At 36.6% G+C, this 72,089-nt stretch overlaps 1 long non-coding RNA gene across 1 annotated transcript; it reads left to right on the top strand.

Annotated features, from left to right (window-relative positions):
* The first annotated feature begins 14,502 nt into the window (after window positions 1-14,502).
* Window positions 14,503-53,983, top strand: LOC131425056 (uncharacterized). The gene is made up of 3 exons (XR_009228898.1): window positions 14,503-14,705; window positions 16,010-16,147; window positions 53,872-53,983. It is a non-coding gene; the product is annotated as an uncharacterized LOC131425056 (long non-coding RNA).
* Window positions 53,984-72,089: the final 18,106 nt, after the last annotated feature.

Below are 72,089 nucleotides of genomic sequence, written 5' to 3'. Positions count from 1 at the left end.
TAGGAAAGATAGATTTGAATATTCTTGAAAAATACTTGGATAAAACTTGTGTCTCCTTTTGACCAGCTTTCAAAAGTTTAATGTATTGTGAAAAGAATTGGATTTATCTGGGTTTTAATCCTGGTTCCTGTATGTTTTAACCTATAATACATACTGTAACTCTTAATAACACATTTAACCCTCCTTGCCCATTCCTATATATCTAAAGAAGAAGAATTAATAGTACTGCCTTCTGCTGAGCATGGTGGTTTACGCCTGTAATCCCAGCGGCTTGGGAGGCTGAGGCAGGATGATTGCAAATTCAAAGCCAGCATAGGCAACACAATGGGGAGGTGCTAAGCAACTCAGTGAGATCCTATCTCTAAGTAAAATAAAAGTAAGGCTGGGTATGTGGCTCAGTGGTTGAGTGCCCCTGAGTTCAATCCCAGTGCCCCCTCTCTCCAAAATAATACTGCCTTACCAAATTGTAGTGTTATGGAAACGTTAATCTAAGTAAACCTTGGGCTGAATGTGCAGATACGCCTTGGTGTAATTACAGGTACAATTTAAAGGATGTCACAGTAAAGGCATAAGCAGATTATTGGTACCCAAATGTTATTCCTGAAACATTGCAGGACTAAGAGCATTCTTCCGGCTCAAGAAACTAAAAGGAGGAAGACGTCTCTGTGTTGTGATGAATATGTGTACTCCCACACCCTCTTCTCCTGGGAAGTGCATCTGGAGGGTGGGAGATCCTGGCTGGATTCATAGTCCTTTTCATTGGTGATTGTTTGCTCCAGTTGTATCTGCCCGCCTAACTCTCCTTTTCAACTTTTACCGAGGGAATAAGAAGTTCCACTTAACACTTGAATGGCCATGATACATTTCTGGAGTTTCCCTCTGAATTTTAGTTGTCTGGTAATCTATTCCCATATTCTTACAATGTCCTCATCGATTGTAAATAAAAAGGATGCAATACTAACAGTTCCCAAGAGAGTAGCTCTAAGTGTTGTTTTCAAACAATTCCATTCCCCTCCTACCCCACTTCTTCCCTTACTGTTTGTAGGAAAGTCTCAGTATGAATAATGTACAGCTAACATATTTAATGGGGACAAGTCACATGCTTTCTCCCAAAGATCAGGACCAGGGATATTTGCTCCCATCACTTCCGTCCAGCATTGTCCTAGATGTTCTGGACAGTCCAGTAAAGCAAGCATGTGAAATAAGAGGCACCCGTATTGGAAAGAAACAAGTAAAATTGTCTTTATTTGCAGATGGTATTATTATTATACATGTAGAAAACCAAATCCAGGGCCGGGGTTATGGATCAGTGGTACAGTGCTTGCCTAGCATGTGTGAGGTACTGGGTTCACTCCCTGGCACAACATAAAAACAGAAATAAGTAAAATAAAGGAATTGTGTCCATCTACAACTAAAAAATAAAATTAAAAAACAAACAAATCCAATATACAAAATGTTTCTAGGAATAATGAAAGGTCAGCAAAATTGTGGGGTATGAAACCAATATACAAAATAATCAAGTGTATTTCTATATACTAGCAGTGAGATATACTATATGTTATTCACAAAGGTAAAATTATAAGTTTCAAACTTAAAATTAAGATTTCCATTTGTGAAAATATCAAGACCCACAGAGAATTTGTTTACCATATATGTGTCTGATAAGAGACTATCCAGGACATATAAAGAACTTGTATAAATTGATCAGAAAAAGAAAAAAAAAAAACAACTAAAAGACTAGATTAAAAACAAAGAAATAAAATTTCAAGATAAATGTCTAGTGTCAGGAAACATATGAAAATATTCTCATCTGCATTTGTCATCACAGAAAATACAAGTTCAAATTACTATCTTGTATTTGTACATATCCACCAGAATTACTATGATGAAGGGGTGGTGACCCCTAAGAGTTCGCAAGGATGGCAAAAGTTGGTATTCTCCTGTTTGCTGCTGGAAGTATAAATTAGTATCTTCTCTTTGCAACTCTGTTTGAAAAACAATGTGATGCTCACTCTTGACCAATCAATTATATTCCAAAGCATAGAGCCTACGGAGATGACCATTTTTGCCCACCAAAAGACATGCACATGATTGTTCATACCTGTGCTATTTTCAAAAACATGAGTCAAAACCTGAAAACTACCCAAATATAGTCATGCAAAGGAATACTAAACAGCAATGGGAAAGAAACACATTACATGCAGCAGTATGGGTAAATTTCACAAATGTAATGCCAAGTAAAAGAGATCAACTCAAAGAAATATTTACTTTGATTTTTTTTTGGTGTGTGTATGTGTGCATATGTACCAGGGATTGAACCCAGGGGAACTTAACCACTAAGTCACATCCCTTTTTGTTTTTTATTTTGAGACAAGGTCTAACTAAGTTGTTTAGGGCTTCATTAAGTTGCTAAGGCTGGCTTTGAACTTGAAACCCTCCTGCCTCGGCCTCCTGAGGCTCTGGGATTATAGACATGTGCCACCATGCCTGGCTTAGAATATTTTATGCAAAATTTAAACAAGAAAAACTAAGCTGGTAGAAAACAGAATATAATTACTCATGATAAAATTGCAGTGATGTGATTAGTTCGAGTGGTTATTTCAGTTAAAAAATTTCATCCTGCTATAAAAGTGTGATATATTCATTCTATACATACTCTAATTCAACAGAAAAATTTAGAAAGAGATGGAATAAATATGTTTCCAAGTAGAACAAAGCCCAAGACAATTTATTACTAGCAGATCTGATGTAAAAGAAATCCTTAAGTGAATTATTCATTCAAAAGAACATGATCCATGGTGGAAACAAGGAAATGTGGGATGAAATGTAGCTTAGTGGTATAAGAATATAAGGAATGGGAAAAAATTATAATTGTTATTATTCATAAGTGGTGTAATTAAAAATCCACTGGCACACTTAAGTATAACTAAATTTAGCAAGATCATTCAGTATAAGTCAATAGACAATTTTATTAGGCTCAATAAAATCCATTCTCTACAACAAACATTTAGAAAATGAAATTTATAATAAAATTTAAGATAGTATAAGAAACATCAAATACCCAGGAAGAAATCTTCAAAATATTTGTAAAGTCTCTATACAGATAAATGTATGTTGAGAAATTAAACAGATGAAAGGATATATATATATAGATTGTTCATAATTTGGTACGTTCCATATTGTAATGATGTAACTCTTCTAACTGGCCTATTCAAACACTACCAAAATCCCATTAAATTATTTATTTTTGGCAACTGACAAGTTGATTCTCAAATTTATGTGAGGATAGAAAAGGCCAAGAACAGCAAGACAATCTTTTTATTTTAATATTTATTTTTTAGTGGTAGTTGGACATAATACCTTTATTTTATTATTTTTTTTTATGTGGTGCTAAGGATCAAACCCAGGACCTCATATATGAAAGGCGGGTGTTTTACCACTGAGCCCCACCCCAGCCCCAGCAGCAAGACAATCTTGAAGAGATTGAACAAAGTTGGAAAACTTATCAAGACTTATTTTAGTACTCTAATAATCAAGACATTATAGTACTTACACATGGATAAAACAAGTGTTTAGAAACAGACCTAGAATTATAAGGTAAGTTGGTTTACAACAAAGGTGCAGTGCCTTATGGGCAAAAGATATGAATAGTCACTTCACAAAGGAGTATATGCAAGCAGCCAACAAAACATAATAACAGGTCCTCAACCCATTAGTTGTCAGGCATATTCAAGTTTAAAAAATCACATTATATCTACAGAAAGGCTGAAATTAAAAGGGCTGAATTCTAAGGATCATAAAGGATATAAAACAAGTGGAACTATCATACCTCAGATACAATAATAAATTGGCACAACTACTTAGGAAAACTATTGTATAGTATTATGAAAACTAAGCATTTATGTGCTATGACCCCCACATTCAATTCCTGTCTTCATACTCAGCAACAAAGCATGCATCTGATTAGAGATATATGTGCAATAATTTTCATTTAACTATTATTCATAACTTCCTCAAATTGGAAAACAAAATGGTCTATTACTTATGATAGGAAAAATAAAATATTTCAATGAAAATAGCAACAAACATTTACTACTTGCAACAATATTGAATAAATAAATGATGTTGAGAGAAACCCAACTATATTGCTTGTTTTGGTTTAAATATGAATCATCCTCCCAAAGCTCATGTTTGAAACAATCAAAAAATCTTAGGAGGAAATAATTGGGTTATGAGAGTCTTAACCTAGTCACTGCATTAATCCCCTTATAGAGATTAACTGGGTGGTAACTGTAGGCAGGTAGGGTGTGACTGGAGGAGGTGTGTCATTGTGGGTGTGCCTTTGGGGTAAATATTTTGTTCTTGATGAGCAGAGCTTTCTCTCTGCTTCTTGGTGGCTATGTCCTGACCTGCTTTTCTTCACCACACTCTCCTGCCATGATGTTTTGTCTCACCTGGAAGAATGGAGCTGGCCATTTGTGGACTGAGACCTCTGAAACCATGAGCACCAAATAAACTTTTCCTCCTCTAAAATTGTTCTTATCAGGTCTTTTGGTCACAGCAGTAAAAAAAAAAAAAAAAAAAAAAAAAAAAAGCTATCTAGAGCATTGTTACTAACAAGAAACTCACTTCACCCCAAAAGGCAAGCATAGATTTTAAGTGAATGAATAGAAGAAGATATACATGCAAATGGAATCCAGAAGAAATTAGGAATACTTATCAGATAAAATAAACTTTAAATCAATAGCCATGAAAACAAAAAAGGATCAATTAAATGAAGAGCTGATTTTTTGAAAATATAAATAAAATTGCAAACCCTTAGCTAGACTAGAATAATATCCACAGTTTTATTGGGACAGTGAGAGAAGTTTCCAGGAGACTGAGGAAGACACCTGGAAATGGGGAAGTGAGAAATGAGTTTTATTGGGAAGGTTCAGGGGCAATAACTGGACAGGAGCACCTCTGTGCCACACACTGCTTTGCCAAGCTGTGCCTTCTCTCCCTTGTGGTGTTATCCTAGAAAAGAACTCCCCCTCACCCTCATGTCATTTTGTCTAATGGTGGCCAACTAGGTGGGGACACACATCCTTTCCATAGTGCCCTCAGTTCTGTACCAGCCACCACAAGAAGAGGACATTATAAGTTAGAAGCAATAAATCATCAGCAGTTAATTGCTTTGTTCCTTGTATCACCAGCATCCCAAGGAGCAGCCATCCTGTTGGACTTTCAAAGACATAGCTACAGATGGCACCAACTTGCCCTAGGTCCCAGCATATTTTAGAGAAAGTCACGTCCTTCTAGTTTATGTTAGCATTCCTTTCTCAGGCCTGCTCTCATTGTTTCTTTGACTTGGCCAATTTCCTGGGACTTTAAAGGGCATTCCAGGAATGTGGTGTTTTACTGTTTTCCTTTTCTTTAAGGGTAATACAATAGGCTAAGAAAAAGAGAAGACTCAAATAAAGAGAGATGAAATGGAATACATTACAACTAATACCAGGAAACAAAGAATCATCCAATATTATTATGAACAATAACTTTTGTACCTAAAAGGAATGGGAAACAATCCTGGATACATACACCTTAGCAATATTGAATTATTAAAAAAAGGAAACCTGAGAATACCAAGAATGAATAATGAGGTTGAATCATTAATAAAAGATCTTCCATCATAGGAAAGTCCAGAGCAAGATAACATCACTGCTGAGTCCTGTCAAACATTTAAAGAAAAATTAACAAAAATTCTCCTTAGATTATCCCAAAAAGAGTGAAGAAGAGGGAATTATTTCAAGTGCATTTCATGAGGCCAGCATTATCCTCATACCAAAATCAGACAGATACAACATTTAAAAAAGCTATAGGCCAATATCCTTGTTGAATATAATCTAAAAATTCTCAACAAAATTCTAGCAAATCTAATTCAATAGCACATAAAAAGATTATTCATCATGATCATATTCATTCATCCCAGGGATGCAATGATGATTTAACATGTGTAAATCAATAAACATGATACACAGAATGAAGGACAAAAACCATATGGTCATCTTAACAGAAGCAGAAAAGCATTTGCTAAAATTCAACATCATTTAGTGATAAAAAACTGAACAAATTATGTATAGAAGGAATGTACCTCAACATAATAAAGCCCATATATACAGTAAGTCAACAACTAACATCACAATGACCAGGGAAAAGCTGAAATGTTCTTTATAAGGCTTACAACAAGATGTGGATGCCCACTTTCACCAATTTTACTGAATATAGCATTGTAAGTTCTAGTCAGAGCAATCAGACAAAAGAAATAAAGAGCCTCGAAATTGGAAAAGAAGTCAAATTGTCATTGTTTGCAGATGACATGATATTATGTCTAGAAAACCCCAGAGACTATCATGAAACACCCAAAGCTATAATGAACAAATTCTGCAAAGTTGCAGGATACAAAATCAATATACAAAAATCAGTAGTGATGCTATGTGCCAATAGAAAATTGTGTGAAATACAGACCAAGAAATCATTGTCACTTATAATAGCTACAAAAGTAAACTAGGAGTAAATTTAAAGATGTTATAATCTCTACAATGAAAACTATAAAACACTGATGAGAGAAATTGAAGAGGACACCAAAAATGGAGACATTCATATTCGTGGATGGGAAGAATCAATTACTGTTAAAATATCTGTACTATCCAAAGTGATCTATTTCAGTGCAATTCCTATAAAGATACCAATGACATTCATCACAGAACTAGGAAATGAATCCTAAAATTTATACTAAACCACGAAAACACCAAATAGCCAAAGTAATTTTGAGGAAAGAGAACAAAGCATGAGGCATTATACTATATGACTTGAAAGTACACTACAAAGCTGTAGTAATCGAAGTAGCCCAATATTGGCATAATAGTAAACACATAAATCAGTAGAACAGAATTGAAATCCTATCCTCGAACCCACACATTACAGCCATCTGACTATTGAGAGAGGTGCTAAGAGCTCACATTGGAGAAAGGACAGATTTTTTCAATAAACAATGCTGGTAAAATTGAATTTTCACATTCAGAAGAGTGAAACTGAACCTCTAACTCTCATTAGTTAAAAAAAAAATCAACTCAAAGTGGGTTAAGACTTCAGTTGAAGCCCTGAAACTATGAAACTACTAGAAGGAAACACAGAAGAAATACTTCAGGACATTGATGTGGGCAAGCATTTTTGGATGGGGCAGGACTCCCAAAACCTAGGAAGCAAAAGCACAAATAGACAAATGGAATTACATCAAACTAAAAGCTTCTATACAGCAAAGGAAAAAAACCTAGTGAAGAGATGACTTACAGAATGGGAGAAAATGTTAGCAAATTATACTTCTGACAAGGTGTTAATATGCAAAATATATAAAAGGAACTTTAAAAACACAATAGCAAAACACTCAAATAATCTGATTAAAAAATTGGGCAATAGGTCTGTATAGATATTTCTCAAAAGAAGACATACATAGCCAACAGGTAAATAAAAGTACTCAACATCATAATCATCAGGGACATGTATATCAAAACCACAATGAGAGATCATCTCACCCCAGTAAGAATGATTATTATCAAAAAGACTAAAGGTAAAAAGTGTTTACAAAGACATAGAGAATAGGGTCCCCTGCCACACTGCTGTGGGAATGTAAATTGGTACAGCCATTATGGAAATAAGAAGTATGAAGGTTCCTGAGAAATTTTTAAATAGAACTGCCATATGACCCAGCAATCTCACTACTGGTTGTTACGGTTTGGATGTGAGGTACCCCCCAAACCAAAAGCTCATGTCTGAGACAAGAAGGTTTGGAGGAGAAATTATTGGGTTATAGCCTTAACATAATAAGTGAATTAATCTCTGATGGGATTAATTGAGTGGTAATAGGAGGCAGGTGGGTGTGACTGGAGGAAGTGGTTCATTGAGGGCGTGGCTATGGGGTATATATTTTGTATCTGGAGAGTGCAGTCTCTCCCTCTCCCTCTCCCCCTCCCTCTCCCTCTCCCCCTCCCTCTTCCTCTTCCTCTTCCTCTATTTCCTCATCACCATGTAAGCTGCTTCCCTCCACCACACTCTTCCTCCTTGATGTCCTTCTTCACCTTGAGTCCCTAGGAATGGAGCTAGCTACTTATGGACTGAGACCTCTGAAACTGTGAGCCCCCAAATAAACTTTCCTCGTCTATGATTGTTCTGCTTGGGTCTTTTAGTCACAGTGGGGAAATAGCTGACTAAAACATGGGTATATATCAAAAGGAAATGAAATCATTGTGGTGAAGAGATATCTGTATCCCTGTGTTCCCTGCAGCTCTATTCACAAGAGCCAAGAAATGGAAACAACCTAACAGTCTATCAACTGATGAATGGATAAAGAAAATGAAAGAAAATCTGGTACATATACATAATGTCAAAATACTACTCAGTCAAATTAAAGAATGAAATCCTGTCATTTGCAAAATATGGACCAAACTGAAGATTATTATGTTAAGTGGAATAAGCCAGGCACAGAAAGACAAGTACTACATAATCCTTATATTTGGGATCTAATAAGTTAACCCGATAGAAACTGAGAGTAGAATGGTGGTTACCAGAGGCTAGGGAAGGTAGAGGGAGGGGGAGAAGGTGGGAGAGGGAGAAAGGTTGATTAATAGGTACTTAATTGGGAGTAAGAAGTAGGGTAAATATACATAATGATAATGTACTATATAGTTTAAAAGTTATACAAAAAAAAGTTATATAAAAGAAGGGATTTTGAGTGTTTTCACTGTAAAGAAAAGATAAATGTTTGAGGAGATATGTATGTTTGTTCTGATTTTAAACATTATGAATGTATTTATGCACAGAAACATTACATGGTACCCCATAAGCTCACACAATTTTTATGTTTTTATGTAACAGTCAAAACTAATTTTTTTTGGTACTGGGGATTGAATTCAGGTGAACTCTACCACATCCCTAGCCCTTTTTATTTTTTATTTTGAAACAAGGTCTTTCTAAGTTGCTTAGACTTTGCTAAGTTGCTGAAGCTAGGCTTGAACTTGCCACCTCCTGCCTCAGCCTCCAGAGCTGCTGGTATTGTGGCATATGCTTCCACACCAGGCAAAATACATTTAATTAAAAAGAGAAGTTTCAGGCACTATTTTACTGGGTAGAAAATGAGGTAACTATGGGCTGGGGCTGTAGCTCAGTGGCAGAGTGCTTGCCTAGTATGTGCGAGGCACTGGGTTCCATCCGTAGCACCATACACAAATAAAATAAAGACATTCTGTCCATCTACAACTACAAAATTTTTTTAAAAAAATAAAGTAAATCTTTAGAAAGAAAATGAGGCAACTAAATGTACAATTTGTAACATTGAAACTTCTGCTTTTTGAAGAGGCTTTGAAAGCCTTTTACCCCAAACAATATATTCATAATCCATTTAGCTACATTTGTACACTACAATAAACATTAGTATTAGCAGTAGCATCTTTACTGTACTGAGGGTCATGCCATACTGTGTCAATTAGTTCTTCTCTGCTCACCCATGCCCAAGGAGTTTGTTTCATTTAACATATATTTGAGATGTATCATCTGCCAGACCCAATGCTTATAATTGGGGATGCAAGACAATTTGTAAGAATTGATCATACCCTTCACTGAGCTTAATAGAAAATTGAAAGATAAAACTTTACATAAGTCAGAAATTATGATAGAGGATGAATATGGAGAGATCTATGACAAAGACGACCTCACAGCTGTGGAGAGTGATGCTCAAGTTGAGACCAGAATGATAACTAGAATTTAGCCAGATGAAAGGATAGGAAGAAACCACTGGAGGCAGAGAGAATAGCACACAGGAAACTGGAGGCAAGAGAGTTCAGCAAGAACCATTATGGCTAGAACATAGACAGTCAGGAGAGGAGGGAGTGAAGACTCAGGACTGGCAGAGGTCCTTGAAGGTCACTTGAATTAGTTCTGACTTTATCTTAAGGCACAAGAAGCCAAGAAAGAATTCATACTTCTCTTGGAGGCTTTTCTCATTAGATTACAATAGTCTCACTTGGCCCACAGGAGATCATCCCAAGCCCCGCAGTGGATACCTAAACCTACACATAATATCGAGCTATGTGTGTGTGTGTGTGTGTGTGTGTATTTATATGCTATACACATATATGTATATAGCATATATGTATATAGCATATACACATATATAGCATGTATATGTATATAGCATATATATAATATATCGTGCTTTCTTCTATACATACATGACTGTGATAAAGCTTAATTTTTAAATTAGTCATAGTAATACATGAACAACAATAGCTAATAAGAAAATAGAACAGCTGGGCATGATGGCACAATCCTTTATCGCAGTGGTTTGGGAGACTAAGGGAGAAAGATCATAAATTCTCAATTCAAAGCTAGTTTCAGCAGTTTAGCAAGGCTGAAAACAATTTAAGATGACACTGTCTCAAAATAAAAAATAAAAAAGGGCTGGGGTTGTGACTCAGTGGTTAAGCACCTCTGTGTTCAATCCCTGGTACTCAAGAAAAAAACAGGTATAACAATATAATATAATAAAAGTTATATAATGTGGTCTCTCAATACATCTTACTGTACTGTATAGAGTGCCATATCATCTGCAATTGACTATGGGTAACTGAAACTGCAGAGAGTGAAATCATGGGGAGTGGGGATTACTGTGTAATCATCGTCTCTCTGATAGACTGTAAATTCCTTGAGAGAAAGCCTTTATATTTTTCATCTTTGTTCACTGAGTGTGTAGTGAATCATTGAAGGCTGAGTGAATGATACTGTTAGTATAAATGATGATCACCACTCTCCCCAGTTCCAGCTTTGAAAGAAGGCAGCCTTACTTTGCACATGTGGCTATGCTGGGGTTAAATTATTTCTGAGAGTAGGCAGGGTAAGTTTCCCAAATATTCTAGAGCTGTGTTCATAAGATATAGTCTTCACCATATCCTTGAGAGAAAAGTACAAGAAGTCAAAGTTGACCCATGGGTTATGGGGGAACTATCTGCCTGCCATGAATGCACAATGTCTTTGTTGCTTGCTCCTCGCAACAGTTTAATTTTTGGTCTAGCTAACAAATGATTGGAAGTGCTTCTTGTTTAAAGCATCTGTTCATAAAAACCATGCAGCCCTTAGGTCATTCTTTATAGGGAAATGCTGACATTTAAAGACCACAGTGAAAGGTGATGCCTTCTGTTAAGGTGGCACCCTGGCACAGTGTTTTGGTGGTAGGCTCTAAGTCATCTCTTTGTTATTATTTATGTAGATCTATTGGGGTTAGCATAAAATCATCATATTATTTGATAACTTTATTATACCCCCTTTTATTCTATTTTTAATCAATCTATAATTTCATAAAAAGAATGAAGAGTCTACAATTTCATAAAAATCATTTTTAACAGTGGTAAGCACAGTTGTGATTGGTTTTGAAAATGATATTTTATTATTAAATGAAGTGTTTTACTGATTTTTGACCCTTTTCCTTCAGATAGGTAATAGCAGATATCCATTCAGTATTTATTGCCATGGAAACCAAATCTAGGCTAACTTGGCTTTAGAAGTGTTCACTGGTCTGTGGGTTTCCTGGTGAGGCTCTTTGCTAGGTAATGCAGTCCCTTATGCTCTCGTTCCATTAACACTTGTATGTGTTTGTGTGTTTTTGTGACTCTTTCACTTGTATTGTAGTTACTTTGATCTAAATCTATTTTTAACCATACTATATGGATTAGTTCTAACCAGGGAAGGTCTTATGGTCACATTCACTGCTTGTGTTTGTGTGCATGGCTGTTGAAGAAATGATTTGGATGGAAACTGCCATTATTTCCATTCAAGGTGGTTTAGGCGTCTTTGCCTAGAATGGCTTCTGTCTTTCTTCTGCCATTTTTCCTGATCGTGCATATGTGCACATGCATTCAGAAGAATGTTTATATAAAGTTGTCCATCTCCAATAATAATTCATGTGCTTCAAGTTATATGAAGGAGTAAGTTCCCTGGTGCAGTTAACATTGCAGTAATTTTAATTTCTTCTTGATCTAATGGGACAAACACATTATAAATTGAGCTCTGCTACTGTCTTTCACTTATCCCATGAAATACTAAGATGTAAATCTACAGTGTCACAAAATTACCAAGTTAGATGTTCCTTTGAACTAGTAAGAGCTTATACTTCAGAATGGAACTAGGTCTTAGTGGAAAACACCAAAACAAAAGAAAGTGATAATCCATACTGCCTACGAGCTTTTAAAAGTGATATAATGTGACATAGAGAATTTCCAGCATGCTCCATATCAAATTAAATCTAAAATGTTCATCTTGCTCTATGAACTGACTGGGTTATTGTACATGTGGCCCACTACCAGTGACCCTCTGTTGTCTGATTATAGGATGATGGCTATTTCCATTGCAAGTTAATGGAGACCAAGGATTATATGAGGTTGTTATAATGACAGGAGCCTCATAAATAGTGTAGGGAAAAAAGAATAGTGAAGACAAGAACCTAAGATTGAACTTTCTTTCTTCTTTGTTAGCAGTTTACCTCTCTGATAGCAGTTTACCTTTCTAAAAGATGAGGAAGATGCACCTCTTTACAAGTTTCCCCTTTTGAAGTTAACTTGACTGGGACACACAGTTCCCAGATATTTGGTTAAACACCATTTATGGGTATATTTGTTATTATTTATGTAGATCTATTGGGGTTAGCATAAAATCATCATATTATTTGACAACTTTATTATACCCCTTTTCTTCTATTTTTAATCAATCTATAATTTCATAAAAAGAATGAAGAATCTACAATTTCATAAAAATTATTTTTAACAGTGGTAAGCACAGTTGTGATTGGTTTTGAAAATGATATTTTATTATTAAATGAAGTGTTTCTAGAAAATATTCTCATTTAATTTTGTAGGCTAGTAAAGCAGCATTTCCTCAATGCAGGTGGGCATCACCAAGTCTGCTGAGGACCTAGGTAGAAACAACCCCCAACACACACACACACACACACACACACAGATTGAGAGAGAGAGAGAGAAAGAGAGAGAGAGAGAGAGAGAAAGAGAGAGAGAGAGAATTTATCCTTTCTGCATGAGATGGGACATGGGACATTGGTCTTCTCTTGCTCTTGGACTGGACTAACCCCACTGGATCTCCTGATTCCCAGAACTTTGAACTCAGACTGGAACTTGGATCATTGGTTCTCTTGTTCTCAGGCCTTGGATTTGGACTAGAACTACATTAGTAGTTCTCCTGTGTCTCAAGCTTATTGACTGCAGATCATGGACTTCTAGTCTCTATAATCACATGAACCAATTGCTTATAGTTACTTTCTGTCTCTCTGTCACTCTATTTCATATCATTCATACCTCTATCTTATCTATCCTCACTTGCTCAGCTCAGAGATTCTTAGAAATACTAATTTATTCCTTTTTAAAAATTTGTTCTAATTAGTTATACATGACAATAGAATGCATTTTGACATATAATATACATCTAGATAGGGCAGAGAGGTGGGGGGGGAAGGAGGGGGCAGGGGGTTAGAAATGATGGTGGAATGTGATGAGCATCATTATCCAAAGTACATGTATGAAGACACAAATTGGTGTGAATATACTTTATATACAACCAGAGGTATGAAAAAATGTGCTCTATATGTGTAATATGAATTGTAATGCATTCTGCTGTCATATATAAAAATCAATAAAAATTATTTTAAATAGTTATACATAACAGTAGAATGCATTTTGACATATCATACATAAATGGAGTATAACTTCTCATTCTTCTGGTTGTATATGATATAGGATTATACTGGTTGTGTAATCATATACTAATTTATTCCTTTTATAAAAGAAACTTCAGGTTCATTTTAGAAAATTCAGTAAATCAAATGTATAAAGGAGAAAACAAAGGCATATGTAATTCCATTCCTGGATTGGATAACTTCCATTAGTACTTTGGCCCTTCTATAATATCTGAAATCAGTATTATTTTGCTCAGCCTGCAAAAAAATGCAGTTTTTTTTTTCTGAATATTACTTTGTCAAGGCTTTTTTAAAATGTATTTTTTTCTAACTACTTGTTTCATTGTAGAAAGGTAAAAACTAATGGTAGAACATAAAAATGATTGCTGGTAGTCTCATAATTTGATCATATGCCTATTAAAATTTTGAGGTAAAAACTTTCAGAGAAGGGCAGATTTATAAGGAATTAATTGAGTTACATAGTTCCAGGCTCCGATAGGGACCTGGGAAATTTTGTGTACATCATTTTATATATACATTTTTTCCTGAAATGGTTCCTCCACATTTTGTATAAACTTCAAATTGTATAAAACCCGGGTCTACTCCTATTTCTAGATTATTTATTCACAAGGAATTTTCATTTTGAAACAAGGAAAGGATCAGAGATCTCTTGAAATATCTTTTTATGCTATTAAGTAGTCTATAATATTATTTCTGTGGGGTATTTCTTTCATCATATTTTACCATAATGTAGATAATTTATGTAAATGACATTGTGACCAAATATGATTTTTTAAAATATTTGTATCTGATACTCATTAAAGTTATGTTGTCAATCTCTTGCTAGAATGGGCAGATTACCCAGAATGCTCTGGTCAGAAGGTCTGGAATATTCCTCTCTATGTGGCTGCTTCTGGGAGTGGAAGTAAAATACTGGGTAAATCATTTTGTTCCTTAGTATTTTCTCTTACTTATAGTAGTACTGTGAATTTGGGTGGAGCTTGGGACTACCCTTGCTTTAGTCAGGATCAACTAGATTCTCCCTAATATGTGAAATAACTAAATTAAAAATTCTGCCTGGTATGTTTATTTTAAACATTCGAAGTTAATATCATGCTCATCAAAAGTATCAAAGCAGTTTAAAACATGATTCCTGGTCACTTTAGAATGATAATGATAAATGAGTGAATGAGAATTTGTACATAGTATATGCAACACACTTAATAGGTATTCATTTATAACAGCATGAAATCCTAATGATGAAGCTAATAGTCTAACTTAAACAAACTACATGAAGATAATTTTGGAAATCTGGGAAATACCAAAAATGAAATGTGATTTCATACTCAAGAGTGCATAATTATACCCTGCACTTTTAAACTACCAATGAAAATATGAGAGGTAATAAATTTGGTTTTCAGATGGCAATTCAAACATGATAAATGTTATTACATGAAATGCCTTAATATTAATCAATGTTAAGACAAGCATTTGTATGTACATGTTTAAAAACACTATTCCTCACATAAATATTTTGATTATTTCCTGGTTTGGGAATTATGTGTATGGTGTGTGCTACTGTTTTTTTTTTTTTTTAAACCACAGGTTGTGGTGGTTAAACATGCAGGCAGGTGATTTCCTTTCAATATGGTAGTCTAAACTGATGTGGAAAGTGTGTATAGTACATTCCGAATTCCTGGAGTTGTTATAATGTGACAGTTGTAAAGCCTTTTCAGTCCAGTTTAAAAGCAAAAAAGAAATTCTGAAAAGCTAAAAACTAGAGGAAACAAAACCAGAATGTGAGAGTAGATTAAATCTACAAGACCCACAGAACTATTGAAACTAAAAGGTTAGAGTGTAATAAGTGAGGGGAGAGGATAGTTGGAGGTCAAACCAAGGGACCTGCATGCCTTGAAGTTAGCCTCCCTCCTTATGCTAGAAACTGGGAAAGACTACATTGTCTTTTAAACAGAGCCTAGAACAATTCTATCCATTTTGCCCAATGGTACCATGTGTCAAGGGTATAAAAATTTATAAACATTGGGGTCCTCTGAAATTCTGAACCAAGTAATTAATTTAAACAAATACTATTTGTTAAGTATGTTGCTGAGAACAGCCAGGTACTGGTTTAAATTCTTTACACATATTAACTCACTTAATCCTAGTAATGCCTTTCTGAGAAAAAAACTGATTTAGTGAAAAGAGGCAAACATAAAACTAACCCAAGGTTCTCCTCTGCAGCCTCCATTGCATGGGGCTCCCACAGGAAGTGACCCTTACTGAAGGTGAGCCCAGCTGAAAGCTGCAAAGTGCATGTAAAAACAATGATGAAGAAAATCAGCAGAATCAATAAATGGGAGAATGCATAATTCATTACAGGTAATAGACTATCCTGTGAAAATGATCCCATTGTCTTGGTGCTGATAGTTTAAGTGATCCACATCTCGCATCCCTAAATGGAAAGCCGGGATTAAAATGTAAACACCGAAGATCATACTCTTGATCACCAGCCTTTTGGTGGTTTTTTCCTAAATACTAAATTCCTTATGAATACCATATGAATGTGCCAAACTCTGAGTAAATAGATGTCTCTAAATACAAATTAACCACAGAGATATATTTCTGCCCACAATGGCCATCACTGAAAGTATTCATTAAAAGAAACACACACTTCAGCCCGGGGTTATTATTTTTTTTCTTGATGTAAGGCTCATCTCTCAGTCTCTTGGTTAAGTTTTCTTTTCTTTTTCTAAGTTCTAAACTTAGCCTAACTTCCTTTCCCAAAAGGCACATGCTTGCCCTCCTCCCTCCAGATATGGCCTGCTCTTTCTTTTTTTATTTCCTCCAAGACATTAGGAACTAATCTTTTATTGAGGTGTAATTGTGGATTATCTTAATTTCTCCATTGTTTATTCAATAAGTCAAATGCAGACTATGTGCTGTTCTAGGGTGCATGGAGGACCTGCTGTTAGGGTATCTATAGTCTAGCATGAATCTACAGTCTAATGTCTTCAGTGACAGAAAGAAAAATGGAACTGTTAGAGCACGAAACTGGCCAAGTGACCATCAGAAAGCTCCCATATTTTCATTTCTGTATTTTTGCCTCAAAGTGTAGACACTTTGAGAACAAAACATTTCTTTAAACTTGTTTGTCTTGTCAGAGAAGAATTGTTTTTTTTTTTTTCCTTCTATCTTTGGTAATTTGTCCCAAAGCTAGATTCCATCAGTGGTTACCTATGTTTCCCCCCTCACAGTCTATAAAGGATAAAGTTCTGCTGTCAGTCCTTTCTCAGATTAAAACTAAAGCCTCTGAAAGCATTCATGATCTCATGGTCTGAACTCGACTTCCCCACATTTTCTCCAGGCAGGATTCGTTTCCTTGGTTACTCCTGGCAAGTACCAAGTTGCTCATCCCACTTACATCCTCCTTCAATAATTCCTGTCTACACCTAGAAATTCTTTTTCTCTCTAGCTTTTGCTTTGTAAAGGCCCTGAGCAGCCTCCATGCATTGATTAGAACAATTGATAGGATGCAGGGCTTGGTCATCTCTACCACCATTTACCTCACGTTTCACTTAAACAGCATCCTTCTAGATGCTAACTATTTGGTTTAACTTGCTTTTGATCCTTCTCCAGGCAACCTCTGAGCCGGTGGCTGTCATTGTCCTTACTGCAAGGACCCGAGGCTCATATGCTTGCTTTCTGTGTGCACCAACTCCTCTTTCCTCTCTCACCTGTAACCCACTGCAAATGTTTGTTTTCTCTTTCTCTGAGAAAACATTTATCCTCAAGTTCCTACTAAAGGATGTTGGGGAGGAGAAGTGGAAGAAGAGAACATTGGAAAATGGGGCAAAGTGCTGAAAGACTCAAAATAGAGCTACCTTGGATTGTCAAGATAAAATATTTTTCCTCCCTGAAATTTCTGTTATTTCCAACTGGGGGTTTAAGAGCTTGAAATAAGAAGAAAATTAATTTTATTATTTATTTCTATACATCTGAGGAGTTGTATATAATTTTGACCCATCTTTCACTGGTTATTGAAACAGTTCAACAACATGAAATGCTTTGCTCAGTATATGGTACTCAAAGTTCAAAAAGAGTTGGTTTATTCTCATTTGTAAACTGATACGAAGCTAGCCCTGAAACTTTAAAAAGCGTTTGTGAATGAAAACTTTGAACATCATGGTTGACAGAAAAAATACTTTCTTGGAATAACCAGGGGTTCAAGAAGAGGCAAACATAGAAATAAGACTAATAGGCAATTTCTTTTTTCTCCCCTCTTGCAGTCCTGTGAATAAATGAAATACATTAGTGGGTATAGTGGAGTATGAGTGACCATTGAGCCCCTCCAAGTCACTACTGTTTCTTGGGTTTTATGGCTGGTCACATGGCTCTTCCTCACACCACATGTTCTCAGTGTTGGGCTTTGATGATGCTCACTTTTACTGCCAATTTAAAAAGTGTCTTTCCCTCAACAGGTCATCCTGGCTTTATAAAATTTCTGAAATAATCCTTTGAGGTTTGCAAGAATGGTGCTGTCACAGAGATGCCAGTGGAGACACATAGCTTTTTATAGGATTTGCTTTCAGAAACACCCTTCAGGATGAAAGATAGAAGAAGATAATGCCTCCTTGGCACATTTTACTGTTCCTGGGTGTCCTGTGGGATGTAGGATCAGCATTTGAGGTGGTTGGTGACTTATTCTAAATGCAGATAAAGTCACAAAATAAAAGCTGAACAAGATTAATGAGGTTCAGGGTTGGACAGAGTCACTGGGGAGGGAGCGGTGTTGGAGGAACATCCTTGTCACGTGTCAGCATTTCCTCCTAAGCCTTAAGGAACCCAGAGCCTCTTTATGAAACTGATAATGAAGTAGCAGCTCTTCCCAAGAGAATGTATCTAAAATGGGCCTTGCTGGTGAAATTACACAATTTATAGCTGAGGTTTTCTTTTTCTTTTCTTTTCTTTTTTTAAAAACGTTTGAATACATTAAAAACAAACTTAGGTGCACTTCTATTTTATAAAACTTGGATAAAACATGGGGTTATTTTGCATTTGAGTGTATAATTTTAGGCTTTTATCAATCTTTAGTAATCATATAAATCCCTGTCTTAAAAGATGGAATTTGATAGGATATAACTTTGGGGTCAAGTAGTAGCCTGGAGAATGTCATTTAGTTGTCACATCAGAATTTTGTTTGGATTTAAGAAATATTTTTCTGAACTTTTCTCTGGATTTAAAAATAATTTTGGTTCTAACAGATGTAATTGTTGCAATCAGGATTTGTCCAGAATTCTGGACATTGCTGCTATGGTCTCTCATATCTATGAATACTAATTTTCAAATTGGCATGGCTATTTCTTACTTGTGAATTCTAAATCTGGGGATCAAATGCAATAATATTTGTTAAAGTATTTTAAAATAAATAACATGCTGTACAAATCCAAATTGAATTACAGAAAACTGTCAATTGGTACAGTCAAAAGACTAGCTTAGTAGGAAGGTGTGGCAAAGATTATATGCAAAAGGAAGGGAATCAATATTTGTTGGTGCTAGAAGTATGCCAGGTCCTCAACCCTCATGATCTCTCATCTAATCTTAAAACAATCCCGCTGTCAATCTTAACTGTATATAAGTGCAAACTAATGCTCAGTAGGTTTGGAAACTGTGTGCACAAGATTGACTTCAAAGCCAGTGATATTCACACAAATCTACCTAGTACAGTGGAAGCTTATCAGATTGACCAATGAAGGGCCTTCCCATCACTGTTTGTGGTAGAATTTTCTTGGCAATGATTTGACAAGCTTCTAGAAGTACTATTTCTGAGTGGAAAATTCTTAGTTCTGCAAGATGCTTAATTTAGATATTTTAGTTCCATAGTTTTCTTTTTTTCCATTTAAAAATTATGAAATATACATGCATTGAAAGGAAAATACAATGTATATGAAAGATATAAAATGATAATAAAGATTTATACACCCATGTTCTGGTTTAAGATATCAAATATAACTCACACTGATTTCAGACAGTTAAGACAGAAAATTACCAGATTCTTAGGACCCTTGTTTATCCGACTTTTCTATATGGTCTTATGTGTTTTCATAGATGTGTGTGTGCGTGTGTATGTGTATGTGTGTATAAATTCCTACATGATTTTATTTATTTTTGGATGTTTTGAATATGAAGTCAATGGCATCATACATTATAAATTCTCTTACTTGCTTTCAGCTGACAATGTTTTTACATTGATCCATGTTGATACATATAGATGTAATTCATTCTTTTTTACTATTGTATAAATGACGTTGTATTATAAACTATAATTTCCTTATCCATTTTAACATGGATGAACATTTAGGCTTTTTTCTGGTCTTAGGGTATTATGAATAATGCAATGTTGTTTTTACATTGATCCATGTTGATACATATAGATGTAATTCATTCTTTTTTACTGCCGCAGTCTGGCTGGGCACAAATGCCGCAGTCTGGCTGGGCACACAATCATGAGCCACCACACAGCTTGTAGATTCAAACAGCAACTCTTTATTCCCGAACTCACACCAGCCGTCTACAATCACGTTCTGGGGAAATCCACGTTCTCTGCCCAAATCCACCTCCACTGGGCTTCTATCTCCAAAATATACTGTCTGAATCCCGTGAGAACTCAAGGGGAACTCAGGCAGCAGGATACGCCCTATTCCCAGCAGGAATAATCTTAAACCTTAAACCTGGAACCTAAACCGGGAACGCCCTAATCTGCCTTGATCCTTGAACAAGGTCACCTACATTCAATGTCACTGCAACATGGGGTACGCTGGCAAGGAAATTGTCATACCTACTTGGCTAATGGCTCCCAGCATTTTACTATTGTATAAATGATATTGTATTATAAATCATAATTTCCTTATCCATGCTAACATGGATGAACATTTAAGCTTTTTCTGGTTTTAGGATATTATGAATAATGCCATTATAAATATAATTTACATAGTTCAAAGTCATTTTTATATAGAAGAAGAATTAAAGTTTTATGGATTATAAAAATTCTCAAGTTTACTCTGTTAGAAAAATTTAAGTATACAGTACAGTACTGTGAATGATCTGTAGTGTATGTTACATCTCTAGAACTTGACTCATCTTGTATAACTGAAGCTTTGCATGCTCTGACCAACAGCTTCTCTCCCTACTCCCATTATTCCCTCACCTAGCCTTTGGCAACCACCTTTCTACTCTGCTTCTAGGAGTTTGACTATTTTAGATTCATCATGTAAGTGTTTTCATGCAGTATGTGGCCTTATTTCACTTAGCTAATGTCCTTTAGGTTTTACCAGGTTGTCAAAAATAGTGGAATTTCCTTCCTGTTTTTAAAGCTGGACAATACTGCATTGTATGTATTTACCACATCCTTTATTGATCCACTCATCCATCGTCAGTGGACATTTAGGTTGCTTTCATGTATTGGCTATTGTGCATAATGCTACAATAAACATGGATGTACATTTACCTTTTTGAGATTCTGATTTCAGTTCAATTGGATATATATCTAGATGTGAAATTGCTCAATCATATGGTATTTCTATTTTAATCTTTTGAGGAACTGCAAAATTCTTCTCCATATTGGCTGTACCAATTTATATTCCCATCAACTTGTATAAGGTTTCCAATTTCTCCATATCATCAGTACTTATCTATTGATTCTTCATAAAACCATCCTAACTGGTGTGAGGTAATAATTTTATATATATATTTTTAATTTTCGTGGTGATTAGTTAATGATGAACACTTTTTTAATACATCTAGTTATAATCTTGTATTCTTTGGAAAAATGTCAATTTAGCCCCTTCTCCCATTTTTAGATTAAGTTTTTTGTGTGTGTGTGATGGAGTTGTATGAATTCCATATATATGTATGTGTGTGTGTGTGTGTGTGTAGTGTATTAATCCTGTATCAGTACGTGGTACACAACCATTTTTACTCCATTCCATAGACTACATTTTAAACCATTGATTGTTGTGTAGAAGATTTTTGTTTCAATGTGATCCCATTTGTCTACTTTGTTCCCATTTACCCATGTTTTTAGTTGATCCCATTTGTTTTGACTTGATTTTTGTATATAGTGTAAATTAAGGATGCAATTACAATCTTTTGCATGTGGATATCTAGTTTTCTCATTATGCTTTAAAGACTATTATTTCTCCATTGTGTATTCTTTGTATCCTGTTGAAGAAAATTTGTGTATGTATAGGGTGATTCTGCCTTATAAAATGAGTTTGGAAATATTCCTTAAACTTCAGTTATTTTGGAAGAGTTTGAGAAGGGTTTGTTGTTATTACTTCTCATTTAAATATATGTTAGAGTTCAGCATTCAAAACACATGGTATTGGGATTTTCTTTGTTAGAAAGATTTTAATGATTTAACCTTCTAGTTAGTTACTGATTTTTATTAGCTTTTTATTTCTTCTTCACTTTTTCTTGGTAGGTTGTGAGTTTCTAGGAATTTATTTATTTCTACAAAGTCATCCAATTTGTTGGTATATAATTTCTCATAATAGTGACTTATGATCTTTTAAAGATTTTCTTCTTTTCTTTAATTTCTGATCTTATTTATTTGAATCTTCTCTATTTTTTCTTTGTCAAACTATGTTCATTGATTTTTTTATCTTTTCAAACAAACAACTCCATTTTACTGAAGATTTTATGTTGATTTTTATTTTCTGTTTTATTGATTCTGCTCTAATCTTTATTATTTCCTTCTTCTGCTAACTTTGGGAATAGTTTGTTCTTTTTTTAGCTGCTTGAGGTGTAAGTTATGTTGTTTTTGAGATTTTTTTTTTAGTCACTGTAAACTTTATTACTATAAAATTTCTTTTTTATTATTGGTTGTTCAAAACATTACAAAGCTCTTGACATATCATATTTCATACATTTGATTCAGGTGGGTTATGAACTCCCATTTTTACCCCGTATACAGATTGCAGTATCACATCGGTTACACATCCACGTTTTTACATATTGCCATACTAGTGACTGTTGTATTCTGCTGTCTTTCCTATCCTCTACTATCCCCCCTCCCCTCCCCTCCCCTCCCATCTTCTCTCTCTACCCCATCTACTGTAATTCATTTCTCTCCCTTGTTTTTTTCCCTTTCCCCTCCCATCCTCTTATATGTAATTTTGTATAACAATGAGGGTCTCCTTCCATTTCCATGCAATTTTCCTTCTCTCTCCCTTTCCCTCCCACCTCTCGTCCCTGTTTAATGTTAATCTTTTTCTCATGCTCTTCCTCTCTGCTCTGTTCTTAGTTGCTCTCCTTATATCAAAGAAGACATTTGGCATTTGTTTTTTAGGGATTGGCTAGCTTCCCTTAGCATAATCTGCTCTAATGCCATCCATTTCCCTGCAAATTCCATGATTTTGTCATTTTTTAGTGCTGAGTAATACTCCATTGTGTATAAATGCCACTTTTATAATCCATTCATCTATTGAAGGACATCTAGGTTGGTTCCACAGTCTAGCTATTGTGAATTGTGCTGCTATGAACATCGATGTAGCAGTTTCCCTATAGTATGCTCTTTTAAGGTCTTCATGGAATAGTCTGAGAAGGGCAATAGCTGGGTCAAATGGTGGTTCCATTCCCAGCTTTCCAAGGAATCTCCATACTGCTTTCCAAATTGGCCACATCAATTTGCAGTCCCACCAGCAATGTACAAGAGTACCCTTTTCCCCACATCCTCGCCAGCACTTGTTGTTGTTTGACTTCATAATGGCTGCCAATCTTACTGGAGTGAGATGGTATCTTAGGGTGGTTTTGATTTGCATTTCTCTGACTGCTAGAGATGGTGAGCATTTTTTAATGTACTTGTTGATTGATTGTTTTACTATGAAATTTGATTTCAGTGCTGCTTTTATTCTGTCTCATTGGTTCTGGTATGTTGCGTTTTTGTTTTCATTTTTCTTAAAATATTTTCGAATTTCCTCTTTGATTTCTTCTTTTAATAATGATAGTTCAAGAATATTAATATTAATTTAATCATGTAATTGGGAATTTTTCTGTTTCTTTTGTTACTGGATACTGGTTTCTCTCCCTTGTGGTCAGAAAGATTCTTGGAATGATTTTAATCTTTTTAAAATTTATTAAGAGTTTATGTGTGTGTGTATGTGTGTGCGCACGCGCGCGTGCGTGCTTGTGTGTGATTTAGCGTGTGATCTATTTTGGGGAATATCCATGGGCACTTGAGAAGAATCTATTTCTGCTTATTTTGTATGAGGTTTTTTGTATATGTCTGTTAATCTCTTTTTTAAAAAAATAATATTTCTAAGCTATTATTTCTTGTGCAATTTCTGACTGGGTGATCTCTCCATTATTATAAGTATAACATTCAAGTCTTCCACTATCACTGTATTGCTATCTTTTTACTCTTAAGATCTGTTGATGTTTGCTTTATATATTTAGATTCTTTGATATTTAATGTATATATGTTTATAATTGCTATATCTTCCTGTTAAAATGACCCTTTTATCACTATGTAATGACCTTCTTTGTCTCTTTTAACAGCTTTTGACTTAAGTATGTATATATATTTTTTCTGATGTGACTGTAGCCACTTGTGGGCTCTTTTGGTTACCATTTGTAAGTATATTTTTTGGGGTCCTTTCTCTTTCAGTCAGTGTGGATTCTTAAGTTTGAAGTGGTTTTCTTATATAAAGCACAATGTTGGATCTTCTGTTTTAAGTCCATCCAGCTTCTGCATGTTTTATCAATTTATATTTAAAGTAAGTATTGATAGGTAAAGACTTACTATTGCCATTTTGTTAGTTGTTTTGCATCTGTTCTATATTTCTTTTGTGCATCCCTTTCTCTCTAGCTATTTTCTTTTGTGGTCTGTCTTTCTTTTGTAATGTTGCGAACCTAGGGTCTTGTGCATGCTAAGCATGTACTTTATCACTAAGCTACATTCTCATCTTTTTTTGTGATTTGATGTGTTTTTTGTAGGGATATATTTTTATTTTTTAAATTTATTGTTTATATCTGCTATAGATTTTCTTTGTAGTTACTATGAGCCTTGTGTATTTTTTCTTATTATAATAGTGTATTTTGAGCTGATAACAGTTTAATTGCCTAAAAAACTTCTTATACATTTACTCCCCCTATCACCTATATCTTCCATGTCATTGGTGTCAGAATTTACTTCTTTTTCCATTGTGTAAATACTGACCAATTTTGTGCTAATAGTTGTTCTAAATACTGTTATCTTTTAACATACATTCTATAGTTAGTGATTTATGCACTACCATTACAATATTATTCTCTATTTGTTCCTATATTACCTTTAACAGTGAGGTTTATCTTTTTATATGCTTTCATATTACTCTTTAGCATTTATTTTTGTTTCAACTTGAAGGACTCCCTTTTGTGACTTGCAGAGTGGTGACAAATTCTCAGATTTCATTTACTGGAAAAAATATTTATTTGTTATTAATTTTAATAGAACTGGTTAGGTATAGTGCTTTTAGTTGGCAGGTCCCCCCCACCCCCCACCTCCTACATTTTGAATATGTCTTCCAGCTTTTTCCTGGACCACAAAATTCCCACTAAAAAACTCTCTGGTAGTCTTATCATGGTTGTATAATATATGGGATGAGTACTATTTCCTAAGCTGCTTTCAAAATTCTCTTTGTTGAAAATTAAATGTCTTGGTATATACTTCTTTTTATTCTAAAATTTTGGGAGCCTTCAGGTATCATGAATTTAGATGTCTGGTTTCCTCTCCAGATTATGCAAGTTTTCAGACATTGTTTCTTTAAATATATTTTACCACTTTTTCTTTCTCTTCTACCTTGGGAACTCCAATAATACATATATTGTTTCTGCTTAATGGTGTTCCATAAGTGCCATAGGTTTTCTTTCTCCTTCTTTTCCTCCTCCTGCTCCTTCCTCTTCATCAGTGATTTCTAATTACCTGTCTTTATGCCTGCTGATATTTTTTCTTCTGCTTTGTTAAATCTGATGTAGAAGCTATCTATTGAAATTTTCAACGTAGTCATTGTGTACTTCAGCTCTTAATATTGTTTTATTCTTTTTTATGTCTTCTGTCTTTGTTGAGCTTCTCATTTCTGTTTTAACATATGGTTGCCTGCTATTGAGTAACTGACTGCCTGTGTTCTACTGTATCTCACTGAGCATCTTTGAATGATTACTTTGAATTTTTTTGTCAGAAAGCACCTAGATCTCTACTAGTATACAGCTGGTAATCAGAGCTTCCTTGACTTTGTTTCTTTGGTGCTTTCTTGATTCCTTGATTCTTTGTAAATCTTGCAGCCTTCCTTTTGTGTCTGCATATTTGAAGAAGTAGTTACCTTTTCTAGTTTCACTGACTTATTTCTTCAAGGAAAGCTATTTGGCATTCAGCCCAGCCAGGGATTCTGTTTAGAATGGCTGGTAGGGTCTGTGGTAGGCATTCTGTTGGGTCTTAGGAGTGGGTAGTCTGTTTCTAGTCTCTATGGATGGAGATTCACAGAGGTGGGCCTGTTGCTGTAGTCTGTAGAGGCAGGAATCTTGCCGTTATTCATGGATGGGCCTGATGCTGGAGTCTGTGGGTTAGGCTTATTGCCAATGTCTATAGGAAAAGGTCTGTGCCAGGGCCACAGAGAAGTCAAACACTCAGTTTTTTCTTCCTTTAACACATGAGATAACTCCAAGGCTGAAAGTCTTTATCAGTGCTGCATTGGCAGTGTTGGGGGAGGGATGCTTTGAGTACAGTGACACATCTTTAATGTGTCTGTTCTAATTTCTGTGCTTTATTTGAGTGCTGTAATCTCTCACCCGCATTTTGGAGCTGTTATAGAGATGCTTTTGTTACTGGTTGGTTGTTAAATTTGTGTTTCTGGGGTGGGGAGAGATAAGGAATTGAGCTTTCTATTATGCTATCTTGCTGATGTCATCAGTTCACCACTTTTAAGGTGACTTGGGAATATATATATATATATATTTTTATATATAACATGTAATATATATATATTGTGTGTGTGTGCGCACATGCATATATATGTATATATGCATATATAAAATAGTATCTTTAAAGAACAAGTATTAATAGACACAGCTTAGCCTGCTATTATTAGAACAAAATTCATTTACAATATGTTTTTAATGATTTGTTTTACATATATAAGGTTTTCAGGAAAATTGTCCTCTGTATTGCCAAAAGAGAAAGCATATGATATTTTAGATTTTTTTCTTGAATGTAGAAACCTACAAGTATATTCTGTAAATACTATTATTTAGTATTTATAAGTGAACACTGTGGGGGCATTCTGAAGGACTGGGTCTGAGTCTTAGTTCATCTTCTCCATGTTCCTTTTGGCAAGATGTATGGGGACCTTAAAATTTTATTTCATCTTCTGGTCCCTTAGCTCAGCACTAGGTTACACAGATTTAGTTAATATTAATATTATAGAGGTCATTTTTGTACTACATAAAATTTATTTCCAAAGTGTGTAACTTATGAAAGGGATTAGAATGAAAATGAGCACAGTTAGACATAGTTTCAAGTGAATATTAAAAGAGAGGCAGCCAGGGAGTGTTTTCAATGATGGACTGAGCCTGTCTTTCCATGGCCTTTGATCTGCACTTTGATTATGCTCAGCCATGGGGTTAAAGCAGTCTGTTCTTGACTTATCTCTCCGGAACTTAGAATACTTTGATTCTGGCTTAACTCAGGATTTTACATATCTTTTTCTTCCCAGAACACTACCTTGCCATTTTATATTTACATATTCATGTGTTTATTACATAACCATAGATGTTTACTTTGTTTTGAAGGATTATTCTCTTGGAAGTAAAGTTGACCTATGGGTACTCTTGTGGTACAGAAATAAATTCATACCTAGTAGTAATTGTAGTATTACAGACACAAAGAGACTTAGATTTGTTTCTGAAGTCCTTCTTGATAAAAAGTCTCTTGTTTTGATTCTGCCTTTTGACCAAAAGTTCTAACAAAGATTTTAACTACTTGAGCATACATTTTGTTTTTGTTTCTACTTACATTTCCAAGGAGAAGAGAATTCTTTTGTGAGTGGATCTAATCAGATTGAAAATGCTATAGACAGTAAGTTCCTTAAAGCACTCTAGCTCATACCTCTGGGTCTTTGGACATACTTCCCTCTTGCTAGAATTCCCTTCTCTCCATCCTTCCTGACCAATTCCTTCTTATCCTTTAATATTGCTGAGAAAGCTTTCTTTCTGCCATGGGTAGCTCATGAAGCTCTGTGCATCCTTCCTAACCTGTATTTGTTCTACCACTATGTAGTTAATGGAGAAGAAACAGGCTCCACTAGTCACAAGCTGTGGACAAATTAGTTAACCTCTCTATGTCTCAGTGTCCTCTTCTATAAAACAGTATAGTAATTTACTCAAAGAATATCAAAGTTCTGTAAGATGATGATGATATATACAGAAAACTGAATAAAGGTTGGCACATAGTAGGAACTTAGTAAATATATGCTTTTGATTTTGAAGCTCTTAGCACATTGCATTAAGATCACTAGCTAATTTCTATGAACTCCTCACATCTCCTACCCATAGACAGAGATCTCATTGAAATCAGATACTTTGCATGTTCTCAGACTGAGAGCAAGAAATGAATGAATTCTTGGATTCCAAACCTCTCAGGAGAGTCACCAGATGGTTATGAGGGCTGACATTTCAGTGCGCTATATTTATGTGACCTTAAACTCCTGTCACAGTGTCTCCTCCAGAGAGTTCTGCCAGCATGGAATGTTGTACAGACCTTCATTATTATCTTTGATCAGAGCAGTTGTAAACATCAGTGATGGAAGTGTCTGAGTATGTATCTGATATGTGTGTGTGTGTGTGTGTGTGTGTGTGTGAGGCAAAACAGACAGGTGAATAGAACATATTCTCTATGTTAGCCTAAGTTGCCTGGTAGTGTTAACTAAAAATAAATAATAGTCATTAATGGCCGAGAGTTCTTAGACAAATGTTCATCAACCCTCTCTAGTTCAGATTCTACAAATAAATGGGTGGAATTCAAAAGTAGACATCTTGGCCATGTTCCTGTCCCCCTTTACTCCCATCCAAACCATAGGATCATGGATCCTTTTGTGAAGACCTAGACCCAGAGGAGTCAGAATATGAATCCAGAGAAGACTCTTGCAAGATGGGCTCCATGAGGAAAGGCCCTGCCGGGATAGCTGGTGCTCTGTTTCTTCTTCTGAAGGAGAGCGATTCGAGCACTCATAACCTGAAGGTGTGTAAACTCTGAATGAACCCACAGAATGTGTGGGAGTCCACCAACGTTCACTTACCATCTGTCTCTGTCATCATTGATCAGAGTGATTGCCTCCTACCAACCATCAGGAGACCAAGTAGAGCATCAGGGAAGGAGACTGGACTGTGGAAACATTATCATTATTTATACTGACAATTGGAGTAAACACTGGGAGTGTCTTAATGATCACCTGTCCTAGCAACTGCCCTCACCCTTTCTTTTCCTTTCATGGTACTTTTTCTCTTGTAGATACCTGAGTACTTAAAAATCATAACTCAGATAATTCCCTTTCACTGAGGATACTCTGTTGCTGTTGCAAAATTTATGTTGTTAATGTTTGATTTTTCTTTTGTAATCGTCATTGCCCATTCCAACAGCACCCCCCCCCCCCAAGGGTGGTAGCACCTTGTGGTTGCAAAGTCCTGTGCTTAGAGTTAGATCTGCTCCACACTTGTCTCTCCACTGGCTGCCACTCAGGTATGGCCTTGGGCAAACCATCTGAAGCTTTGGTTTCCATCTGCAATGGGAGTGGGACCCTAGTTCTGTCTGTAAGCTTTTCTCACAGGATGTGCACAGGATAAATAAGAGTTTGGCAGTTAAGGAACTTGAATTATTGCTGTTATCCAACTTCTAATCCCTGGGTCCATTAACGTATGAACTTTCTATAATGTATTTTTTTTCTTTCTCTGTAAGAATTATTTCTGAAAGGAGGGCAGGAATTCTTAGGACATAGATCAAATTATGTTTTCTGTTTTTTTAAAAATGAGAAGCTACAAACACATTCCAAAAGCATACTTCATTTGATTCCATTTTTAGTTGCAAAGTCTTTGTTGATTAACCAGGAGGAATTGGAAAAAAAAAAAAAATATATATATATATATATATATATATATATATATATATATACTATCCTTTAGTTCATGTCTCTGCCCTTAAATATTCTGTTCAGAAAAGGAAGGTGCTTTTAGTCTATTTCAGATGTTTTATTCAGATACTATTCTAGGGATCATTAGCAGCAAAATAATTCAGAAATCCCAAAAGGGAGCATTTCTCGGACTAAGAGAATTTCATACATGCCTGAAATACCTGATATAATTAGTTTTTTGCAAATCTGACTTCTCTTAAACTACTGACCTGTCTCGGAAAGTCAGCAGTTTCTATTAATCTTTGAATCATTTCATAATTGGGAATTAATAGTGGTTTAATTAAATTAAAAATGCATTCAAAAAAACATTTCTGGGAAAGCAGATTTTCCCTCTAAACCTTGAAGCTCTCTTTATGTTCTCAAACATTTGGAAAATATTTCTTGAGATTCTATAGTGGGTTATAGTCTAAGGCAAAGAAAAACTCTGCCCCTGCTCTGAAAGCTTAGTAACTAGGGAGAATGTGGAACATTTAAGCAGAGATGAGTCAGGCTGCATGCCTGTGTAAGAGGTGGGGCACCTAATTCTTCCTGGGAGCATGAAAAGGGTCAGGAAGTGGACATTTTAGCCAAGTACTGAAGCAGATAGTATGAATTTGCTAAGAAGATAAGGAGGCCCAACAGGCAGTCTAGAAGAGAATTGCTTACCCAGAAGTTTGGAAACCCAAGACATCACCAGCCATTCTTGCTACCATGGACTTCTACAGTGGTTGCTTTAGGGAGGCCCAGTCTGGCATTGTACATGGTGGCATGGGGAAACAATTCTGGCTGTGGACTTAAAGCAGTGCATATTGACAAAACAGTCTCCTTTTAAAAAATGTATGAGATATTATGAAGACACAATATTTTGGAAAACTAAGGGGAAAAATTAGGGTGTGTATGAAGAGAATAAAATAATCATCAAGACATTTTCAGAGGTGATCACTGATAGTCTTTTATGTTATTCTTATTCTAGGCATAATGTTTTACCCAGCTGTGATGAGACTAACAATGCAATTTTCTTAGCATTTTTCAATGCCATCAAACTTCCTTTAAAAAAATTATTGAAGAATGCATAATATTTCATAACACCAAAAAAGTGTTTATGTGTCTAGATTTTTGAGAACTGAGATCTGTTTTCTGGTACTTGCTATTATAAATGTCACAGTGGCTAATATATGCAATATTAACCTATGTATTTTATTTTTTCTTTAATATAAATTTGCATAAATGTGAAATTTCCTAGGTTAAAAACTGTCAAAACTTTTACCTATTCCTATGCAATGCAACACAAAATTACTTCCCAAAATTGTTGAAAGTGCTTGTGTTCCCTAAACTATATTCAAACTATATTCAAACTATATTAGCCTAACTTGCTAAAGATAATCTCAATTTTAAAATAGCCTATTATTTTTTATCAGTAGGCAAAACAATATCACCTTAAAAGCTTTATATTTATCTTACTAATAAAGTGACTTTCAAGTCTTTATTAACATTTTATCTTTTGATCTATGTGTTAATACATTTTTATTCTTTTTTTTAGGTAGTGGGTTTAGATTGTGCAATATCAATATTTTATTATTAAGTTATATGGATTTTAGATCTATCACTGCTTAGTTGTATTCAGTGTAAATATTTACACATCGTGTCTTAATTGCCTTTCAAATTTGTTTATCTAAAATAGTAAAATATTTAATTTGTCAATATCTAAGATATTGGGGGGTTTCTTTTAAGTCTAGACTGTACTCAAAAAATAGACAACTGGGCTCAGGTTGTGGCTCAGTAGTAGATCACTTGTCTAGCACATTCGAGGCCCTGGGTTGGATCCTCAACACCACATAAAAATAAATAAATAAATAAATAAATAAATAAAATAAAGGTAGTGTGTCCAACTACAACTAAAAACAATATTAAAAAAAAACAAAACAAAACCAGACAACTGTTCAATGATTTTTCCTTCTGTTTTCTGTGGCCTCATTTTAACATCTGACTTCTAATGCATTTGGAATTTATTTGGTTAAATGGTATAAAAATTGAATAGATTATTTCCTAAACAGCTATAAAATGGTCTTAACGCTGTTTACTGAGTGCCTCTGTCTTTCTTCCTTGATTTGTGATTATATGTTAATAGCCTGAATGGTAGTAGCTCCTGTTTCCTGGTTATATACTCTGTTCATTGATTTGCCCATCTATTTTCATACCAGTTTCACATTGATTAGCCTTGTACTCTTTTAATATCTAGAGAGGCCATTACTCTTTGTTTTCAATTTTTTATTAGCTATTCCAGATGAACTTTGGAGTCATTCATCAAAATATTTAAAAACACAGTTGGAATTTTGATTGGGAACAGATTAAATCTGAAAATTAACTTGAAAAAAAAATTGACACTTCTTGGTAGTTTGTCTTCTCTCCAGCAACCTGGCTTGTCTACTTATTTGAGATTCTTTTCTATCTCTCAGTAGTCCTTAAAAATCTAATAAGGTTGTCACTCAGTTTCTGATTCTATAATGGATGGAATTTCAATGCTCTCCCTAGAATACATTTATTTTGTAACATACTTGTTTATATGGTCTCCTCTGACTCATGTCCACACTGACTGAAGGAGCTCAGACTCTGGGTTATTTTGCCATCTTACCATGACTGCCACTGTTCTCTTTACTGTGAGCTGGGAGTGGAATTTGGTCTCATTTCCTGATTTGTACACACATATGTGCGTGCGTACACACACACACACACACACACTTTTACCCTCACACTCAAATTCATGTGCTTAGTCACATATGATCTGCTCTTAAAAGGCATTTCTAGATTTTGAAGACTTGGCTAAAAGATCTAGGGGATATAAAATTAAACTTAAAAGCTCAAGTTGTTAAAACCCTGCCTCACCCATCTCCAGGGGCTTCTTTCTTATGCAGAACAACCAGGAAGTTTCTTTGCCCTCCTGGTTTCTCTTCTTCAAGTGAGACATCAGATATTTTCCAGTTTTGTCCCTAATCTGGAAACAAATATAAAAATAATATCCCTAGCAATGCAGACTTTCGCATTCTTTTTGGACTTTTTTCCATGTATTTTATCTTTTAATTGCTATTAAGAGGGAACACTTCCATGTTCTTTTAACTAATTGCTGGTGTTCATGCATTCTTTAAGTTTACTAAACATTCTTATCAATTCTAAGAATAAGTTTTAAAAAGTTTGGAAATACTAATTATAATTAATATCACGTCATTTTCCAATAATTATATGCCTCTTCTTTTTGTTTCATCTATGATTGTAAAGCGTGGCCTTTGTGTATGTGTGTTTGTATTTGTCACCACCACCCTTCTGCTAAATCTAAGATCCTCTAATATTTGTCTGAGCAGAGATGAGGTCAAGATTATAAGGAGTGGCTATAAAATTAAGTTCTGTGAATATTCTCCCACAGCCTCAGGCTAACACTTAAAGGACAGCTCTGTCCTTTCTCACTGCCATCCCCAGCACTGGATTTCTAACTCAAGCCAATGACTTGTTCCCTGACTATGTGATAATGCCCTGTATCAACAATGGTTAAATTTGGGTGATAGTAATCATAAGTTTTAAACTGTCTTCTTTTTTGCTTTCTATAGTCTAGCATTAGTAATTACATCGTAAAGCTTAAAAGAGTCCCATGCTTGTAAAGTTGGCTCTTTGAACTAAATTTCCCACTGAGGATAAATAGAAAAATAAAAAAAAATTAAAATTAAAAAAATCTCATTAAAGTAATGAGCAAACTATAAAGGCAGTGAAGAATCACTGTGCCAAACACTGGAAAAAGTCAAATCTATTTAAAGCTCTTCCCCGCCACCCCAGAGGCATTTACTGATTCCCGAGGAGTCTGTGAACAGGATGGAAAGCTGATTAGGATTTTTGGAAGCCTGGCAAGGTTCATGGGACAGAGATTGCAGGACCCGAACTTCCAAGGCCTAAAAGCCGGAGAACCCCTCTTGCTCTGGATTAAATGTTGAAAGGCAAAGTCTACAGAGAAATGTGAGCTGAGCAAACTAGGAATAAACTAGTTTTTACAGGACTGCTGCCAAAATTTCAATCATCTCAACTGATTCTTCCAGATACAAATGGAAATCCTCCTTGGAGAAGAAAACATCCTGGTCCTTAATTATTTCTACTTTTAAAAATATATAACATGCAGCGCATGAGCACAGATAACTAGGGGAATGAGATAAGGCAACAGGAGCAGAGCTCAACAGAAACGGGAGAATAGAAACATCCTTGTGGGGAATTCAGATGTTTAACATAGTTAAACATTAGGATAAGCATGCCTACTATATTCAAATAAATAGAAGACAAGATTTAAAAAACCTAAGAAAGAAATGGAAAACAAAAAAAGGAATGGCAGATCTGGGGCAGGGAAGGCCTAATGGAAATTCAAAGGTTGAAGAAATTCAATAACTGAAATTAAGAACTCTGTGGCCGTTTAACACACTGTGGGACACAGCTGGGGGATAAACGGCAATGGATTGTAAGATAGGTCAGTATAAATAACCTGAAGGAAGCCTGAGAAACAACAGGATGGAAAACACAGAAGAGCAGGTAGGCAACCAAACATATAGCACTTAAGCCTGTCATCACAAGGACAGGAGTAGAATGGGTCAGAATTGACACTTCAGAAGACAGTGGCCTAGGATTTTCCAAAACTGATGAAAAGCATCAACTCACCAATTCATGAAGACATATAATAATCAAAATGGGAAAATTTGTAGGAATCTACATTTAGCACAACATGGGAAGGTGAACAAATATGAATGATAAAACATTTAATAACATTCACAGAAAAATGAACCATTTCTTTCAAAGGAACAGCAACTAGATTGAGAAATGGCATTTCAACAGAAGAAAGGAATCCAGAACACAATCAAAGTTCAATTGTTTTGAGAAATCATTCTGGAGATAATAGTTTTTGATCCATTCTCTTTCTCTCTCTCTCTCTCTCTGTGTCTCTCTCTCTCTGTCTCTCTCTCTCTGTCTGTCTCTCTCTCTCTCTCTCTCTCTCTCTCTCTCTCTCTCATATATATATATATATATATATATATATATATATATATATATATATATATAAAATATACTTCCAGAATGAAGGTGAAAACATTTCCAAGCAAAGAACAACTAAAATACTCTATCATTTCTAGTGTCTTATTAAAGGAAATGATAAAACAGAATTTTTTAGGATTTTAGATTGAGGAAATGCAAGCAGAATTGAAAAGAACAAAAAGAGTGAGGGTGAGGTAAATGAAAATGAATAATAATACAATAACATTATCTTATAAGTTTAAAAATGAACACAATAAAAATACTCAGAATCTATAGTGTAAGTTGAAAGAGTGTGTAAACTTTTCTAAGGTGTTTGGCCTGTTCAGAAAGAGGGCAAAAATGCCAATTAACTATGAAAGATTAAGCCTTGATAAAATGGCATAATTTAATTCTTTGAGTGGTCCCCAAAAGTAATAAAAGCAAGTAACTGTTAATAGAGAAAATATTATATAATTAAAATAATCAACCCAGTAACCTAGAAACCTCAATAACTGATAAGTACCATGTCAAGGAGTTAGAAAAAAGAACAGAAAATTAAATCCAAAGGAAATAGAAATAAGTAAATAGTAGTAATTATAAATCCTAATAGATTTTTGGGTGGGAATTTAAAAGCCGATTTTAAAATTTATATGGGATTGCAAAGATCCAAAGATAACCACAACATTGTGGAAGAATCAGGTGAGACAATTTTTTTCATTAGGTATCAAGACTTATTAAATCTTCCCCATAGTTAGTATATCATTATATTGGCATAAAGAAAAGACAAAGTCATCAATGAAATAAGACAGTGTCCAAAAACATCATAATGCAGATACAGCTTATCTGATTTATATGAAGATGGAATTGAAAAATAGTAAACAAAGAGTAATCTTAAATAAGTTTTGCTGGATTAATTGGATGTTAACTACATATCCCACAGGGTTCTTTTCAAGTAAATTTCTGATATGTCCTTTTATCCATAAATACTTAAATAAATATATCTAAAAGAACTTTTAAAAATATAACCACAGTATATTGCAATTGTTGTAGATTACAATTTATGTGTGATAATTGTTATGATTAATAGATTATTAGAATCACCTTCCAACAAGAACCAAACTTTTTATTTGTATTTTTTCTTTTGAGTCTTTTAAAATCTCTATATCTCCCTTCTCCTTGTTCTTGCAAATATTTGTAAAAGTAACTGGGTTCATTGTCCTGTAGAGTTCCCTATGTTCCAGATTTTGTACCCTTGAGGTATCGTTTATCATATTCCTTTGATACCTGTACTTTCTACGTGTTGGTAACTTATTAGAGGTCTGATTACATTCAGGCTCAACATTTTATAAAGAATGTTGTTATGTTCTTAATACAACGCAGAAGGCATACAATGTGCTTACCTTTTAAAAAAATACTTCTTTTAGATATACATGACAGTAGAGTGTATTTTGACATATTATACATACATGGAGTATAACTTATCCTAATTAGGATCCCATTCTTGTGGTTGTACATGATGTGGAGTTACGTATCATGTTCGTGTATTTATATATGAACATAGGAAAGTTAAGTCTGATCCATTCTACTGTTTTTCCTAATCTAGTCCCCCTCCCTTCCCTTCATTCCCCATTCTCTAATCCAATGATCTTCTATTCTCCACCCCGACCCCATTGTATGTTAGGATCTGCATAGCAGAATATTTGGCCATTTGGTTTTGCGGGGACTGACTTATTTTAGAATGATAGTCTTATTTTAGTATTTTAGTATGATAGTCTCCAGTTCCATCTATTTACTGGCAAATTCCATCATTTCAGTCTTCTTTATGGCTGATTAATATTTCATTGTGTATATATACCACATTTTTTAACCATTCATCTGTTTGTTGAAGGGCGCCTAGGTTGGTTCCATAGTTTAGCTATTGTGAATTGAGCTGCTATAAACATTGATGTGGCTGTATCACTATAGTATGTTAATTTTAAGTCCTATGGGTATAAACTAAGGAGTGGGATATCTGGGTCTAATGGTGGTTCCATCCCAAGTTTTCTTCGGAATCTGATCCTGCTTTCCATAATGGTTGTACCAATTTGCAGTCCCACCAGCAATGTATGAGTGTACCTTTCCCCTACACCCTCCCCAACATTTATTGGTACTTGTATTCTGACTAGACTGAGATGAAATCTTAGAGTAGTTTTGATTTGCATTTCTCTAATTGCTAGATTTTTTCATGTATTTGTTGACCAATTATATTTCTTCTGTGAATTATTGTTCAGTTCCTTTGCCCATTTATTGATTGGGCTATTTGTTTGTTTTTGTGTGTGTGTGTGTGTGTGTGTATGTGTGTTAAGTTTTTTGAGCTCTTTGTATATCCTGGAGATTAATGCTCTATCTGAGGTGCATGTGGCAAAAATGTTCTCCCATTCTGTAGGCTCTCTCTTCATGTTCTTGATTGTTTCCTTTGCTATGAAGAAGCTTTTTAGTTTGACACCATCCCATTTATTGATTCTTGATTTTATTTCTTGCACTTTAGGAGTCTTGTTAAGGAATTTTGTTCCTCAGGACATGGTGGAGAGTTGGGTCTACATTTTCTTCTAGTGGGCACAGGGTCTGTTGTCTAATCCCTAGGTCCTAGATCCACTCATGAGTCCTCAAACATATCCCAATAAAAAATAAAATAATGAGAAGAGATGTTCTGTTCTTACTACCTACATTTTTAGAAGACGGAAGGGAGTTTTCTCTAGGAATAAGGAGTGTTATTACTTTGTAGTTAGAGCATCTTGGTTTGTATCTTAACTTCTCCATTTTTTAATATTTGTAATCTTAGAAGTCAACTTACCCTTTTTTTGTGTGTTGCTCAGTTCCCTTGTTTGCATAAGGGGGACAGTAATAGCAGCTCTCTCACAGAGTGTGCGGGGTCAAATGAGTTAATAGACTGTGCTCAGAATAGTGCGAAGCACATAGCAGGAGCTCAGTGTGTGTTAGTCATTATTCTCCCCTTTTTTCTTCCCCTTTTCTTCCCTTTCTTCTGTTTCTTTCACTGTTAATACAGAGGCCCTAAATGATATTTTAAGGTAGAAAAGGATAGGCTCTCTCCTCTCTTAAGACTCCAAACCTATCGTGGGAAATCTTCCTAGAGGGGCCCTGCTTTTCTTTACAGAATCCTGATCTGAGCTTGAGCCTGGGCCCAAAGTGGTTCTGCCAGCGTTCTGTGTGTGTGTGGTGGTGCTAGGCATCTAACAGACCCAGCTGTTCCAATGCAATTCTTAAACTAATTAGCCTGATGGTCAATCAGCCTCTCTGACTCTTGTATTACCTTGCTTGGAGCTTGGGCTTCTGCCGCACACCTCTGTGAGGAATCGTACTATTCTCTGATGCGTTGGACCTAAGTTTTCTCTGCGATGGCTTCTCTGATGCCAGCAATTTCCAGATAAAATTGATTTTTTAACATTTTTAGTCTGTTGGCTGCTTTCCTTATTGTTTTCTAGTGTTATTAGGGTTGTGTCCTTTGAAAAGTTGTCTACTTATTTTTGTCACTACAACAGAACCCTTGTGAAAGGGAGGGGGAACACATATGCTCATGTCAGTACTTCAATCAGAGTATGGCTCTCTGTTCTTGTTCTTTATATTATCTGATTGTCAATTTCCCTCCAGTGCTATATCCTCTGTCTGTGGATTTAGCTCTATTTTGGTTATCTTTCCTTGTGCCTCCTAACTGAGATTCCCTGTTTTTGGGTACCATATTGTTCTACACCTCTTCTGGGTGCTAATATGTAGCAAAGTGCCCGAGTTGGACAGTCAATGAATTTTGAATAACTTGAACTAAATATGGTGTTTTCTATTTCCTTTATGTATTTTCATCAAAAGTGATTTTCTTCAAAATTTATCATATCATTTCTCTCATGGCTTGTCAGTCTTTACAAATGGTCAGTCACTGGGAAAATCCTGGCCTCTCATTCAGACTTGGCCTTCCACTCCTGACTGCTGAGTCTCCTCCAATTTTCCACTGAGGGCGGAGAGAGTAATTTAACGGTTCACAGGTTCCTCCTGCAGTAATTTGATGGAGGTGGTGAAGTGGTCGGGGAGACCTTCCTTTCAAATCACACATCTCAGAGGGCAGGGTCAACTCAGGATCAACTCAAGCATGTGTCTGGGCGTCCAGTATTTCTGGCATTTGATGTGGGGCATGGCAGAAAGAGCCTGTATGTAGGGATAAATGACATCCTCAAGGAGGCAGATAAACTCTCATTCTGGGTGGTCTCTCTGGTTGGGAAGACAGACTGCAGAGGAAAGTCTCCGACAAGACCTAAACCTCAACTCAGAGCTCAGACCAACAAACTGGGCTTTAAGACACAATTTTACTTGTACTGGGGACAGAAGTGCAAATCAGAAAACCACAGCAAACGTCTTCTCCCAAGATGGAGTGAACACAGCAGGTGGGTAGGGTTCTGAATATCTTGCTAGACGTGGTGAGGACTGGCTTAGTCCTACAGAGGATCATCCTGCAGAGTGTGGCTGGAGAGGGCAGAGGTTAACAGGATACCTTCATGCCTTCAAATTGCTCCTCTGGTTTTCCAGTGTTTTTCTATCTGTAGCACTCACTGCTCTTTGCAATGGAACCTCTTTATTTGCCTCTCAGAAGAGTCATTGCTCCTAAAGATGGGATGAGTGAAATGAGCACACACCCAAACTCCTCCTTCCATCTCTGATCCCATGAGAGGAGTCAGCCTGAAGCAGAATCTCGGGTCAAATAGGCCCCAGGGATCATAGCCAGTAGCACCAGCCCTTCCTCTGGTTGAAATAGTTTTTTCATTTTTTTGCAAGTTTGACAGATAGTGATACTACTGGGTGCTCACAGACCTTGCAAGATTTTCTTGCCAACTGCTCCTGCCAAAGCTGGAAGGTGAAAGAGCAGCAACAGATGCCACCACAGCAGCTGCAGCCATCTGCTAGAAGACAAAAATGCAATGCCAAGAATGGTGCTGGGGAGGGGAGAGAAAAAGAGAGCTCCCTCCAAAGGAGCCAGCCACTCCAGCTTAGAATCCACAATGTGACAAAAACGAATAGATGGCTTTTGTTTTCCTTTCCTAAGGTAACTCTCCACACCTCCCCATCTGCCACTCCGCCTTCTCCAACTCTGCTCTTTCCTGGTGGATATTTCGATGGTGAGCAATGCCCACTCTGCAACACCCTCCTTGCCCCCCAGCTTTTTGAGAGTGTTTTGCAGTCTTTGAATCATAAGGTTCTGCCTTCCAAGCTCAGATTAAGTCACTCTTTGACCTTCTGTCTCCCTGAAGTCTAGTCTTGTCAATTCAAATCTTTCTTGGTTCCTTTTCAATATCAGTATAGAAGCTAATGCTGCTGGCTTGTGGGCCTCTTAGAGAAGGAACAATGATATTGCTGTTAATATGCAGATCTAAAAAGTACTAAGCTGTTGGCAATTCAATTTCTTCAGACCTCAGTGTTCCCATTTTTAAAGTAGGAGGTAGAATTGATAAATTCTAACATTTATTAAATACCCAACAGACAGCACTTTGAGCACTGTAATTTATATTTATTTAATCTTTATAACAACTCTGAGAAGTAGATTGCATTATTCCTGTTTTATAGATGAGGATTTGAGGCACAGAGAGGTTAAACAACTCTCCCATGCAGCTGAAAGTGATGGGGCAGAGGTCTAGTACTGGATAGCTGGGCTCTCTATCTTGTACTTCTATCCACTGTGTTGTGCTGTCTCTGGAGAGTCCCTTCCAACTTCAAGATTCTTTCTTCAAGGTCCTCACTTTTTCTTCTTGTCATAGGGCTCACCATTATTGGAATTCAGGACTTTAAAAAATTCATATTTCCCATCCTGGGAGAAATGTAGCAAGTCATATCTGGGTTCCTAGAACTCTTTGCTGGATTCTAACTCTTTCCCTACCCCGAGAAGTCCAGAACTGCCCATTATTTATCCCATGCCATTCATCTCAACCTCCAGAAGCATCTACTGACTTTTCAGATCAAATGTCAAACATGTCTGTTGCCTTCAAAGCTTTCCAGTTGAGTGGCCTTACATTGCAAGTGTGATCTCATTACTTTCTAGCACATCCTTCATTTAGAAAAAACTTGCCTTCTCGTGTTGCTATCTTCCCACTTTACTTTGCCCTCCAACATTTGCTGTTTTCATAATAAAAATATACTGTGTTATATTTGTTTGTTCTACAGTTTACAGTCTGCTTTCACATACCTCATTTTACTGTCTCCTCACAACATTTCCGTGAGGCACCTACCTGAATGATTGCCACTAGACATTGTCCACTCCAGTTCTTCCAGGCTTGTCAACCCCGAATTCTTCAGCAATGAGAAACAGCGCATAGTTCCCCAAGCTCACAGCAAGCCTTCAGACTTTTGAGCTTTTGTTCTGGCTCTTCTGTGGGCATGACTTGCCCTCCCTTTCATATATAGACCTGAATTAAATTGAATCTCCATTTATAGATCAGTCAGCTGAGTCCGAGAAAGGTACCATCAGCTTCTGCAGGTCATAGCTAGGAAATGACAGCTGTGACTAGACCTCATGACTGTTAATATCTCAGAACAACTGCCCAAATTGTTCTAAATGCATGAAATAATCTTCTTCCTGTTTTAAATGCTAAATCTTTCTTTCTTTCTTTTTCTTTTCTTTTTTTTTTTTGAAATAGCATCTCAAGATGTACCCTCTCCATCTCTCTAGTTCTTCAACTCAAATTCTGTTTACTGGATTACCTGCTTTGTGCTATGTTCTTCCCACTTGTCTCTAATCTTTGCTTTTTCTTTTCACTCTGCCTCATTACCTAATAAAGTGCACCGTGGGCTCCAGTTAATGCTGCCTTCTGACTGAAATACATCAAAGCAAACCTCAGTGCATATAAATAGCCCTGGTCTGCAGCTCATGCCAAAAGTTTTTAAGCCCCACTCTGTGTCTACAGCTGGGCCTGCTCCTCCAATGTAAGCATGCTTTGCCAGCTTACCACTGCACCCTACTTCTCTGAGACCTCTTCACTTGGCTGAATAGTTCTGGCATCTGCCAGAATGTTCACAGAGTTGTCTTTCTCTTGTTGTACAGTGGAAAAAGGCAAGGGCCTTGGAACTGAAAGACCTGGGCTTCTGTCCCAGCTCTCTTGGCCTCTAATCTCTCATTTGAGTGTTGGGAATCAAAGTAGCACATGTCCTATTTAAGTTGCAGAGTTATTGTGGGCTCAAGTAAGACAATGAGGTGATGCTTGTAAAAAGTATTTTATAAATTATAAAAAGTATTCTATAAGTTATCTAAATGTCTATGTTTAATCAATCCTCATTATTTGTGCACTCTGTTTGCAAATTCTCCTACCACCTACAATTTATTTGTAACCCTCAAATCAATACTCACAGTATTTCTAAAGTTATTTGAAAATACACAGAGGTCTATGAAAAATTCGAGTCAGCCAACATGCATGTTCTGAGTAGAAGTAGAACAAGGCAATTCTTGCATTTTTGTTTCAGTTTTTACATCATAAACAAGTTGCCTTTTGCCACTTTCTTCATATTTTGTTCTTTTCATTGGTAATTTTGCTGTTGAAAATTACTTTGTGTTTGGTGCTGAAGTGCTGTCTAGAGCTCCTAAGTGCATGAAGGATGCGATGTGCCTTTTAGATAAAACGTGTGTGTTAGAGAAGCTTTGTTCAGGCATGAGTCATAGAGTTGATGTCCATACACTCAATGTTAATGTACCAACAATATGTATTCATTTAGGAGTCTTCAAAGGAAACACATGCCAAACAAGGTTATGTATTCATTGCTTGATGAAAATATTATAAGCAGAGGCTCACAGGAACCTGACCTGATACTACCCCTAGGAGGCACAGCTCAGCATTTGTTAATTCAGTGTCCATGGTGACTTTGTAGGACATACTGACCTGACTATTTAGATTCTTCAGTGTTAGTTTGTAAGAGAATCTTTTCATCCGAGGCCATTGCTGTCCTGTACCTACCTGATCAATCCCAATCATTAGCTTAGTGATTCTCAAATTGGATTTTCTCTTTAAGATCCATTGGGAAGACGGTTAAAATGTAGAGTTTTGGGCCTGACCCAGGCGATAGACTGAACAGCTGCTGATGCAGATTCAGGAGCACAGGGGAAGCCCTGATGGCAAGGCTCATGGAGCAGTATGGTGGCACTTGCAGGGTGTGGACAAGAGTGAACTTATTCCATTAAACTCAGTTCACCCTCTTGGAGACCCTACTAAACCTAATCTATGGGGTCCTTACTCTTGGCCTGGTTCCGACCCCTGTAGATACAGATGCTCTTTTCATATCTCTGATTGGAGGTGCATGAACCAAACATGGGGGAAGACCTGAGAGAGTGGAGAAAGGCAAAGGCTACCTTTGGTACCAGTCATCCAAGCCTTTAATTTTTAGGGAATCACTGGCAAATCTTACTCTTCTAATTTTTACTACATAGTCTCCTGAGATGGGTGAGAAGCCAAGTTGTATCTATCTACTTCAGCCCAGGAACAATGTGGCCACTGCAATCATCTTAATACTTTCCACCCCGTTAAGAAGTAACACTGGTCAATGCTTAAATCCATTGCATTTTGTCAAGGGAATGCCAATTAGTTTTCTACAAGCATCCACTTTTCCAGTTAGTCTCTGCTCCCAAACATGATAAGAGTATTTAGAGATATATATTTTTTAAGGTCAAGGACTTCATACTATAGTCAATGGGGAAACAATACTTTTCAGAACGCTGGGACCCAGAGGGCTCGTTGGCTTCATGCTTAGGGAAGAGCACTCTGGGATCTTCTATACTCATGGAATGGTGAAGAAAGTGATTGAAGTGGGTGAAGGTAGGCTGGACATCAGAAGCAAGTTCTTACTTCGATATTTTCCAGCAGTGTGAGTACAGAAAAAATACTCAACCTCTCACATATTCCTCTTCTAAGAAAATGGAGATGACGTCTGTTATAAAGGTTAGAAAAGACACCACAAAGTTTCCATGCTCTGGAAGATGGTAAGTGGGCTCACTCTCCTTCCCTCTTCCAACCTCCTGTAGACAGTACAAAAGGTGTCTTTTTTTTTAAATCCATCTCTGTGGCCTTGATTTCCACATCTTATATGAATCACCTCCTCTGTCCAGCCTTTCTTTTCCCTCCCTTTGATAACTTCTTCCTCTGATTTAGAGCCTTCTGTGGGAGTGATCTCAAATGATAATTCTGTGCTAATGTGACTATGGATGGTAAGTAATTTTCTGGAGATTATTCTTGATGATTTCTTTTTTTTTATTTTTTTTTATTAGTTAAACATGACAGTACAATGATCTTGACATATCATACATTTGAATCAAATGGGGTATAATTTCTCATTTTTCTGAGTGTACAGGTTGCAGAATCACATTGGTCATGCAGTCACGTATATACATACAGCAATAATAATGTATATTTTATTCTGCTGCCCTTCCTATCCTCCCTTTCCCTCCCCTCCCACATTCTTGATAACTTCTGAGTGTTTCAAGTTGATAATGGGGGCATCTTCTAAGTCAGCAAAGGTCTAGTGTGTTTTGGGGGAGTTTGGCTTTGACCAAGATCCTCATCTACCTTACTTTGATTGTTGGAAAATGAGATAGCTTTCAAGAGAGAAGTCTGAGATTCTGGATTCTGAATGTGCACTCCTAATTATAAATCTTGGCTTTATTATTTACTGTGTCGAAGAACTAGGGAAATGACCTTTCTGAGCCTTGGGTTTCTCATCTGCAAAATAGTAACACTATCTTTTTGAGTTTTTTTAGGGAAGATGTGCCATATTTTATGGAAACATCTAGCTTATTGGACAAGATCAACAAATGGCCACTAGTTATACAAATAAGTGAGAGACTGAGCTGGGTTGGCTTTAGCCAGTAGGTCTGGTGAACATGAGGTAGATCCATAGTTTTTAAACTAGTTTTACTAAAATTTTCATAACTACTTGTGGTAATATGGTGGCATGCTAATTCAAAATATGAATCAAAATCTTTTTCTTCATCAATAAAGATCCAACATTTGGGATCCATTTTTGAACATTGTTTTCATTTTCATGTTTTTTGTTACATTTTCTTGAATGTGAGAGAAAAAAAATGGATTGGTAATCATTTATTGGTAAAATATGCATTTAAGAATAAATCTTGCATATAACCATCTTTCACTGTATATGTTAAAGTGGCAAGTCACCATGTTTAGCCAAATCATAGAACCAGAAGCAGCAGCTTGTCGGAGGAGTACTAGCAACACCCTTTGAGGTTTCCTGCTTCTCTCAGCATATGTTACTCTTCACTTTGGGGCAGTTGCACAAGTTGCATAGTGCCCTTTACACACCCATGCTGTCTCTCCATGTTTCTCTGTACTCCTGTTTCAGTTGGTGTGAAGCTGTTGCCTAGAACTTTTTCTTGATACAGGGGAGTTGCAATGTTGGTTATTTGGTGTTGATTGCACTGGAAAGACCTGGAGCCCTCAGTGACCAAGTGACTGGGAATCCTGGCTTTATTCAGCTGGACTGTCCTATTGTCCTGTGATATTTGAGCTTGAAATTTATTATTAAAAAAATAAAATACATTTTAGTAATACTTGTTTTTCCTTGGAATAAGTGACATTCTTCTCTCTCTTTCCCCAAATATTCATTTAAATCAAGTACTCCTTGAGCTTATGTTGAAAACAGAGAGAAGCCAATTGGCCCTCATGAACACTCCTCCTCCCCCAGGCTGAGGTGGACATAATTTGTTAGAATATAATGTGGTGATCTTGCTTTGTTGTTAATTCCTCTCTTCTGATTTATCTTTATAATTCAGAAACAGGCACATAGTAGGCAGTAAAAAAAATACATCTCCAATTGCTCAAAAACAATAGGACTAAAACCCCATTTGACCCAGTTAGCCCACTCCTTGGTATATATCCAAAGGATTTAAAATCAGCATACTACAGTAATATAGCTACGTTAATGTTTATAACAGAACAGTTCACAATAGCTAAGCTATGGGCCAACCTGAAAACCTATCAACAGATGATTAAAAAATTGTGGTATATATACACAATGGAATATTACTCAGCCATAAAAAAGAATGGCTATGACATTTGCTAGTAAATTGGTGCCAAAAGCCCCCCAAAAGTGGATGTTTTCTCTGATATATGAAAGATAACCCACAATAAGGGGTGAAGGAAGAACATAAGTTTAGAGGATTAGACAAAGGAGAATGAAGAGAAGGGAGGGGGAGGATAGAAATAGGAAAGACAGTGGGAAGAATCTGACATAACTTTCCTATGTACATATATGAATATGCCACAGTGAATCCCACTATCATGTATATCCACAAGACTGGGGCAATAATTTGAATAAGTTATATTCTATGTATGTATAATTTATCAAAATGGATCTACTGTCATGTATAACTAAAAAGAACCAATAACAATTATTCTCCCATACATAAACAAATAGCCAGAGAGTTTTATGTTTATTTAATCTAATTCCAGTGGGATTAAGCGCAGGGAGGCTTCTTTAAGGGCAATTGGAGGCAATTGTTCAGCAGCATTTGGAATTGCACCAAACAAAAGAACAATTGGCCCTGACATTTATGCATAGCTAGGTAATGGGGAAGGAGAGAAAGGATGAGCAGTTATGGGACAAATACTACAGGCCCAGAATTTTCTCGCACTTTTTCTCCATACTTTCCACATGCGAGTACTCAGTCCCAGAGAATGTATGTTCCTTGCTCCAGTGCACACGAGGAATAAATAGAAAATCTATGATTTCTAGTCAAATTTGATTTTCTTCCCCTTTCCCTTCTTTTACCTCCACCTTAATTCTGAGGGATGAATAAATGTGGAATCAGAACACCTTTAGTTCTGAAGAAAATTATTACGCTGGATTTTACCAATCTAACTTAACCAACAACAACAACTATATGTCTTCTATTTGAACAGAAAGTAGATTGGGGAACTACATACCATTAGGCAAAAATTACCAGATTACATCGACACAAAAGGATTTCTGTTCAAGGAAGGGTACCATGAGAGAATTAACAGAGTTGACAGACTGGGAAGCAAGTTTGTGATGTCTAGAATCAAAAAGCAATCTATATCTAAAACACACAAGGAGTTTCTCTATTCTAGAAAAAGACAGGAACTACAGCAGTGAATGGACAACCAAAGAAACCTGAATGTTTTAAAAATAGATACAATGGCTCAAACTTGCTAATAATCAGAGATGTGAGAATTAAAACATCCACTTCATTTTTTTCTAACTCTGGGTGTAAATTGAATAACATTAAATGTTAGAAAAGATGTAGGGAGCAGGACCCTATTTATGACTGACAGGACTGGCACCAGCATTTTGTGAAGCTAGCTGGCAGACCTTCTGAAGTCCAGTCTGCCTCTGCCCCCTGGCCCAGCAATCCCATTCCTAGGATAATATCCCTCATGTGAGTGCACAGAAGAACATAGCTGAGGAGATTCTGCATCTCTGGTAGTGAGTAGTGGGCACAGCTCTGTGGTCCAAGCTTTCTATGGACTATTCTGCAGCAGTAAAGAGCAAGAAGCACCCAGAGGAACAGAGATGAACCTTAATCAAATATTAATTGTTTCCTTTGCTGAGAAGAAGCTTTTTAGTTTGAATCCATTCCGTTTATTGATTCTTGATTTCACTTTTTGCACTTTAGGAGTCTTGTTAAGGAAGTCAGGTCCTAAGCTGACATGGTGAAGAATTTGGGCCTACTTTTTCTTCTATTAGGCACAGGGTCTCTAAGACTACAGAATGGGAGAAAATCTTTACCAAATGCACCTCAGATAGAGCATTGATCTACAGGATACATAAAGAACTAAAAAAACTTAATACCAAAAAACCAAATAACCCAATCAATAAATGGGCAAAGGAACTGAAAAGATACTTCACAGAAGAAGAGATCTGATCAGTCAACAAATATATGAAAAATGTTCAACATTTCTAGGTATTAGAGAAATGCGAATCAAAACTGCTCCTAAGATTCTATCTCATTCCACTCAGAATGGCAATTATCAAGAATAAAAGCAACAATAAATATTGGTGAGGATGTGGGGGAAAAGGTACACTCATACATTGCTTGGTGGGACTCTAAATTGGAGCAACCATTATGGAAAGCAGAATAGAGATTCCTTAGAAAACTTGAACAGAACCATCATTTGACCTAGCTATCCCACTCCTCAGTTGATACCCAAAGGAATTATCACCAGCATATTACAGTGATGCAGTCACATCAATGTTTATAGCAGCTTAACTCACAACAGCTAAACTATGGAACCAACCTAGGTGCCCTTCATCAGATTAATGGATAAAGAAAATGTGGCATATAAACATAATGGAATATTACTCAGCCTTAAAGAAGAATTAAATGATGGCATTTGCCAATAAATGGATGGAACTAGAGACTATCATGCTAAGTGAAATAAGCCAATCCCCCCCAAAACCCAAAGGCTGAATATTTTCTCTGATATGTGGATGCTAATTCACAATAGAGGAGGGGAGCCTAGGGGAGAATAGAGGTACTTTGAATTAGGCCAAAGGGAGTGAAGGAAGGGCAGAGGGCATGGGGATAGGAAGAATAGTAGAATGAATATGAATTATTACCCTATGTGCCTATATAACTGCACGACCAGTGTGATTCTACATCATGTATGACCAGAAGAAGGAGAAATTAAACTCCATTATATATGATGTGTCGAAGTGCACTCTACTGTCACCTATAACTAATTATAACAAAATTTTAAAAAAGAATCAAATACTGAGTGAAAATAGAAAGAGATCTGTTATATAATACTATTTAGGTAAATTAATGATTAAAGTATCTATTTTTACCGAAGAAAATTTAAAGGAGGTCCTCAACTTTTGGCATATCAAGTATTTGAGATGTTAACTCCCAAAAAGTTTGTATAAAAATATCACATGAACTTTCCATAAGGGATGCAAAGCAGACACTGTCTTCTTCATGTGGATTTCATAAAGGTGGATTAGGGAAAGTAAATGGCTGTATGTCTCGGTGGCAGAAATCCACCCTTATCCTATAAGAAATTAATAGGCATGCTTAGTGGAGTGTGCAGGCAGGAGACAGGTAAAAAGTGTGCTGTCTGGCAGAGATGAAACCCAGGCTGGTATGGGGCAGGATCATCTCAGATGAACGCCAGAGAGACAGAACATTTACATGAAGGTCACTACAAATAGCCATACACATGGACTTCAAGGCAATTACAGAAGTGATTGGCACCATTTAAACTAAGGGGACAGAATCATCTACCAAGAAGCTGAAATGATGGCAGTACCATTTGAAACATAAGAAGACATAAATCTCAGGGTCAGTGATTTCTATTAAAGGGTGACATTCGCCTGTCATTAAAGGGTCATCTAGCATCCGTGCATCATTCAAGAGTAAACCTCTTCAGGTATAACACCAAGTACACAATGTTGAGTGCTTTGCATCTTGGCAGCTAAAACTTTCCATTGCACTCAGCTCAGTTCAAGGCAGCACTAGATGCTGGCGACTGGCAGCAACTATGGAATTTAGGGGATTATATATTGTCCATGATGTAGTAGATATTTATTACTAACTGTTGACAGACCAGAATCTTCTTTTGCTTGGAAATGCATTATAGTGTCTTCTTCAATAAAGTTTAAAATGCAAGATGTATAGATATTCAGTTTCCTGTCCCTCTTGCAATTAGACATAGGTTCATTAGGCTCCACCAATCAGATGCAATTGCCTTGAATCTTGATTCAGAAGCGAGGAGCACTAAAAATCTGGGATGGAAGAGTCTGAGAGGCAACAATACCAGTTCTCAGAGGCAGTGGTCGTAGTAATGCAGTAACTTTATTCACTGACTACTGCTTATGGTAGTGGTGTTTTACCTGGGGGTCTCTAGGTTTAGAGGTGACATTGTCCTGAATGATCTATTTCCATAGTATGGGCATTTTGGCTGTGTTCCAGGTTAATGCATTAGCTTTCCTTGTTCTTGAATATTTTCCAAGCCTGGATTTCCTGGCAATTATGAACTACCCAGTACTCAATAAATTTGTTTTCTGCTTATGTCAGCCAGAGTTGGTTCCCATTGTTGCCAATAAAACTGTCTGATATAGAATGCATACCCAGATTTCAGAAGGTAATTGCTTTCTGGAATCAAGTATGTGGCTGGTCACAATTTGTCTTTGAGAGGGTCTGAAATCATTTTACAAATAGCTTAAAACCATTCACTTTGGGATTCTGTAATTTCAGTGTCACCTCTTTAAGTTTTTCCACTACATCAGCCTTTGATGAACACTCACTATGTGCTAGTCATCATGCTCAACAGGAGGATATAATACCATCTCCTCATCTCACAGTGCACACTGTTTGAGAAGGAAGATGGACAAGAAGTGGACAGCTGCAATACAGTTACTGTGAAAGAACAGTGGGCTACAGGAGCATCTGGGAAGGTCACATATCCCAGCCTTCTAGGGGCTGGGTCACCGTATATGGGATATCTTAATCTGAATGTTGTGCTTTTTGTCTTACACTCATCCTAATTTTCTACCTTGTCCCCTATTATTTCCTTATTTTTATATTTCCATTATGACATCACTATTTTCCAAGTCTGTTCCCAAAGTACCAGAGAGTACTTTGTCTTCATTATCTGTGTTCATTTAGTTACTAAAAGTATAAACAAAACACACACACACACACACACCCCTGAAATAATAATTTCATGAAATATTTTACTTTATGTGATACTCTCTATGATTTTCTATTCTGTCCAATTTCATGTTTTTAAAAATGATATTTCCAATCCACTACATTGGTTTTGTGGCCCATTAATGTTCTATTACCCAATCTTGACAACTCTGCTCTCTGCTATATATTCAAAACTGTTATTTCAAACTGGATCCCCTCCCCCTTCCCCCCTTTTAAGGCAGAACTCCCTCATCTTAAAAGCAGTAGTGTCAACACAAACAAACTTACTTTCTCCTGCTCTCTAGCCTTCCCTTCTCATCATAGTTCAGAGGATTTTTATTTTCTTCATTTACTTAAATTTAGCTTTCATCCCTAGCATGTCAAAGAAACTGCTTTTGCTCCGCTCACTAGCTACCTCCATCTTTCTAAGTCCAATGGGTATATTTAGTCTTTGTACTGTTGAACATCTCCCTTCTTCAGAAACACTTCTTAACATGTGCTGCGACCCCCCCCCCACCTACTGCTTTTCCGTTTATTTCTCTGATCTCTCCTTATTATAGGTCTTCTTTGCAGGCTCATCCTCCTCCATATGGCCATACAAAATTTTTTAAGGCTCCAGCCTAAGTTTTCTCTCATTCTGTAGTCTCATTATGCTACAGCTTTAGTTTCTATGCACATCGGATATCTCCCAAATGGATGTCTCCTGCCCAGAGTTTCTCTACTTTGACACTATTGACATCTGGAGCAGGATAATTCTTTGTTGTTGGGGGCTTATCTTATGAATTGTACTTTTGTGACATGCATGGCCTTTACCTACTAGATCCAAGAAGCAATCTGTTTTCTTCCAGTTGTGACTACCAAATGTCTCCAAACATTGTCAGTTGTCCTTTTGGGGGAAATGAGGTGGCAGGGGGAGTCACTGCTGGTTGGGAATCACTTCACTGTCCTAACTTGTCATCTCCAGATTAGGCTTCATTTCTAACAACCTAGTTGACAGTTCCACTTAGGTGTTTCAAAGACACTTCAAATTCACTCTGTCAGATTTACCATCAATCCTGATCAATTTACCTATCAATCCTGGTCCTCATCTCATCATCCATTCATTCAGTCCCTCGAGCCTGAAAACTAAAAGCCATGCTTTACATCTTCCTGTCCTTTACCACCTGAATATCGAATCTGTTGTTGAGACCAGCCATTCTTCTCCAACCAGTCTTGGATTGTCAGAAGTTCAAAAGCCCTTTGCTATTTCCTTTCCACCTTTCTCTGTAACTCTGCAAATTTGATTATTTTTCTCTTAAAAAATCTTCCAAATACATTTTTTACTGACCCTCCCATGACACATTTTAATTATCACTATGAGCCTTCTTGCTTCTATCTCCAACTCCAGTTTCTCTTCCGTTTCCTTGCAGTATACATATAAGCCCAGGGATGCTTGCGGAACTTCTGTTCATTATTTTAAAATTGCATGTTCATATTCATTTCTCAAGAACAGAAAAATTGATTCTGAATTTTGTGGTTGTTGTTTAGAACATTCAGTGTGGTTTTTATAGTACATCTGAATGTGACACCTATCAAGTAGGACGTATTATTGTTCCCCACCCAAATATGCTCTCTGCTACTGACAAAGCGATCTCATCAGTGTCTTGTCTGGACATTTGCACACATCGTTTTTCCCCAGCTACAGCTGTACTTCTTCTCTTCCCCCTACTGAACGCCTCATCTCTGAAGGCAAGCTCAATAAATCTTCCTTCAGCTAATCTAGTCCACAGAGGGCTCTCTCCTTACTAACCTCCCATTTATACTTTTAGTTAATACCAAATTTGTTCTTAATTGCTTAATTTGTTTTTAATTTCATGCACAGTAGGTTTTCTATCCCCAACTTGATTGCAGGTTTATTGAAAGCAGGCTTCTCATCTTATGTGTCATCTGAATTCTCCGTTTCACTGATCAGCATGACTGGCACATAGTACACATTTAATAAATATGTGAGTCAATCTTCCTAGGCTTTAAAAAGCTTCTAGAGAAGGCAGAGAGCCTCTTTCAGTTATCTGCCCTCCCACCCTCAGGAGTTCTTTCTTATATCTTTCCAGACTTTCTTCTTTTAACTTTTAAACCTCATTGCCTTATTTTTAAAATCATAGAAATAAACACAAACACGTATGTCTTCCTTTTCCGTTCTTGCAGTGACATTTAAAAATATGCAGGGAAGATTTAAGTGCCTTTGTTACGAAATGTACTCTTGTTGAAAATATTAGGACTGTTCTCTTGAACTCCCTTTTAGATTCCATTGTTTATTTTTTTATTTTTAAAAGAGAAATAAGAAATGGAAATAATGGAAACCATTTATTCTTGAGGTCAAAGTCTTTTGAAAAAACACGTGTGCTCAGAAGAATGAGCCCATCCCAGAACAGAGAGCAGGCATTCTGATTAGGTGCCCAAAATCATTTGCTTTGGGGTGAGTTTTAATATTTGAAGGTTATAAAGGTGAACTCGTGCTGAGTGCAGTGCATGAAAACAGGCTACTTTTGCTAAGCAAATTACTTTGGAAGTGAGTCAGTGCTGGATAAAGAGAGGGGTTTGCTGGCTCTCTGAGGCGGCTGAGGGGAAACTGCAGTTTCTGCCAGTGAGATGCCAGTTATCCATCCAGGCTCATCAATCAGTATCGGCTGTCAGAAATGAGATTGAATGTCTGATTGCCTTGATAATGGCCAGGGGAATGAAGATATCTTGGAGAATGGCCAGAAGCAGGGAAAGCTTTGGGGTTTAACACTATCCTCCAGGAATGATTCTGTAATACTCAGGACCATGTTTCATATTCACTTTCAAATACTCTGTAAAGAACTCTTTTTGCAAATGCCATCCCATTTATTGTTTTTTTTTAAATTATTATTATTATTATTTTTTTGCAGAAGAAACACATGTTGTGGGATCTTTTCCCAATTTTGGATATAAATGAACAAAGTTCATATTTAGACTTTAGATCTATCTAGTTATTTAATGTGTGCCAAACACTGCTGTTTCTTCAGTTGCATCTTTTAATTCTATCAGCAACGTTGTGAAATAATAATAATATTTTCATCTGACAGATTAAAGAATTGAGGCTCAGAATAATCTTGCAGTTTGTTGAAGACATCTTGTAAGAATCAGATTCCTTGATTCAGATGCATGGTTTTTTTTGTTTTTAATTTCAGGTTTTATATTTGCTCCTACCTGCCTTGGACAAAGTCTTGCCCTGTGCCAAATCCCTTGAAATTGAAAGTTTTTCCAGCTTACCACTAACAACAATCACTTCAAGTAAAGAGGGTATGATATTATTTTCTATAATTATTATTTTATTTGTACATATTCATGGGATACATTGTGGTAATTTTTACATGTATGCAATATGTTCTGATCAAATCAGGGTAGTTAACATCCTTGTCTCCTTAAACATTAATATTTTTATTAGCATATAGTAATTATACATATTTATGGGGTATACTGTGTTATTTCAATATATACACATGATTTGTACTGATAAAATCAGCATTGGTAACATTCCCATCTCCTTGACATTACTATATGTGTGGAACCTTCAAGCTTTTAGTTAGTTACAAAACAAGCTTTTAGTTAGTCTTTTAGTTAGTTACAAAACATAATAGGTGGTTGTGAACTATAGTCACCCCATGTGCTATGGAACACTAGAACTTATGCCTTTTGTGTTTTGGTACCCGTTATCCAACCTCCATCTCTCCTTTCCCTACCCTTCCCAGCCTCTAGTTATCACTCTTGCTACCTTCAGCCTCAAAAATAACATTAATAGACTTGTATCAAAAGAAACATTCAAATGATCAAGAAACATGAGTAGGTCATTCTGTGCTACCATTTCTCATAGTGAACCAAGTGGCGAGTGAGACCTATGATTTCAGGTCATATGAACTGACTAGAAGTCTCATTTTGCCATCTGACTGAAAATCTTTCACAGCATGCGAACTCACACACTTGGATTTTAACTGCACATAATAAAATTGTCCTTGAAGATTGCAGACTAGAGCTCTCACATATGAGAACGTCAAGATATGGGAAGGCGACAGTTGATCAGTATAGGGTACTTCTGTTTGTTATAATTAGTTTTGAAATCACTATGAGGCAGGGTAGATATTTGCATAAATTCCTCTGCCCTTATCACTTCCTGATCATTACTTACAGCTGACTCATGCCATTCTGTGACCTGCCTGACCCCTGATGGCATTTGAGTTTGAATTTCTGATTAAAGTTTTCAGAATTCATTATAATTTTCCTTTGGGACCTAGAGGTCTCATTGAGAATTCCAGTCTTTTCCACCCTACAGAACAGTATAGCCATCCACCTGATTAATTTCCCTCTAGCTAGACTCTGCTATGTTCAGGGGACATTTGGAGCCTGAAGGCTAAGATACAATTCTTGGTCTCTAGGCGCTCACAGAGTAGTGAGTGAAATAGGTATATAAAATCACATACAACACAGAAGATATGCACAGGTAAGGAGATATACCACATTAGCCACATGTGCTGGCAAAGAACCAAGGCTTCAATAGAGCATGCAATTTAGGATCTGTGTCTTAAAATTAGAGACGTTTTCCAAAGAAGTAAGCAAGAGGGGACAGTACTAATATATGCCAAAGCATAAATGTGGTCTGAGGGAGCAGGAGCAAGCTGTCTGGTTTGTGTTGTGGCATCATATACATGGAAATAATGGGAAAGGTTGAAAATTTCTAAATTTCTAAAATAATAAAGTGAAGATTTATTCCAGAATCTAAAGCCTTGTAAAAAATAAATGATTACTTCACCAATGAATTTTTTCCCCAAAATGTACATTAGTTGTGGGTACCAATCCCACAAACTGTGTGCAGAAAATCAAATTGTATATAATGCTTCCTGTCTTATTCTGTGCAGCCAGAAGTAATTTGATACCTGAAATAGGCCAAGATATTAAGACATTATAAGTAAAGTACACAACAGACTGATGAATAAAATTTGAAAATATTTCCCAAAGTTTAAAAGCTGTTCAGAAAATGTTACAAATGTTGTGAATCCATTTCAGGGCTGGGGGACCGAGAGGGGTTTCACTTATATATTCAATCATATATAATATGACATATTATATATAATTTTTGTTTAATGTATATTAATTGTACATACTAATGGGTTTCAGTGCGATATTTCAACACATAGATACAACATACACTAATCAAAACCATCCTTCCTTTCTCCACCCTTCCCAACCCCTAGTAATCATTATCCTACGTTTAGGTTGACATTTGTTTGATTCCATAGATGAGAGAGAATATGTGGTACTTGTTTTGCTGTTTGACTGATGTCAGTTAATGTCCTACAATTCTATCCATTTTGCTGCAAATTATAGGATTTCAGTCTTCTTCATTGATGAATAATATTCACTGTGTATGTATACTACATTTTCATTATCTATTCATCTCTTTGATGGGTGCTTAGGTTGAATTCATGTCCTAACTATTGTGAACAGTGCCATATCAATAAACATGGGCATACAGGTGTTTCTTTGATAATGATGATTTCATTTCCTTTGGGTAAATACTCAGAAACAGGAAAGCAAGATCATGCAGTACATGCATTTTTACTTTTGGAGGGATCCTCCATTCTGCTCTTCATATAGTTGTACTGATTTACATTTGCACCAACAGTGTGTGAGTGCTTTCTTCTCCACATCCTCACCAGCATGTTGTTGTTGGTGGTAGTGATATCCATTCTAACTGGAATGAGGTAAGATGGTATATTTTCAGAAAATCAACTCTTCATTTCATTGATCTTTTGTGTTTTTTTAAATTTTTAATTTATTTCAATTAGTTATACATGACAGTAGAGTGCACTTTAATACATCATATATAATGGAGTATAATTTCTCAGTCTTCTGGTCATACATGATGTAGAATCATATGTATATAGGCACATAGGGTAATAATGTCAGATTCATTCTACTATCCTTCCTACCCCAAAATGCCCTCTCCTTTCTTCACTCCTTCTGACTAATCTAAAGTACCTCTATTCTTCCCTAGCCTCCCTCCTCTATTGTGAATTAGCATCCACATATCAGAGAAAACATTCAGCCTTTGGTTTTGGGGGGGACTGGCTTATTTCACTTAGCATGATAGTTTCCAGTTCCATCCATTTACTGGCAAACGCCATAATTTCATTCTTCTTTAAGGATGAGTAATATTCCAATATATACATACCACATTTAAAAAAAAATCCATTCATCTGTTGAAGGGCACCTTTGTTGGTAGTTTTTTAAAAAATACTCTCGTTCATTGATTTCTGTTCTTGTCTTTGTTGTTTCTTTCCTTGTAATAATTTTGGGTTTAGTTTCCTCTTGCTTTTCTAGATCCTTGAGATGCAACATTAGGTCATTTATTTAAGGTCTTTCTATGTTTTGATGTATGCATTTATCACTATATACCTCTCTCTTTATATCACTTATTCTATATCCCATGAAGTTTTGGTATATTGTGTTTCAATTTTCATTCATTGTAGAAAAATTTTTAAATATCCTTTTTGATTTCTTTAAAGACCCATTGTTTGTTCAGCAAAGTTCTGAGGTAGGGCAGGAATGTCTGTGGGATCCCAGAGACAGAAATATGCAGGGTTTCTGACCCCTGGAACTGTGTGAAATCTGACAATAGCTTACTTTTCAAGATAGCACCTCACTACGGCAGCCTGGGTCCTGGAGGTTTGTGGGAAGATGATCGGAGATCTTTCTCCAGAGCAAAGCCACTGTGCAGACTTCCTCAACTGGGATGCAAGCCTGTGACAACTGTGACACTTTCCAGTAGCTAGGATTGCCAGTGTCCGTGCTGATGAGCATGCTGGGACTTGCCAGCTCACTGGTACCCCCACTGAGAGGAATCAACCATCTCACCCAGCTGGGGAGCTGGGGTGGCAATTGATGGGGTACTTTGTCATTCTATACTGTCATTCCAGATCTCTTGAATATTAAAGATTTCAGTCTCTCTCTTGCCAAATTCCAGCATCTCCCCTGGGTTTACTTCTTCAACATACAGGTATCTACCTATTGATTTAGTTCTTTGTAGATGTGGAGGTGAGTGCAATTTGGCCATCTTGAAATCTCAGAAAGGGAAATTTTTATAGGACACCAAGGATATTGTACATCATGCTAACAAGTTTGGGTTTTATTATATAGGTAATGGACGATTTTTAAATGATCTTAATTTATTAAGTAATGGGGGTGAGATTGATGTTTTTGGCAGCTCTATTTGAGTGGAAACTAAAAAAAGAGAATCAAGACATGGATATTGTTTGGAGCTTTATAAGCTCATGAGGCACATGAGGGCTTGAACTAAGGAAATAGAAATGGTTAAGGAGCCTAGTTTCAAGGGGTTAAGTGGTAGAATTGACCCTACTAAGTGAAGAGTAAGGAAGTAAGCCTGGGTACAGTGGTACAATCTGAAAATGGATTGCTGATACTCTATGTCCCTCTCAGGATGACGGTAAGAGCTCTGGGCTGTGTACTTGACCATCCACTTTGTGTGAAGAGGTGCAGCTCAAGATACACATAAACTCACTAGTAGTGGTGAATGGCTTGGTTGGTTGATTAGGGTCCTGTAAGAAGCAACATTAGAAACTGCAGAGAGGAAAGTCTATAGAATGAAGAGAGAAAGAAGAACAATGTAGCATGGCCTATGGAAGTGGATGCTAAGTGTGAGGATTTTGATATTGGGCATTAGGGCCTGCCAGAAGGCATCTCCTACAGAAGACCACCAATCAACCAAATGACCAGGTTGAGATGGACCAATTGTCCACCAGCCTCTGTCCTCAGCTTCCCTGTGTTTGCACAATAGATTCATGAATAAAGTAGGTAAGGTGATAGAGGAATAATCATGGGCCTAAGAGCATGGGCTTCCTCTCACTAAGGCTGAAGTAACTACTGCTATCAACAACGACCAATGGTGAACCCCTTGATATAGTTCCATGCCTTAAAAGAAATATCTAGATTCTTGAGGGCAACTTTGATTAACCCATATTGCCTTAGGAAGGAAAACATTTCATGTTGGGTTTGGCACACATTCTGGGTATGGATTCACTTCCTGCCTGCAGTGCCTCAGCCCAGCACCAAGTGAGGTATCATAAAATATCTGATTTAACAGCATGGTATGCCACAAGAGGGACTCTGAGGGACTTCCATATTTCACCCCATAATAGTCACACCATTTTTTCAGTCCAAAAATTGGTTTAGAAACTTTCATCATGTTATCATCATGTGGTATAATTCTGTTCATCTTGTTGCTGTAAAGATAAACAGAGCAGAAATGTTTTCACCAGTGGAATATGGATATGCATTTGTCTTCTTGCACACTGAGGGCCCAGAGCTTTGTATTCTCGCGGTATGAACATTGTCAGTGTATGTACAAAGGCCCACTTGTATGGTTTGTTTAGAGTGCTCCAGTACTAACAGTAAACACACCTTATATGAGTGGTGCTGAAGGCAGTGCATCAGATAATGAAATCAATGATAGCAGCTTAGCAATAAATAACTTTAAAGTAAGACTGGCACAATAAACAAAATGTTACATACTGGTTACATCCCACTTTTTTTGCAAAAAATAAATAGTCATAAAAACTGCAACAAGGATATGGTGAAACATGATATTTCATAGCCAAGAAGTTAGGGCAGTGGACAGTGCGGCCAGAAAAATCTGCTCATCCTTCTACTTGGCACATGTTTTAGAGGGCTTTTTAAGGCCACAGGTGAGATATCCTATGAGTATGGGGTATTATTCTTTGTGGTGGATTATATGCCTTAAAGTTAGGCCATTTTATGGTGGCATACCTGTAATTCATGGATCCAATGTATTGGATCATACAAATGTAATTCATGGATCCAGAATTAAAGAACAGAAGTAGGAGTGATCATTTCCAACCACCATCATTTCCAGTGACCCATTTGGTAATTCAGTTTCTCTTTCCTTTGACTTTCAGTCGGTGTGCCTGGAGGTTCCACATTCTAGAGGGGATGCACATTCTTAGGTGACACAGTGAGAGTCCCATGAAATTTAAATGTACCAACACCACTTGGTCACCTTGGGATCTTTGTGTTAGAAGTCCATTAAACCAGGGTAATTGAACTTGATTTTCATGAAGAGTTGAATTACTACTGCATAATAGGGAAACAGAAAAAGATGTTAGGATCTACATGTTCTACTTGGGTATCTTTTTACTATAATGAGAAAGTATAGTAATTATGCTCTGACAAAGACCAGATCTCCAAGGAGCTAGGAACCCTTAGGGAAGAGGGTCTGAGCCAACTCACCAGATTGGTGACCCAGATTAGCAGAAGTCTTAGCCAAGGCAGTTGTGTATGTGGGATATATTATCTTTCAGGACCAAACGGCAGTAAATCTACCACTAAATCTTCTCTTAGAAGTTTTCTAGAAATCAGAACCAACTAGAATCCTGGAGTAACTATACCTGGATAGTGTAGACTCAATATGAGAAACAAGTGAATCTGAGATGTATAGGTGTTGAACTAGATGCCTTTGCCTGCCTAGATCTCCTTTACCAGTACTCCTTTCCCTTATTTGCTGTATGGTGTGATGCTAAAGACCAACAATTTGCCCTGCTCCAGAAAACTATCTTTTGCTGGACAGAAGCTATCTTTCCCAATATATGTCTCCAACCCAGCTCCAGAAGAAGCCAGTAGCCAGTGGCTTCTTCACACACAGGGGGATCTGGTCACTTTAATTCAAGGTGCTACTGCTAGTCTCCAGGAGAGGGCACGTCATTGCTTAGAATCTTCTCCTATCCTGCTTTCCTCACTATATGAGTAGCTAGTTTTTCATAAAAGCTGGCTACTGGCTACTAATGCATCATTTGAACAAGAATCCTAGACTCTGTCTCTGCATCTTGGAACTTGACCTGAATCAGAATTTCTCTGACTTGGAAGGATAAATATGGGATAAGAATACCATAGGTCATAATTGACAATTTGAACTGATGAGAAAGCCCAGGGAGAACAGCTAAAATGAGAAGAGAAATGAAGACAGATTTTGAAGAGCACTAGTTTGAGGTGAGGTTTTAGAAAAACAATATTAGAGCAGAAGATAGTATGCAAGAGGGAGGAAAAAATAGAAAGTAGTAGAACAGGGTGCTTCTAAAGGATAGCAGCAAGCATCTAACTTTTGTCTTGAATGTAGAAGCCAAAGAAGAAAATTTTACAGAAAGATCAGGCAACTCTTAGAGTGGGGGTAGGGGAGAGAGCTATTGCAGTTGGTATTTGGAAATTTACTGGTGTCCTCAAAAGGAACGGTTTAATAGTTACCAAGAACCCTATTTATGGGTCCATTGATATTTGTGATATCTCTCACTGATGTCTGTATTCTCCCCACACTTGGTTTTCAGCTCTGTTTAACAGATAATAATTTTTTTCTAAGCTCAGGTTGCCTTTATAGGGGCCAAGTAGAAATAACTGAAAGATTTATGTCTTAGTATACTGCTGAGCATGAAGACTGGCCTATGAAAAAAAGATGGATTATTTCATAAGTGATGATATAACCAATGACTGGCCATCTGTAAAAAAAAAAAAGTAAAAGAAGAAGAAATAAAAAGATAAAAGTGAGCTTTAAACTCACTTCTTACATTTAAATAAGTTCCATATGGAGTGAAGATTTAAAAATAAAAAGTGAATTATAAAAATCTCAGGAAAAAAATAGGCAACCTTTTTATAGCTTTGGAGTGGGGAGTGTCTTATCTAAGTAAAACAAAACTCAGAAACCATAGTCAAACACTGCATTAAAATTTAAAATTTCTGTAGGACAAAAATCATTACATTTAATAAGAGCTGATGTTTTAATACTGCATTTTTATAAGTCTTGTTTCATTTATTCCTCTACAGAAACATTTGAAGTTAATGTTCTTGCTATTTTTATTCTAGGTTAGAGCAACAGAGGCTTAGAAAGATTAGACAAATTTTATAATGGTACACAATCATAAGGGGGCAGATTTAGAATGCAACTCAGGTGGTATGTTTTCAGAGCCTGTGCTTTATTTTTAAATTTGCATTTTGAAAAAGTTTTAGGCTTATAGAAATTTCCAAAAATTATACAGTGAATACCTATTTGTCCTTTACCCAAAGTTCCTCTAATGTTGACATCTTAAAGAGCCATAGTACCATTATGAAAACTAAGCAATTAATATTAGCATAACACTTTCATCTGAGCTACAGATTTTATTCAGATTTTCATTAACATCTGTTTTTTCCATTCCAAGATTCAATCTGATATTCAACATTCCATTGAGTTGTGATGTCTTCAAAATCTTCTCCAAACCGTGACATTTTCCTCAGTCTTTCCATGTCTTTCATGACTTTGGCATTTTGAACATGTCTGGTCAGGTAGTTTGTAAATTATTCCTCAGTTTGGATTAATCTGATATTTTCTGATGATTAATTTGTAGTTAGACATGTTTGGCAGCAATGTCACAGAGGTGCTGTGGCCTAATGAATGCGTCATGTATTAGAGTTCATGATGTTGGTATGTCTCACAATTAGTGCAGTTGGCCTTCGTCATTTGTGTAAGGTGGTGGCCGCTAGGTTTCTCCAGTGCCAAGCTACTGTTTTCCCTATTAGTAAGTATTTTGGAGGAGATATCTTGAGTCTGTGCTAATACTCTATTTCTCTTTCAGTTTTCACATTTATTGGGGTCTTGCTTGCCACAGTCAATAGCGTGGTTTTCCAATGGTAATGTTTCTATTCCTCCCATATTAGCTACTATTACTACTTTGTTGACTATTTTTATTTTGAAAAAGTACTGAGTTTTTTTTCCTCATGGTACTCGAGTTTGAACCTGGAGCCTCACTGGGACCATGCTAGGTGGCCACTCTACACGAACTACATCCCCAGGCCTTTTTAATTTTTGAGAGAGTCTTGAATATTGCCCAGACTGGCCTTGAATATTTGATCCTCTTGCCTCAGCTTCTTGAATAGCTGGTATAACAGCTGTATGCCACTGTGCCTGGCAAAGAGGGTTGAATTTTGTCAAATACTTTCTGCATCAATTTTGACAATCGTGTGGCTATTTTACTTCATTCTGTTAATGTGGTACGTTACCTTGATTTTCATGTGTTGAACCATTCTTATATTTTAGGAGTAACTTCTACTTGGTCAGAATATTTAATTCTTTTAATATGCTGGTGAATTTTTTTATTAGTATTTTGTTGAGGATTATTATATTAATATGTGTAAACTGTATTGGTCTATAGTTCTCTTTTCTTGTGGTACCTGTATCTGTTTTTAGTATCAGGATAACACTGGACACATGGAATGAGTTAGGAAGTATCCCTCTTCCTCCGTTTTTTGGGAAGAGTTTGAAAAGGATCAATGTTTTTTTCTTCTTTATATTCTTGGTAGAATTCACCCATGAAGTCATCTGATCCTGAGCCTTTTTGTTTGTTGGTTTCAGATTTTAATAAGTGATTCAGTCTCCTGAATAGATATATGATTCATCAGATTTTCAGTATACTTGTATTAGAAGGATCTGCTTTAACTAAGACTACCTTAACTTCACCTAATGATCATTCATCCACTGATCTAATTAGACCATCTTAACTTCATCATATATAAAATCTACTCCTATATGGCTACAGCCCCGTCCTTGCTACCAGTTGCACAAATGACATTTTTAAAATCTGTGTACCCATTAATATAGATTTATAACTTTTTAAAAACGTTTTTTAATCAGTGGGAAAATACAAAGTGGAGATACAACCCAGAGTTACAACATAGTGGTTTTTGCATTTACCCACTTTTACTAGAAATCTTTATATCTTAATGTGGCTTTGAATTACTGCCTAGTATCCTTTGAATTCAACTCCAAGGACCTTCTTTTACATTTCTTCTATAGAAAGTGAAAGGAAAGAGAGGAACCAGGAGAAGGGTAAGTGAGGAATGAAAGATGGAGACCAAGTAGAGATACATAGCAGAGTTTATTTGTCAGAGCTGACAAATAAAGGCCATCTCTCCACAGACTTGGGGTTCTGGACTTTTATGGGGCAGGTTTAGGGATTATAGCTGGGCAGATCCTGATGCGGGTGTTGAAGGGTGGGGTTGGTATGAGGGAGTGGTGATACACCCTTGGGCGGGAAAGAATGCTGGTGGTGAAGGGAAGAGTTGGGTTGGTATGAGGAAGTGGTCCTTGGGCAGGAAAGTGAAATTTTTCTTAAAATGTCCACTGTCACTTAAGATGGCCTTTCAGTTGCTAAGCAAGGACCTGACAGAAAGTCTAATAGAAATGAATTCCTTTGACTTTTGTTTATATGGGAATATCTTGGTTTCTTCCTTATTTTTGTTTTTTGCAAAACAATTTTTCTATATATAAAATTCTCAGTTGACAGTTTCTTTTATCATTTTAAAATATATCTTCTCTCTACCTATTGGCCTCCAAAATTATGGCTGTTAAATCTGTTGATAAATTATTGAGGTTCCATAATTTGTGATGAGTTGCTTTTATCCTGCTGTTGAAGATTCTCTCTTTCTCAATTGACATCAATTTGACTTGACGTTGACATCAATGTGTCTCGATGTAGATCTCTTCGGTGTACCCTACTCAACATTTGTTGGGTTCCTTGGATTTGTATATTCAAATCTTACATAAAATTTGGGAAATTTCAGGCCACTATTTCTTTAAATAATCTCTCCACCTCTTTTATCCTTCTGCTGAGACATGTGTTAATCTGCTTGATAATTCCCCATATGTCCCTTAGGCTCTATTCATATTTTTCATTCTTTTTGTCTTTGGACTCATGAATTTCAAATGTTCTGTCTTTAAGTTTGCTGATTTTTTTTAAACATTTAAATACACTGTAGTATATTTAAATCTCAAAAACTCTTATAACTTTTTCAAAGCTTGTATTATCTCCTAAACTGCTTTTTGGTTCCTTTGATGCTTTCTATCTCTTTGTTGATATTCTTATTTTGTTCATATGTAATTTTCCTGATTTCCTTTTGTTCTTTGCTCATGTTTTTCTTTAGCTCCTCAAACATCTTTAAGACATTTGTTTTAAGGTCTTTGTCTTATAAATTCTATGCCTGTTCATTTTTAGGGACAGCTTCTGCCAATTTATTTTGTTCCTTTGTATTGGCCATGTTTTCCAATTTCTTGTATGCTTTATGAATTTTGTTGTTTCCTAAAAGGGAGGAAACGAACCAAAACAATACAAAACAGCCAACTCTCACAGTCTTGGAAGACTGGCTCTGTGATTGGGTGTTTCTTCACAAACTATTTGAGCATTCTTGAACCTAGGGATTAGCTAAGTTTAAGTCTTTTAAAGTCTTCGTGTATATCTTGCCTTGGTTTTTGTGAATCTTTGTTAGTTCCCTAAAATACTCCTTTCGAATTTCTTAATTTCCCAAAATCTCACTTGAGATTCTCCCTTGGGCCCTAGATGGTCTATTGTATGTCTCACCAATAATCTAACCTCTTGAACTTTTTCTTTTTTTGAGTAGGATTGGCACAACTTCACTTTGATTTTGAAATTTTCACACCTGTAAGGATGGCCTTAGCTTAACTGTAAGTGTAAGGTCAGGCAGATGGGGACCAAAAGGAAGCAGATTTAAAAAGGCCGCTGAAAGAGGCTTTATTGAGATTTCGCTCCTGGGCAAGAAGAGGGTCTGAGGAGGAACCATGTGGGGGCTCTACTGGACTGGAATTTTTATGGGGCTTAGGGCAGGAAGGGAGGGCTTGGGACAGGAAAAGGAGTTTTAGAGTTCCTTGTCCTACTGGGGTTGTCTGGGGGAGCTGGCTAAGATCCAGGATTGGCCAGGAGACCCCACTGATTGACAGGCAATTCCATTGGTGCCTGATTGGTGGTTCTTTCCTGTGCAGTGGGTTGCTTGGTGCTTTGTTCCTAAGTCACCACCATGGACCCGACAGTAAGGATGGTCTTAGCCTAAGCAACTCCATTTTAACTAAACCTGCAGTCCCCCAGGCACAAAGCCTACAGAGCCCTTCAGTATGTCAATCAGACATAGCCTGATGAAGACAAGTCACTTTCCACAACCCTGATGAAAGTCCAAGGTGTAAGATCAGGACGGAAATCACTAAACTATATGTCCTGACTCTAAAATGTAAGATGTCACTAAGAACCCTGGTAATAGCTGATTGGGACCCGAAAAGCAAGCAGAAGCCACAAAATTTAGTATAAATAATGGAGCAAATAAAGAGACATTATAACTAGCTGATACTGATGCACACATGCTGGAGAGCCTGATGAGGACCTGGACTGGCATCCCAACTCTTCTCATCATCTGCCTGATCCTCTGCATTGTTCTTACCACTCTTAAGCTCTATAGCAGCCTCTTGACTCTGGTGTGAATGGCAATGTCTCCCTATGACTGTCTCCTCAATCAGCTGTCAACTCCACTCCAGAGGAAGCCTCTACCAGTGGCTGACCTGATTGCTCTGATCTGAGCGAGTGTGCTTCTGTTGGACTTAAGACCTAAGACTTGAGACTCTGAATCTGGCACTTGAGCTTAGCATGCAGAGGGAATGTCTGTAATAAGTCTGTCTGTCGTGATTAAGTGTGTTTGCAGTGCTTAAAGTTAACTTAGAATTTTTTGCTTTGAATTGATATGTCTATTGTAGTGCCCAGCATTGATAATTGTCGTTTTTCTTGATTAAGAACTTATAGAGTGAAATTGTATTGAGTGATTTGAGTGAATAAACATTGAAAAGGGCAGAAATGCACGGACATTCTTTATTTCTCCCCCTCAACTTCATAAGTAGCACCTGTGACAACACCTCACGTGTAATATTCATTTATACAATGAAAAAGGGAAAATTAAAACACATCCTCTTCCTGAATCATTTTTGTGTTTTTATCAGAGCATGTCTGAGATCTAAGTTAGACAAACAGTCTTCAGGCATCCCCCAGAAAAGTTAGGATGTTGTGAATAAGATTTTCTCTGTTTCCTCTGATTTTAGGGAGGGAATTGGGAACCAGGATGCCATCTCCTAAGACTAAGTCTATAGCATGCCAGAGAGTGGATGGTACAAGGGCAAATAAAGATGCCACAAAGTTTCCCCCTGGTTTAAAAGTAGCTTTTTCTTGATTGGGTGTTTACTTTGTACCTGCAGAACTTGGATGGTTTCTAGAAATTCTGTAAGTTGATTTTATCTGGATTTTAGTTGCATTTTTGTGTTTCTATGGGCAAATGAGGGCTGATGGCCTCCTACTCTATCATTTTGCCTATGTAACTATCCTTGAAAATTGTGTTAAGCCTTCCTTTTGGCAGATTGTTGACCTTAATTTCAACTTGCTATCCTTCTGGGGTTCTAATTGAATCTCTATGTGAGTAAGGCCAAACCCAAAACAAAACTCTTTCCCTCTGACTGGAAATGAGAATGCTTCTTATCCTAGTGTGAGCTGTTGAATTTTTCACCTTAGGATTTCTGGTAGATCTTTGCATATGAGTTGCTGTACACATTTTTGTCTGAGTTTTCAACAATATATTTAAGAGAAATCCTGTGCAGATTTCTGATCATTTCTCCACATACATTCATTTACCCACTACTTTTTGCCTCAAATTTCAGTTTTCTCAGCCTTTCTGAGCTCTGATCTTTTTCTCAACTCTGTCAGAAAACCGTGGGCTCCCCTTTCCCCTGTGATGATGAAGCTAGAATTAACATAGGCAGTCTGTATAGATAGGTAAATGGGGTTAAATCAGATCAAGGAGGCAAATTTGGGTCTGGGAAGTTGGAGCGGGATTGAAATGTTAATACCTTCAGAGCTCTTCCTCCACCCTTATCTAGAAAACCTGCCTCAGCTCCAACTAGTTGCTAAGGTAAGCTGTCCCAGGGATTGTCCCTCCCTACAGGGAGTTACAAAAGGGGCCCCCTTCCTGCTTGGCCCCTCCAGCCCATCTGCTTCTCACCTTTTGGCTATTCCACCTGAGCATCTCCTGGGCCTGGAGAGAGATAAGGGGAAGAGAGCAGGAGAACAAAGGAAGCCTAGAACATCTAAAAAGGAAGAATGCTTTCACTTCTTGGGATACCAGCATACCAACTATGGCCCCTTCTCCCTCCAGGGAGAAGTCTGTGTTACCCCTTTTTAAATGAGCCCTGCTTTATGTGTTTGCTTTGGAGTGCTTCTCTAATGTTACACTTCAGCGGTTTCGATAATTCAGATAACAGCTCTAAATAGAAATTTAGGGGTCACCTTGGTGGTTTTCTACTTCTTTTATTGCTTGCATTCCTGAACTGATCACTTGTTGTCCAATATTTAAAAAAAATAGCTGTTCTCTACATATTTTTCTCTTTTCTAGATAGGTATGTTAGAAAGGCATTTCACTAGTGCTTTGACTTTTTTAACCTGTACTTCACTCCAATCATAACTAAAATAATATAAATTAAAATGTACATTTTTTTTTACATTATAATGGTTCTAAAATTGGTATATTTATATGTGGGGTAGAAGTTGAGCCTAGTTTGACATTCTTCCCTATCCATAAGTGCTCAGCCTATATTTGTTGAAAAAATTCTCCAAGCAATGAGGGGATATGTTCACATAGAGTTTAATTCCAGAGGAAGTAGATTTTGAGCCCAGATTCAAATTTCAAGTCACCTCAGCCTGATAGTTTGCTTCTATGTCTTACTCCATTGTGATCGTTCTTGGGTTGTGCTTTGTTCTCTGCTTGGCCATCCTTTAAGGCCTTTACTTCCAGATTGCATTGGGGCAATCTAGGAAAAAATTTGACTTTTGCCACCATAGTTAATATGTCAGCAAAAAAACCATAATTGTTTCTTGAAGAAACTGGACTGTGTAAATATACAAGGTGCTAAGAAGTGCATCTGGGGTTTGCCATTGCCACTGTCTTCAGATCATATGATGTTCATTAAATTCTCAGCGTCTGTGAGTGTCATTCTCATTCCTACTGGGGGATGTTGCAAAGCTCGGAGATGAACACATTGGTGTTGAAATTAAGAAACATGATTGCTTTATTTTTAAAATATTGGCTTAAAGGATTTTTTGAATATAAAGGAGTCCTAATATTAGATTCTCATAGGTCTCTTTTGCTTTCTTCCATCAGTTTAGCTAGAAATATCTTCTCACATTTCTTTCTAAAATTTTTGTTTTTTTAAATTGTAATTTTAATTATACCTATTAATGGAGTATAGGGTGATAATTTGATACATGTATACAATGGATACTAATCAAATCAGGTTAATTAGCATCTTCATCTCTCTCCCTCCCTCCCTCCTTCCCTCTCTCTCTTTCTCTTTCTTCTTTTTCTGCACTAGAGATTGCACTCCAGGTCCAGTGCATACTAGGCATACCAGTGTATACTAGTGTTCTTACACTGAGCTATATCCCCAACTCTTTTTATTTTATTTTGAGGCAGGGTATTACTAAATGGTCCAGGCTAATCTTTAGCTTGCAATCTTCCTGCCTCTGCCTTCTGAGTAGCTGGAATCATAGGCATGCACCAATAGTGCTTATCTTTACTATCTCCTTTTCACTGCTTTATGTTTGAAGTCTTCGAGTTTCTCTCTTCTACTTATTCATAAAATACATAATAGGTTCTGCAAACTATAATCAGAACACTGCTATATACTACTAAAACTTATTTCTTCTATTTATTCATGCTTTGGTACCCAGCATTCAATCTTCATTTATTCTCCTCCTTCCTCCCCTCCCTAGCCTCTAGTAATCACCAGTCTACATACAGATGAACTTCTAACTTACACATGAGAGAAAACATGCAATTTTGTCTATGTCTGACACATTTAACTTAACAAGGCCCTCCAAGTTCCATTAACTTTGTTGCAAATTATAGGATTTCATTCTTTTATGGCTGAATAATATTCTATTTTTTTATGTACCATATATTTTAATACATCCATCTGTTATGGGCACCTAGGTTGATTTCTTATCTTAGATGTTGTGAATAGTGCTGCGATAAACATGAGTGTGCAGCTCTCTCTTTGGTAGGTTGATTTTATTTCTTTTGCATATATATCCAGAAATGTGGTAGCTGGTTCACATGGTAGAACTATTTTCAGTTATCTTGAGGAAACTTCATACTGTCCTCCATAATGGCTGTACTAATTTACATTTGTGCCAATGGTTTATTAGAATTTCTTTTGTATCAACATTCTTGCCAGCATTTTTGATTTTTTGTCTTTTTAATAATAGCCATTCTCACTGAGGTTAGATATCTCATTGTGGTTTTGGTTTGAATTTCACTGATGGAAAATGATTTTAAGCACTTTTTTTATATACTTGTTAACCACTTGAATTCCTTCCTTTGAGAAATGTCTATTCAGATCATTTGCCCATATGTAAATTGGATTATTTATTTTGTTATTGTTATTCAGTTTTTTTGCTCCTTTTTATGTATTATGGGTATTAATCCTTCACAGGTGAATGGTTTACAAATATTTTCTCCCATTCTTAGGTTGCTTTACTCTGTTGTTTCCTTTGCTATGCAGAAATTTCTTAGTTTGATCCAATCCCATTAGTCTGTATTTTGTTTTGTTGCCTTCACTTTTGGGGTCTTATCTAACTAATCATCATCTATATTAATGTCTTGGAGTGTTTCCCCTGTGTTTTCTTTCTTTTCTTTTCTTTCTTTTTTTTTTTAGAGAGAGAGAGAGAGAGAGAGAGAGAGAGAGAGATTTTTTTTAATATTTATTTTTCAGTTTTCGGTGGACACAACATCTTTGTTTGTACTTTGTTTGTATGTGGTGCTGAGGATCGAACGGGGGTGCATGCATGCCAGGTGAGCGCGCTACCGCTTGAGCCACATCCCCATCCCCCCTATGTTTTCTTCTAGTAATTTTATAGTTTCAGGTCTTACATTTAAGTTTTTGATCCATTTTGAGTTGATTTTTGCATAGGGTGAGAAGGTCAAGTTTAAATCTTCTAAGAGGCTCTCCTTCAATTGAAGAGTACTATGTTTTTAGCACTTTTGTCAAGAATCAGCTGCCTGTAGATGCTTGGATTTATTTCTGGGTCCCTATTCTGTCTCCTTGGTCTATGTGTCTGTTTTTATGCCAGCACACTACTGTTTGGGTTACTATAGCTCTGTAGTACGTCTAGAGATCAGGTATTGTGATGCCTTCAACTTTCTTCTTTTCACTCAAGATTTCTTGGTTTATTTGTGGATCTTTGTGCTTCCATACGAATTTTATTTTTTCATATTTATAATGTTAGCTTTGGCTTCAGCATTTGACTCTGCTTCTTTGATTGGATACTCAGTTTTTGGAGATGGTGAATGTAGAAAGCAGTTGTGGTTAAGTGCATGGATTTTGGAATTAGCGAAGCTTTCAAAACTTAGTCTAATCATGTTATTTTGTGATGTTGGGAAATTTATAAATCCTTCCTGGAATTGTTTGCTCATTGGTAAAATAATGACAATAATTTCATCTTTATGGAGCTACTATGAGGATTAAATGGAATAATTTATGTTAAGCTTTTAGCATTTTGGAAAGTTATTTCCAACCAAATAAGTTGAAAATTTTATTATTACTATTAGTAGTGAAGAAGTATTGCTAAATTCCAAATAGCAGTACCTCATTATTTTAGTCCTTGTTAATGCTTTGTTTTCAGTCTATTTTCCATCTTACAACCGATAAGATATTTTTAGTTCAGAATTATTATTATTTTTATTATTTTTGGTACTGAGAATTGAACCCATGGGCACTTAACTACTGAGCCACATCTCCAGCTCCTTTTTGTATTTTATTAGAGACAGAGTCTCACTGAGTTGCTTAGGGCCTCATTAAGTTGCTGAGGCTGGCTTTGAACTTGTGATCCTCCTGCCTCAGCCTCACGAGCTGCTGGGATTACAGGTGTGCACCACCGTGCCCAGCCCAGAACTATTACTTTTTTAAAGGAACAAATATCCAGCTATTTTCAGTTCAGAAGACCCATATCATTTGACACTGAAAGCTCTTGTTGGTGATGGCAGAGCCTGTTTCTTTTTCCTCTCTTCTCTGCCATTTCTTACCCCCATGACATAAGGAAACTGACACAACACAAACTCATCCAAGACTGAGTTTAGGATTTCAGGGGTGGAGCTGCCAGAAAACAGTTCCCACTGGTTCACACCCTCCATCCTCCCAAGATTCCATTCCAGTGATAAGCCCATCTGGGTCTCTGCTGTGCAGACAGATGGTAATTGATTGTTTTTACTAAAAATTACATTCAGAATTATTCTCTAAAGATATTGCTATGGAGTGTGTGGCCACAGTCTAAACACTTAAGATTATAGGTTATTCACAGACTTCAGAGATACTGCTGAAGGTTTCTGGGAGAGCAAAATTCTGCCTCCCAAGTGTGTGTTGATGATACTGAGGGGTCTTGCAGAGGGCAGAAAGTTCCTTTCCCATTTGGAGTCATGCCTC

This window comes from Marmota monax, unplaced genomic scaffold, assembly GCF_021218885.2.
Source record: "Marmota monax isolate L192 unplaced genomic scaffold, Marmota_monax_Labrador192_F-V1.1 WCK01_AAM20220418_F8-fsc00045, whole genome shotgun sequence".
In the NCBI taxonomy this organism is placed as follows: domain Eukaryota; kingdom Metazoa; phylum Chordata; class Mammalia; order Rodentia; family Sciuridae; genus Marmota; species Marmota monax.
The sequence above is the reverse complement of the archived record's forward strand: the minus strand, read 5'-3'. Positions and strand labels throughout refer to the sequence as shown.